The sequence below is a fragment of the Lactuca saligna genome, chromosome 3, assembly GCF_052625555.1.
Source record: "Lactuca saligna cultivar CGN05327 chromosome 3, ASM5262555v1, whole genome shotgun sequence".
NCBI classification, from domain to species: Eukaryota; Viridiplantae; Streptophyta; class Magnoliopsida; order Asterales; family Asteraceae; genus Lactuca; species Lactuca saligna.
In genome coordinates, this window is record NC_136419.1 from 190,586,225 (window position 1) to 190,658,313 (window position 72,089).

A 72,089-nucleotide genomic window follows, 5' to 3' on the forward strand; every position below is an offset into this window, starting at 1 on the left:
CATTTCAAACAACAATCCGGACTAGTCTGTGATATTGGACTTATTCACCCAAGTTTGAGGTCATTAAAAATCATGATAAAAATTATGAGTAAACTAGACACATTTTGTGAAATCTCAGAATTTACGGATCTAGTTTTCGACTTCATATGATTTTTCTATGATTTTTCCAAAACAAGGCTGAATGGCTAACGTTAGCCAACAGCATGTAAATATCATCATACTTTGTATTATGTTGAGCAAAGTGTATAGTCCTAAGTTCTAATTATTTAATGTGTTTCCTTGTTAGTTTGTCATCGTAAAATGAAACTAAGTCATTCATAATAAATATTAATCATTCATTTTTAGAACACGTATATTAAACTATAAAAGTATAGTTTAATAAATTCATAACACTAATACATTTCCATAAAAGAGTTCATACATATTACACACATTTTAGATAAACTATAATAGGTATAGTTTATGATACATCACTCAACACACTCATACAAAAAGGGTACATCCATACAGAAAAGATTTATATTCACACACATTTTACGTAAACTTGTTAACCTATATTGTGAGACTCTCTCTCTCTCTCTCTCTCTCTCTCTTTCTCTCTCTCCCCGTACGTCCGACTGCGGGATATAATTCATGGTAGTTATAATCAGAATCTGCTTGAGGGAGAACGTGATACTTGTATATAGATCTATATTGGGTTTGACACCCCACACCTTGCTGCTAGCTACAGTGGGACCTGCAGGTCTACGGGTGACAAATGTCATTTCAATTTTCGCGACGCCTGAGAACGTCGTGGCAGGTTCACATAGTCATAGTATGATTATAGCGACTCACATAGGGTTATAACAATCCAATAGTTTACGCGATTTTATTTTTAAAACCTAAATGAGTTTTATGTCGATTTAAAATCACTTTTTATCTCTATGAGTACAGATATTACTGTACACTTTTGGTTTTGGTAGTTACGACTACACATCATTTGAAACCACATTTATACTTTTAAGTATGGTCAATACTTGTTATTATTCGGTCCTCTAATTTAGGACTACATATATATTTATATATAAAGTATTAACAAACATGAGAACATACAGAAATTTCATTTAATTCAAACACGTCCATGTCCATTTAAGTACATAACATTTTCTATTAATAAGAAAGGTTACTTATACATTTTGGTCTTCAGTCATAAGACTACATTACACAAATTTTAAAGAAAATATCGGATTTTCTGGATACATATTCTAACGCTTTTACAAGGAAAACGATTTACTTTTCTAACGAAATCTCTTGTGAACTCACCAACCTTTGTGTTGACACTTTTCAAAACTACTTGTATTCTCAGGAATTCAGTGAAAACAGGAAATCAACAACGTTTTGAGGATGGGACGATAAATCGTCAAACAGTTCATTTTGTATCATAATGTAATTGATGTGAATCATGTAAACATGTGCTTTGATGTAACGTTTTCAATTATATTTGTGTTGGTTGTATTTACTTTGAGCACTATTATACTCATTGTTGTGATACTCTACATGAAGTCCTCCACCCGGACGTTTCCGCCATCCTTGGTTTGGGGGTATGACAATGAATCCTTCCGGTTGACTTACATAGACCTCCTCTTCAAGATCACCATTAAGGAAAGCCGACTTGACATCTAAATGGTGGACAACCCACCCATGTTGAGTTGCTAAGGCAAGAAAGAGGCTTATCGTGTCAAGGCGTGCTACGGGTGCAAAAACTTCATCAAAATCAATTCCTTGCTTTTGTACGTAACCTTTTGCGACAAGTCGAGCTTTGTGTTTTAGCACATTTCCAAGATTGTCTTTTTTCACTTTAAAGACCCACTTTAATCCTATCACTTTCTGACCCGGTGGCAAGTCGGTGAGTTGCCACGTCTTGTTTTTAACGATCGCATCCAACTCTGTTTGCATGGCCTCCCGCCATGGTTTATAGGTAACCGCCTGTTCAAAATTCAAGGGTTGATCCGCTGCAATCATTAACAATTCTCCGGGTTCTAGGATCACATTTTCGGAATCATTATAGATATCGGCAAGCGAACAGAGTCCTTTTGGCCCAACCCAGTATAGAGGGCTATCCGTGTCGGTCAAAGTTGGAGATATCGGGGTTGTAGTAGGAGACGGCGAAATGCGAAATATCATCGGTATGACAGATATTGAACTTGGTCCGGTTTAAGGGGGAGAATGTGATATAAACCTGACCACACACAAAGTCAGAAACATCTTCCTTGTTTCATGGTAGGCATGACTTTAGTTTTTCCTATGTTTGAAAATAAGCCATACATTTGGTAAAATAATAAATTTGGTTGCAGCTATCCATGACTTTTACCAAGTAGTTAGGATTTTTAAGCTTATATAAGAAGCCGAATCGTAAGCTTGAAGGATAGAATATATCCCATATTGTAATTTGTCTTTCAAATATTTTATCAACAATAGCCTTTTGGCAACATCTCCATGCACATCCAATTTATTTAGATAACATCTGAAACCCATATTTGTATACAAAACTTTAGCTTTCTTGCATACAAATTATCGAGTTGGACGGTGACGAAGTCAACCCGATGAATCTGGACATCTGAAGTTGATCTGGAAAATCTGGACAACCCCCATGTCGAACCTGTCCAGCCCGTAAAAGCCCCAAGTTCTCCTACTACATCCCTGATATCTCCAACTTTGACTGACACAGATAGCCCTCCAAACAGGGTTGGCTGAAAAGGACTCCGTTTGCTTGTCGATATCTATAATGATTCCGAAAATGTGATCCTAGAACCCGGAGAATTGTTAATGATTGCAGCGGATCAACCCTTGAATTTTGAAGAGGCGGTTACCTATAAACCATGGCGGGAGGCCATGCAAACAGATTTGGATGCGATCATTAAAAACAAGACGTGGCAACTCACCGACTTGCCACCGGGTCAGAAAGTGATAGGATTAAAGTGGGTCTTTAAAGTGAAAAAAGACAAGTCGAAAAACTGATTGGTTTGGGAAAGCGATTCGACTTTGTTTTGCAAGAACACACCCTTCACATACTTGATTCGGATGTTCAATCCTTGGAACTCCAGTTGCCATATTCTTTTCAGACAACTTCTTCAACGCGGGAAAGTTAACATGACCGAGTCTAGAATGTCATATCCAAGCCGGCTCATCCTTCGTGGCTAAATGACATGTTGGTCTACCGGTTTTCAAAGGAGTTTTGTATAACCGGTTTGCGGATCTTTGAACTTTTAAAAGTAGAATCTTATTTCTATCGTATACCGTCAAATCCGACCCGTCCATAATGACTCGACTTCCTTCTTCCGTCATTTGACCAAGACTAATAATTTTACTTTTTAGACTTGGGATGTAGTATACATCATTTAAAAGCCGTTGGTCTCTATTTTTGCAATCGAATAGAATCGAGCCTTTTCCGAAAATAGCAACAATAGAACCATTGCCAAATCTCACGTGACCCATCACATTTCCATCTAACTCATGAAACTTTGAGCGGTCTCCCGTCATATGGTTGCTAGCACCGTTGTCGAGATACCACACCTCGGATTCCACTCGTCTCTCCCCCGAGGCAAGAAGATTGACACAAATCTTCTCGTTTAGCGACACCTTTCCGGGTACATATTCTTGTGAGATTGCCATCATCAAGATGGGTTGGTCTTCATTGGCTTGTGTGAGGTTCGCCTCCTCACCTTGGTTCTTTTCAGGGTACTCTGATGCATAATGACCAAACGTTTCACATCGAAAGCATTTTACTTTGCTTTTATCTTTTTTATAGTCATTTTGGTTTGCATTGCATCCACGGCCACCTCCTCGGCCACACCCTCGTCCTCGGCCTCGGCCACCATGACCACCTCTCTCCTTTGAGGTGTTTGATGAGCTCCCCTCGTCGGTGTTCTTGGATCGTTCTGCACACTCGTCATGAGTAAGCAACAAGGAAGGTCCGTCTCCTTGTTCACCATAACCCCGAAGCCTCTCTTCATGGGTTTTTAAACGACCCACAACCTCTTCCACAGTCATGTTTTTTAAGTCACCAAGTTGTTCGATAATTGTTACGATTTGCATAAATCGTAATGGGACGACTCGAAGGAACTTCTTCACCACCGTAATCTCCTCTATTTTTTCGCTAAGAGATCGAATACCGATTACAATGGTATTCAACCTTATGAAAAATCAAAAAATCATCCACCGATTCACCGTCTTTCATTCGGATAACCTCGAAATTGCTTCTCAAGGTTTGAATTTTAGCCTCCTTTACTCGATCGGCGCCCATGTGCATCATCTTCAGCGTCTCCCATGCTTCTTTAGCCGTGTCCTTCTCAGCTAACATAAGTAGCACATCCTCCGGAATCGCTTGATAGATAGCCGTAAGAGCCATTCGATCTTTTCGTTCATCCACGTCGTCTTTTTGAATTGCATCCCACACTCCTTGTGCTTGCAGATTCACACGCATCTTTATAGCCCACACCGAGTAATTTAGCTTTGTAAGCATCGAATATTGTAACATAACACTGCTGTTCTTCTCGGTTTTTTGAACACCTTCACCTTCGAGAGTTGTCATTCTTGGCATATATTTTGGCATACACTAACCTCGCTCTGATATCACTTTTTGGAATTTATAAAATAATTTGTATGCAAGAAAGCTAAAGTTTTTTGAACAAATACGGGTTTAAGATGTTATCTAAATAAATTGGACGTGCATGGAGATGTTGCCAAAAGGCTATTGTTGATAAAATATTTGAAAGACAAATTACAATATGGGATATATTCTATCCTTCAAGCCTAGGATTCGGCTTCTTATATAAGCTTAAAAATCCTAACTACTTGGTAAAAGTCATGGATAGCTGCAACCAAATTTATTATTCTACCAAATGTATGACTTATTTTCAAACATAGGAAAAACTAAAGTCACGCCTACCATGAAACAAGGAAGATGTTTCTGAGTTTGTGTGTGGTCAGGTTTATATCACATTTGGTCACTAAGTTTTTTTTTTCGTCCACATTTACCCCCTTCAACTTGTTAAACTGTTCGCATTCAATCCTTATGACCGGTTACTCCAAGTTAGCCGGAAAAAATGACTTAATAGGGTAATATATTTTTCATTTTGTACACATTTAGTCCTTAATATTTTTGTACACATTTAGTCCTTAATATATTTTTTTTCAAAATAAGTCAGTTTCTTTTTGTACTCATTCAATACATATGAATGATTTTTTTATGTTTTTCTCACGACATCTTACGTGTGATAATAATAAATGAAGTGTGTAGGACTATTAATGTTTATGTGTAACGTCTCATTTTCACAACCAAAAATTTTTATTTTTAATTAAGGCAAAAGTCCCTAGATATAAATCCATTATTAAAAAAACATTTATTCCAAAATATATTTATTGAAACTCAGAGTAAATAAGAAATGCGGAATGTTCAATACTGTTGATGAGTGTGTACAGTCATGCCTTCGCCTTTCCACGATCAACGATAGAACCTGAAAACATAAACAACTAGATAAGTGATACGAACCCATCCCATATTAGGCCCATATCATGCCATAAGTCCAAGTGTAGAACTCACTCCCAAAAGCCAACTTGTAGGAAGAAGGGACACCTAGACTTATAAGCCACCAATTTATAGTACTTTCAGTCGATGTGGGATCATAACAATGCACACAGTTTAGTGAGTTTCCCCCAAAATACTCAATACAACAAACGTATTATCATGCATAACGAGCCCACACTCATCAGATTGGAATACCTTGATCAAATTAGTTATCAGACTGGAATGCCAACATGCAACATGTCCAGTCAGTCATCAGAATGGAATACCTAGGGTTTGTCGGCATGTCGCCTTAACCCAACCGCTCTTCTCGAGCCTTCGTGCCTATAGCTTATAGCCGGCTCGCACCAAATATCTTGGCCTACAATATATAGCAGGACCACCTCAACCTATCCCACCACCATATGACTATCCCACGTAAGATGTCGTGAGAAAACCCTAAAAAAATCATCCATAAGTATTGAATGAGTACAAAAACAAGAATGACTTATTTTGCAACAAAAAAAAAATTAAGGACTAAATGTGTACAAAGTGATAAATATATTACCTATTAAGTCATTTTTACTGGCTAACCTGGAGTAGCCGGTCAAAAGGACTAAATATGTACAGTTTAACAAGTTGAAGGGGTAAATGTGAACGAAAAAAAAGTCAATGACTAAATATGTACAAGTCAAAAAAATACATCACTCTTTTAAGTCATTATCCCTAAACCTAATGTATAACTCTATCCCTTCTGTCACACCCCCAAACTAGGATGGTTGAAACGTCCTCGGGGTGGGTGACTTTCATGTTTTTATCATAGCAATTGAATATAAATATTAAAGCAAACACAACCATCATAATTATAATTGACAAAGTTACATCGTTTGTAAGCATTACATGTTTCAAAAATCAATTACACTATAATGATAAAAAGATTGTGTGACGCCATAACATCTCATCCTCAAAAGCTGGTGGTTACTTGTTTTACTGATTCCCTGATAATACAAGTTGTTTTGAAAAAGTGTCAACAATTAAGTTGGTAAGCTCATAAGAGTTTGTATGAATAATTGTAAGCCTTTTCGTATAAATTAATCATGTTTGTTTCCATAAAATCTGATATTTTCCATAAAATGACTTGTAGTCTTAAATGTTCCAAGACCGAAATGTACCAGTGATTTCCACACACATAAAATAGTAACATCTAGTTTTATTAGTATATAAAACCGTTTGAAGAAATGTGTTTTATTCGTATATAAATGTATCATCATTTCCCCATTTAGTTTCATAACCATGCCAAAGATGTATTGCCTACCGTGACGTTCTTCAGGTGTCGAAGTGTTTATGACATTTAGCATCCATAACCTGCCAATCTAACTGTAGCTAATAGTTAGGGTGTGGGATCATCAGTCCTGTATAAATCTATACACAAGTATCATGCTTTGTTACAAGAGATTCCAGTTATGAAACATGACTTTCGTGTATACCTCAGTTAGGTACGATCAAGACAATGTCTCACAAATTTATTCAATGAGAGTACGTGCTTTTGTAATAAAAACGTTTGTATATGTAATTATCCCCATTTTCTAGGATAATTAAGGAATGACGTAAAACAATTATATATGAACTTTATATAATTACACCCTTTGCTCAACGGGTTACAAAGGTGATAAAGTTTTGTAAACTATACTTTATATAGTTTATTGTAGTAAGAAATTTGTCCCCAAAATATATATATATATATATATATATATATATATATATATATATATGTTTTTATATATTTTTCTAAAAATAATATGGGGTGTTTCAAACTCGTTTTTCATAATGTTACGTTTTTATCAAAACTTTGCGTGTAAGAGTATAATAGTTTGGTAGTAAAGTCGTTTCACGTATTTATCACCTTTCGTAAAAATAGTAAGTAAACGTATTTAAATGTTTGCGTTTTAACGTAAATTTTCTTGTGTGTTACTTGCATTCCCCCCTAAACATAGAAGAAGTCGTGAAAAATATAGGGGTATGAACTCACCTTATTTGTGTTTGCTGCTAGATAATGAGGTGAAAATGATGATCTTCGAGTTAGATTATCTTACGGCGAATCCTCTAAGTTTTAAACACATACTAATTTGTGTAAAACATGAAAGTGTTTTAAACACTAGATTAAACATAAGGAATACTTACCTAGATTCCTAAGAATAAGTTGAAGTAATCTTTCCTTGAAATGTTTGAAGATGTCTATGGGAAGTATATGGATGTAAGACTTTGATTCTTTGAGAGAAATATGGTAAAAATGTTTACTATGAATTAGGTTTGAAGCCTCTTTAAACGTGACTATATAGGTGAAATAAGAGCTAAGGTGAAGTGACATGTGCATTGGGTGGTGTAATTATCTCATTGGGAAAACAATTATGTCAATCAAGTGGCACGAATTGACCACCTTTTTGGTGATTTCGGCCAACCAAGTGTGATTTCAGTCAAGGCATGACCGAAATCACCTTGTACCCCACTCACAATGTTGATTTCGATATTGGTATCACCCAAGAAAGGGTGATTTCGGTCCTAGTGGTCCCATAATATGTGTTTTCGGTCTTGATGTTATTTCTTGAAGGGTGATTTCAGTCCAATGAAGATTTGGTTATGAGATTTCGGTCCTATAAAACCGAAAATCCTTAGTTTTAGATTCCTAAAACCAAAATCCCTTAAGTAATATATATTTTCATGCTTATAGGTTTATCTATTTCACTTGTATTGACTTTCAAAGGTTTATTACCACATGGTTTTCAAAGTGTATTTATTTACTTAAACAGTTGATGCCCTTTTGGCTATAATGATTTATTTTAACATGGTTAGAATGTGAATTCACTTGTACACGGTTAAAATTTAGACCTTGCTTGTTCTAAAAATTTTCCAGTTGTCACATCATCCCCCGGTTAGAGGGAATTTCATCCCAAAATTAGTTCTAGAGTGTGTATTCATGAACTAGGGGAAAATTGTGGGTACTTTTGTTTCATTTGGTCTTCTCGTTCCTAGAGGTATTCAGGCCTTCGCTTGGCATTTATACGGCTCTGTTTCATTCTCTTGATCTCTCTATCCATGATTTCCAGAGGTTCTTCTACGAAGTGTAGACTCTCGTTTACCTCGATTTCATCGAGTGGGATTACAAGATTTTCGTCGAATAGAGACTTCTTTAGGTTGGATACGTGGAAGGTGGGATGTACGTTGTTGAGTTCCTATGGTAGTCGGAGTCTATAGGTTACTGGACCGATTCTAGCAAGGATCTCGAATGGCCCGACATATCTTGGATTCATTTTCCCGTGTTTTCCAAAACGTATAATTCCTTTCTAGGGTGAGACCTTTAACAGTACACGGTTACTAACTTGGAACTCCAAGGGTTTGCGTCGCTTATATACATAGCTATTTTGTAGGTCTTGAGAAGCTTTTAGTTGTTCAGGAATTTGAATGATTTTCTACGTTTTTTCTTGTATGATCTCAGGGGCTGTGAGAGTGTTGTTAGGAATTTTCCCCCTTGCCAGTTACGTGTCACCCACTTTCGCCCATCATAGAGGTGATCTGCACTTGCGGCCATAGAGGGCTTCAAATGGCGCAACTTTAATGCTAGTATGGTAGTTGTTATTATACAAGAATTCGATGAGTGGTAAATAGGTATCCCAAGCTTTACCATAGTCTATCACATAAGCTCTCAGCATATCTTCCAATGTTTGAATAGTTCTTTCACTTTTCCCGTTGGTTTGTGGGTGGTAGGCTATACTCATGTCAAGCCTGGTTCCCAAGGATTTTTGTCGTGACTACTAGAATCGTGAGATAAATCTACTATCCCTGTCATAGATGATGGATGTTGGTAGACCATGTAATCATACGATCTCTTTAATGCAAGTTGTGGTTAGCTTCTCCATATTGTCGGTCTCTTTTATTGGCAGGAAGTATGTGGATTTGGTTAACCTGTCAACGATCACCCAAATGGTGTCGAGTCCACCTGTTTTCTTGAGTAACTTAGTTATGAAGTATAGGGTTATCCGCTCCCATTTCCACTCGGGTATCTCTGGTTGTTGTAGTAAACCCGAAGGCTTTTGGTATTCTACCATGACCTTAGCGTAAGGTAGACACTTGTGACATTTTCAGGTTTCAAGGCTTCCAGTTGGGCCTCTTTGATCTGTGTGGATAGGTGTGAATGGATAGTTATGATCAATGATTTTACTCATTGGACCGAGTATTCTTTTCAGCTCAGGGCATTTTCTACTACATTGGCCTTGCCTGCATGATAGTGAATCTCGCATTCATAATCATTTAGTGGCTCTACCAATCGTTGTTGCCTCATGTTGAGTTCCTTTTGGTTGAGAATCTGCTGGCGAATCTTATGGTCTATGAAGATGGTGCACTTCATACCATAAAGGTAGTGCCTCCAGATCTTCAGAGAAAATACTACTACTCCTAGTTCGAGGTTGTGTGTAGTGTAGTTGATCTCGTGATTATTAAGTTGTCTCTAAGCATAGGAAATGACATTTCCTCGTTGCATAAGAACACAGCATGGCCCTTGCTTGGATGCATCATAGTAACTAAAAAATACTCCATCCCTTTTGGGAGAGACAAGATTGGGGAGCTGCATAGGGCTTGCTTTAGTGTGTGGAAGGTAGCCTCTTTTTTATCTTCCTAGTTGAAGCTCACTCCTTTTTTAGTAAAGGTGGTGATTGGCTTAGTGATATTGGAGAAGTTCTGTATGAATCTTTTGTAATAGCCAGCACGGCCTAAGAACTGGTGGATCTCTGTTTTTGTTGTTGGTGCTTTCCAGTTCTCGATTGCCTTGATTTTGGAAGGGTCCACATGTATTCCCTCTTTGCTGACCACATGACCCAAGAAGTCCACCTCTCGGATCCAAAATTTACATTTGGAAAACTTGTTATATAGCTTTTCCGTCCTCAATGTCTCCAGTACTTAACGTAGATGTTGATTGTGCTTTTCCTTACTTCGTGAATAGATTAATATGTCATCAATGAACACTAAGTAAGATCGGCATACGGTATTCATCAGGTCCATGAATACGACTAGTGCATTTATCAATCCGAAGGGCATCACCATGAAATCGTAATGACCGTAGCGAGTCCGAAACACCTTTTTGGGAACACCTTCCTCTTGGTCCCGCAGTTGGTGGTAACCTAACCTCATATCGATTTTTGAGAAGTAGCATTCTCCCTGAAGTTGGTCAAATAGGTCTTCGATTCGGGGTAGGGGATATTGGTTTTTGATGGTGGGTTTGTTCAGCTCACGGTAGTCAATGCACATGCGGAAAGATCCATCTTTCTTCTAAACGAATAAAATCGATGCTACCCAAGGTGAGAAGCTTGGTCGGATAAATCCTTTGTTCAACAATTCGTTTAGTTGACTGGACAGTTCCTGCATTTCGTCCAGAGCCAATCGATATGGGGACTTGGCTATGGGGGTGGCTCCAGGAGTTAAGTTGATTCTAAACTCAACTTGTTGCACAAGCGGTATTCCCGGAAGGTCTTCTGTGAATACGTCAGGAAAGTCACAGACTTTAGGAATATCATTGATATCCTTTACTTCCTTCTTTTTGCCGACAACGTGTGCTAGGAATGCGTGGTACTTCTTGCACAAGTAGGTATGAGACTTGATGCAAGAGATGATTTTGAGACTTATGCTAGGTTTGTCACCGTAGATGACGAGGGTTTCACTATTTGGTAAGTTGAGTCAGAAGTTTTTTCGTAATATAAGATATTGTCATGGTGAGGACTTAGCCAATCCATACTGATGATAACGTCGAAACCCCTTATTATATCCGGCACTAAATTGATTTGAAAGGAATGATTGTTTAGAGTTATAGTACACCATATGTATACGTCTTTCGTGCTTTCAGTTTTACCATTTTCCATTTCTACTGTGATTATTTCATTGAGTGATTTTGGCTTTTGGTTGAGTACATGTTTAAACTTGTGGCTCACAAAACTTCTCTCCTCACCGCTATCGAAAAGTATGCATGCATATGATTTATTGAGAAGGAATGTACCGGTAACCATCGTGGGGTCTTTCAGGGGTTCTTCGTGCCCTAATGCCAGAACCCTTCCTGTACCCCTAACATTCCTATTATTGGCTTTTGGGCATTCCCTCCTAAAATGCCCCGGTTCCCCGCACCCTTAGTGTAATGCCCATGTTTCTGGGCTAGGCATTAATGTCGATGTAATAGTCTAGGTTAACCTTTGTAACTCATTTTGAAATAATAAGAACGTATTGTTTGAGTATTATGTGTTTCATGCTTAATTGTGTGGATTAATTGAATTAAGAATAAAAATAAGCGTAAAAATAAAATGTTAGATAAAACTGATATCGATACATGAAGACTAGTGGTCGTGACGAGGATTCCAAATATATAAATAATGCCAAATTCCGAGTTATAACGAAGAAGTTATGACCTGTCGCAGTTTCGCAACAGAACCAGAACGACACTGCGTGACGTAAATAGTGAATTTACGTAAGAGTGATATTTAGCCTTAGTGATCTAAACGAAAGTCCTAGAGTTCATTAAACCGAGAGCGTGCATAAAAAGAACATCCAAATATGACTTCGTATAAGGAAGTTATGATTTTTCTAAGTTTCAGCTTAGCAGTATGCAGCCCGAAGTTCGGATTTGAGATCAAGTGATTTCTAGCTGAAACAATATAAACTAGAATCGAAGTTCTCATCGATAGTAGTGCAACGGTAAAAAGACAGACGAAAACGCACGTCAGATGAAGAAGTTATGAGTTTCTACCGGAGTTTTCCTATCCCGACCTAGTAAAAATAATATAATAAAAATAAATCAAAATTAGTCGACGAAGACTAAACGAGAGTTGTAAAGCATAATCTCACCTACACGTGGATATAATGAACGTCGAAAACGGAGATCGTATGCAAGAGTTCTGATTTTCTGAATTTCAAGACATGCATCCCAAAAGGGGAATGCCCCACGTTGAATTGGAGAACGCCCCACGTTCATTACTTGGCTTCGGATTGGCCACATCGATGCTGACTCAATGGGTAAGGGATAGGATCGGAACCCCGCTCCTACGTGTTCGAAGGGAACGCCCAGCACTCAGGGAACGCCCTGCGTTTGAGACCAACTCCAACCGTATAAATAGATCACAAAGCCAGCCAAATTTTGGTTGCCCAATTCCCTGATATCATCCCGAGACCCAAAACGAGTCACAAAGCCCCGAAGATCCCGAGAAATAGAGTTCCCAAGCCGAAACTTTTCCCGCGAGAAGACCAGTTTTTGTGAAGGTCTCCCGGTTTCATCGAAGAATTACTACTTGAAGAGTCGTAGTGTTGTCCGATAATTATCTTATCAAATGAGTGTGTAGTTACTTTCTTCTAACACATAAATACGAAGTATTTCCATAAAATATGTGCTATTTTTTTATATTTTATGTGTTATTTGAAATGAGTATTGGTTGAATGTCTTATACATGGTTTATGGTGTCTATATATATATATATATATATATATATATATATATATATATATATATATATATATATTTATCTACAAAGAGGTTGGGTAGAACATGGGTAGATAGTGATGTGTGATGAAATAAAAATGATGAGAGGTCTTGATGTGATTGTGATCTAGTTATCCAGCAGAATATGGATGACGACCACGGACTTTTCTAGACAGTTTAGTGGAACGCTGATAGACTCATAACTTGTAGGTGTAGTGAATTTGGGTGTTCATTTGCTTTATTCTATCCCCATCATGGTTGCATTTAGGACGTCTATTCTTGAGGAAACTCCTTTGCAGTAGTGTTCGTCCCGATGAAAATTCCTAGTCTAGGTCCCTCGTGATAGTTGTTGTTTTAGGGACGTAAAGTGAGGATAACGGGAATGGGTAAGCGGGTTACTGTAGGTTGGTGAAATTAGTTATATTTATTTATTGTGGGTTGAAAACCCTATATGCTCACTAGGCTCCCAAGCCTGACCCACTCAGTTTCTTTGTATTATAGGTAGTGGCGCGAGAGCATAAGTTGGTGAACCCGTGAAGAAATATTTGCTTATAGACCAGTAGTTGTATGTAACTATGTAAGGTCTATGTTTTATTATTTATGGTTTTGTGTCTATATCGGAACATGACATCCCGAGTTTTGATAAATAATGAAAATACATTTCTTTAAGAAATACTTTGATAAACCTTGTTTTATCATGTATTGTTTTGGGGACAAATGCCACAACCCTTTTAAATCAATGGATTTACTCTGAAATTACTTTAAAAAGCATAAATTAAACCGGTCTTTTCTGGCCGTAAATTTAGGGATGCCACAGTTGGTATCAGAGTATTAGTTTAAGCGAACTAGGAATTTGTAGGATTTCACTACAAGAAAAAGACCCTTTTACGACGCGCAAACCACGACACTCATTGATTCATGTTACGCAAAAGTGAGTGACATTAAAAAAGTGTCATCTCTTTAAAAAAATTAAGGATTTAGGTCGCGGATTATTGCGTGCCCTTAAATTAGTGTCTCATGTAAAAAAAATAAAAACACGGAGGGCACTTTATTTAAAATGTGCGTCCTCTGTGAATGTTGCTTTATGATTTTTACTCAAAACGCGCTTTTTAAAAGGGGGAAATGAAATCCTCTTAAAATTCTAAAATTTTTAAGTACCCGCTTCTAGATCTCCCTTCATTCTCTTATTCCCTTCTCTCTGCAGACCCTATTCACGATACCATCTCTGCTATACACCTCGACAACTCATATAATCGTTTCTATAATTTTTTCTTAAAAACTCGCGTTCATTTCTGAAGATCACATAATGGCGACCAACAACTAGGGCTTTTATTTCCCCCTTACATATAATCGTGATTTTCATCGAGAGCTTCAAAAACACTTCCCCCACATACGCTTTTCTTCTTCAATCTCACATCCATCTAGGGTTTTGGCATACAAGAACTCTATTCGACTCATCACACACCAGCTATTAAGGGAAGACGTCAAAGCATTCATAGGCCAGATATAAGTGCGTACAACATAATACGGGATGCTATCCCGTACTCTATTTTGGTAAACAATTGTATTCTATTTATTTTTTTCTAGTATTGAACTCTTTTGTTAATTGTTTCTATAAAGATTTGGGGTTTTTGTGTTTCCAATTTAGGGTTCTAAATCACGACTTCTGAATCGTAGTCTAGTGACTCTCGGTCGTTGCTCACTACCACTTTCATTCTCTGTTGATAATGGTTTATGTATGTTATATGATTTGCTTTAGAATTCATGTCAATCTACGTTTCATCTTGTTGTATGTCAGTTTTTCTAGAATGAATAAATGGTACTGTGATGATGCAGTTTGAAATTAATTTGGTTTCCTTTCTTGGTGAAATTTTGCCCACAATGTGTTTGTGAAAATGCCGCTTTTGAAAAGAGAAAGTATTACAGATACTATAACAATTTTGGTAGAGCTTATTTTGTGTTCTTTTGTGTGTGTGTTTGATCTTTGTCCACCATGTGGGAAATTTTGATGGTGTTTTAGTTTGATGGATCTAATTTCATGTGAGAGTACATGGTTTATATTTCTGCTTATTTTTCAGATAAGCTACCTTGTGATGTCTGCTTATATATCCTTGGCATTGGGGGACACTCCTCGCTTCACTTCATTTTATATTTCGTCCAAGGTATTATAATAATCTAGCAAAGCATTTAGTTAATAGTATTTTTAAGATAATCACCATTCAAACTTTAATCATTAAATGTCCTTATACTCCAGATGTTCCTTGGGCTTTCTGGAGTAATGGTTGTCATGCTATATGTTATCCCTTTTCTTGTTTTGGCTGTAAGTTTCATCCTTTTCATGCTATCTGTAAGTTCCATTTTTGGAAAATATAAAGAAAGAGGTAATTTTTTTTTTTTCTTATTCTCGCCTGCAATCTCATCTGGTGTTGATTTAATACTGTAATCACAACAGGTCATGAGGTTAATGAAATAGTTTGTAAATATTGTTGCACTTTCCAAATCGTTAATTTCAAGGACAAATGCCAAAAATGCCCCTGTAGACTTAATTTTCTGTAATAACTTTCTTGGGTTTCTTTTGTCTGGTCATTATATTTTTGTTATATAGCTTGAATATTACTGTAGATTTTGGCCAAAAATGCCCCTGTGGACTTAGTTTTCTATAAAAAAAACAGTCGTCGCAGTTTTATTTAGTTTTTTTTCTGGTCAGGGGAAAATGGGTTATGGGTGATAACTTTATTCGTTGAATATTCCTTTCTCTACTTCAATCCTGTGTTTGACAAAACAGTTAACAAATTCTTATTTGGTAGACACTTACAGCCTCATTTAGCTTCTCAAATATTTTGGAGGATTAGAATCCTATCTGTTGTCACCAAAAAAGAATGTAAATGATGAATCATATATATATATATATATATATATATATATATATATATATATATATATATATATATATATATATATATATATATATATATATTTCAATAAACAAATGGTAGCACTTGATAGTTGTTGCAGCAGCAACAGCCAAGCAGAGATAATATTGCTTGTAATAAGTATCCAGACCAAGTGCAGAAGGTTCTTTAGCAGCTAAACTTTTTACCAGCACAACTCCCTTCAAAAATACCAATTATAGCATATTTTAAACTATTAATGAATGAGAAACAACTAACTAATATTAACCACGAACCATAGTGACCTGCAAAGTTATGGTTTTCATTTAGAATTTTTATTTGTTGCACAAGTAAAATACCAATTATAGCATGTTTGTAACAGGTTTGTTTATATGAATCAGGTATAGTTTTCATTAAGATAAAATATCGGTTATATAAAGTTATGGTTTTCATTAAGAATTTTTATTTGTTGCACAAGTGGTCGATAAAGTTCAGTTTTGTTGCAACATTTATCCATGGTGTTAAAAATGTCCGTGAAGTCCAAGTAAAATGACTATTTTGCCCCTGTGTTTTTCTCCTTCATCCTCTAACCCTATAAATTCCTCATTCTCCATCTTAAACTCCAACCAGACCAAAACCCAAAAATTAAACTAAGATGAAGGGGATTGAGAAGATGAAGATAATGGCAAAATAGTCATTCTACTTAGACTTAACAGACGTTTTATAAATGTTTTTTTAACACCCAGCCTTGCAACAGAACCAAACTTTGATCGTTAATTTTTATTTGTTTTTCTTAAACTATAAACACAATATTTTGCTAATATTTGAAATAAATAATTTCTTTTTTCTCACAGGGCATGAGTGATCTCCTCTCTCTAATCTTATTCATCATGCAAGATGAATCAGAAGCTTTTTGGTGTTTTGTTTCTTTAATGGAAAGATTTCAACCAAATTTCAACCGTGATTAAAAATGGCATGCACTCTTAACTCTTTGCACTATCAAAGGTTCACTCTCTTTTTGAACATATTACAATGGTATTTCGTCATTTAATAAAAAAGAAAGAATAAAACTGAATTCCTTCCACTCACCCCCACGAATGGTTGAAGTCCATTAAATATGAAATTTGAATGAATTGAATTTATCCGTTTTTTCAAAATGGAATATGGAATTCCAATTCTGACGGAATCCACGACTACATTCTTAGCTGTATTATCAAACATGGAATTTCAAGAAATCTGGAAAAGTTGAATTGAGTCCAAATTGTCAACCAAACACGGCATGAAATGGAATCTCGAATTCCGATTCCACCGGAATCCAGAGGGAGTAATAAACCTTTTGAGTTTGTTCGCACTGTTCCTTGTTACAATTCTTCTCAAACTGTCGCTAATCATTCCTTTTCAAGTATATTTTTATATTTACAACATATTTTTTTCTTTCCTAAAATAAATAAAGAAATATATATATTTTGTTAAAACCCAGGGTATATTTGTAATCCTCAAACGGAATCTCTATTAGAGTTTTTAGAAGTTGGGTATCTTCTTGATAAGAGTGGGCCCACCCACAGTTAAAGCCCAGCATCGGGTTCAGGTATTGTATTTTATTTCCTATTTTCCCATATCTGTTAACTCAAACATGATTGTTATGTTATGATAGGATCATTTATATTGAATAGTAAAAGTATAGTTTGTTGGACTTTGACTTGAACTTGGTCATTTCTCACATCATAATATCCATGAGGACCAGATTTTTGGATGACGATTGCTGAAAAAGGTGATCCAACATGCTACAATATTGGCTACTTTACTCTTATTCTTAAGTTTTTTGTATTGGGTTGCCTTGACTTGAAAATTTGACTTTTCTATCTGAATAAATTTATTTCGAAAATAGACATAAAACCAAAACATAAAGTAGACAAGAGAATTTGATAAGGGTGCATTACATGAAATGGTTGTTTATATTTCGAAAGCTTTACCTGTGGGACATTTTCAAAGATTGCATTTGTGGCCACAAACAGACACATGAGTAAGGTTCTTTTAACATTTTATTTAGTATTTACATAACATAACATGAGTAAAAATGACATATGGCTTATTCTTTGATATTATCATGTTGCTGCTACACCTGTTGCATAAGGAGAAAGCTGAGAAAGACTCTGAATATCACTGCATGTATTAAAAAAAAACTTATATATTTTAATTAATTTGGAAGTTAATTTTTATGATTGATAAGGTGGGTGGTGTGATGACTTTCTATCATGTATGCCAGCTTTACCCTTTTCCTATCCTTTTACTACATTAACCTTCAATTCTTTTTCATGATTATTTATTTAGTTCAAGAATCAAATTGTTAGTTAAGAATGTTGAATTAGATTATGCTTCAGTAAATTTTAATGTCATCTTTTTAGGATCCAGCTACAAGTAGCAAAGGAGTTGGACCTTCTATGTTACAAGGGACAAGTGGCTATGGTTCAACCATGCAAGACTCACCAAAATTCACATCCGGGGACTACCCTGTAGCTACCCAAAAGTATGGCCAGAAAGGGGAAAAGATGCTAACTGATTATCCATCAGGGAGAGAGATAGACTCCCATATGTTGAAAGAGCAAGTGCATATTTTGGGAGAGATTTGCAAAACGAGTCATCTGTTTGGTTTGCTGATTCCATTGCTTTTGGTCATCAACATCAGGTTATGGGTGCATAAATTTAATCTTTTTACATCAAATCTCTCCAATCAGTTTTACTGATGTGTAACATTTATGATCATTTAGATGTAGCATCAACACTACGCCATGAACTGCTCCATGCCCAGTCATAAAGGTCTACACTCATGCTTTTCTGTTCCTCAATAAAAAACTGAAAATAGAACTACTGGTAGTTGTGATTCCTATCATAAAGGTCTATTCACATGGTTTCTTTTTTATTGTTTTATTTTTAGGTTATAGATGCTTGTGCTAAATGAAACTTGGGTCATTTTATAAATCACAGCTTTCAACCAAATTGTCACCCTGAAGCCTTTCAAAGTTCCTGCATCAGGTTATTCTTTTTAGAAAGGAAATTGTCAAATGAGAATTTAGTCATGGTTTTTTTTAATGTTGTACATGTTTTGTTTTCTATAATAAATATTATGAAATATTAGCAATGTGTTACATTTACTTACTATTGGAATAATTATTTGTATTTGACATATTAGTGAAATGAATTATCTTTGTTATTTATGGTATTTTATTTTGTATTATAAATCACAGCTTCCAACCAAATTGTCACCCTGAAGCCTTTCAAAGTTCCTGCATCAGGTTATTCTTTTTAGAAAGGAAATTATCAAATGAGATTGTCAAATGAGAATTTAGTCATGGTTTTTTTTAATGTTGTACATGTTTTGTTTTCTATAATAAATATTATGAAATATTAGCAATGTGTTACATTTACTTACTATTGGAATAATTATTTGTATTTGACATATTAGTGAAATGAATTATCTTTGTTATTTATGGTATTTTATTTTGTATTATGAGATTTTTAATGTATTATTTAATTTATAAATTAATAAATATATAAATATATTTTAAAAAAAATTAAAATTACGATACGCAAATATGTGTGTCGTCTTCATTTATGACATGGACTTTCTTGACTGGTGCTTCCTTGATACGCATTGTGTGTCATAAACACGCACGTCGTAAGGTTACGACTCACAAATGCGTGTCGTCTTCCTTTATGAGAGGGCCTTCCTTGATACGCATTGCGTGTCATAACCGCGCATCGTAAATGCACGTCGTCTCTCTTTATGACAGGGCCTTCCTTGACGCGCATTTGCGCGTCATCTGAGCATTTTACGACGCGCAATGAGCGTCGTAAAAGGCCTTTTTTCTAGTAGTGTTTCTAAACTTAAACTTAGAATGCTAAGTAAAGATCGTGAGATGAGTGTCTATTATATTTCAGACACGAGCATTAGTTTATTTTAGGAAAGTTGCCCAAAATGCTTTTGTGTGCTAAATGTTATATGTTTGCCATATATGATATTATTTTTTCAGATCTACGGTTTGTTGCCAACCGGATCTGGAGACCTTATGTGTTTAACATTCTAAGTGTATGACTACGATATTAGAACTGGCATGTAAACATTTCGGAGTGATAAGGATGATTTAATTATCTATCGTGATTGAGGATCTAAATTCACCTTATATGGTGTGTAGATCAAAAATGGTAAGAACCAGAAGTGGAGTTGAAAACGTGAACGAAAATAGGAATCAACGACCTGTGATTGAACAAGTAGCTGTTGCTGCAGCAGCACCTGAGCCAATGACAATGGTTGGTGTACAAATGATGATTCAAACAATGTTGGATCATCATATAGAAGAAACAAGACGTCTGCTTAGGCAGAATCGTGAAGAACTGTCATTTCAAGTGGAAGATCCCGAAGTGAATGGAGGGCTGTCAGAGGGAGGTAACTTTAGTAGGATCATTGGCCAAGACAACTCACCGATAGTTAGACAAAATAACCATGATGGAGGGAATGATGAACTTGGATGCAAGTACAAATACTTTTTGACTTGCAAACCATGGACCTTCACTAAGAAGGAGCATCCGATTGGAGTCATGGATTGGATCTCAAAAATGGAGCTAGCCTTCATGACGTGTGGCTGCAGAGGCAAATTGCAAACCACTTTTGAAGTACATCAGTTCAGCGGTGGAGCTGTTCGTTAGTGGAACACTCTGTGGAAGATCCTAAGCACTAATGAGCCACTGTAATTGACATGGGCAGATTTCTTGGTGCAGTTCAAGCGCAAGTTCTGCTCGGCCCAAAATCTACTGGAGTTGGAGAACAAGTTTCTGACGTTGACAAAAGGCAGCATGTCAGTTGACGATTACACTAACGCCTTCACCAACAAAATGCAGCTCGCTTTTCGCATTGTTCCAGACGAGTTGACGAAATTTTATCGATATGGAAAGGGACTCCCATGGGAGTATGCGGTGCCAGTACGTCACTCACATACTCTGGAGGTAGCTATTTGGGCTGCCAAGTCTGTTGAGGATGTGATCAAGGGAAGAACCGCCAGTAAAGTTGAAGTTGGTGAAAAGAGAAAGTTTGAAGGAACTTCAGGTTCCAGCAAGAAATGAAGATTTTGAAGTCTGATTCGAAAATGTTTGGAGGAGGAAAAGGGGGCGAATCCAAATGGTGTGAAAATGCAAGAAAAAGCATTATGGGAAATGTAGTGAGGAAGTGACTTGCTACAAGTGTGGAAAGACGGGGCATTACGCCAACAAGTGTCTGTCCAACAAGAGAGTGTGTTTTGGATGTAGCGAAGACGGTCAAATTTTGAAAGACTGTCCGAAGAAGAAGGAGGCAACTAGACCCAATATTCCCCAAAAGCCGAAAGCAATATCCTTCCAGATGACACTAGAAGCTACTAAAGAAGAAGCTGATGTCACTTCAGGTACTTTTCTCGTAAACGAATTGCATGCCTAAATATTATTTGATTCAAGAGCCAACAACTCCTTTATTTCGCATGAATTTGGTAGAAAACTAGCTTTGTCTATCGATAGACTAGATAATGCTTTATTAGTCGAGGTTGCTAGTGGCAAGTTTATACATGTTAGCCATCTTATGAAAAACATCCTCATTGATTTGAATGGGAATAAGTTCTATGAGGAGTTATTACTTATTGAGCTGAATGGTTTCGACATCGTGCTGGGAATGGATTGGCTTAACGCTAATGACGTCGATATATTATTCAAGAAGAATATAGTAAAAGTAAACCCACTAGGGAAGGAGTCATTTATGGTGAATGGGGACAAACGCAGAGTAAATTATGGAATCATTTCGCTAATGAAAGCCAGAAAGTGTTTGGCCAAAGGATGTACATCATATTTGGCATTTGTGATAGATGCAAAGAAGGAGAAAAAGGAGGTGCAGAGTATTCCAGTGGTGTGTGATTATCCGGAAGTATTTCCCGAAGATCTTCCTGGTTTATCTTCGGATAGAAAAGTGGAGTTAAGAATAGACTTATTACCAGGAAGCACGTCGATAGCAAACGCACCTTACAGACTAGCACCACCGGAGATGAAGGAGATGATGATACAACTTCAGGAGTTGTTGGACAATGGTTTCATTAGACCTATTTCATCACCCTGGGGAGCTCCAGTGTTATTTGTGAAAAATAAAGATGGAAGTATGAAAAGGTGCATCAATTACAGAGAGCTGAACAAGGCAACAATAAAGAATAGATATACGTTGCCGAGGATTGACGACCTGTTCGATCAACTACAAGGTTCAAGTTATTTTTCAAAAATTGACCTAAGTTCAGGATATTATCAGCTGAAGGTGAGAGAGCAGGATATCTAGAAGACTGCATTCAGAACACGATGTAGACACTACGAGTTTTTGGTTATGTCATTTGGACTAACCAAAGCTCCGGCAGCATTCATGGATTTAACTAATAGAGTTTGTAAACCGTTCCTTGATAAATTTGTGACAGTGCTCTTAGATAACATTCTAATTTACTTGAAAAACCAAGAGGAGCATGGCAGACACTTGCGAGAAGTGTTAGAAGTCTTGAAGAGGGAGAAGCTATATGCAAAGTTCTCCAAATGTGATTTTTCTATTAAAGAAGTCCAATTCTTAGGTCACGTGGTTAACCAAGAAAGGATAATGGTTGATCCAACAAAGATTGAAGTTGTGATGAAGTAGGAATAACCGAAAAGTCCCACGGAGATCCGAAGCTTACTGGGATTAGCCAGATATTACCAAAGGATTATCCAAGGCTTTTCTTCGATCGCTACTCCACTAACAGCTTTGACCCACAAAGGAGCAACTTTTGCTTGGAGTGATAAGAACAAAGAATCATTCATGTTACTAACGAAGAAGCTATTTGAAGCACCGATTCTTTCTCTACCCGATAGAGTTGAAGACTTCGCTGTCTATGGCGATGCGTTTGGGGTTGGTTTGGGTTGTGTTTTGACCCAAAGAGAAAAGGTGATATCATATGTGTCTCGACAATTGAAGGAGCATGAAAAGAATTACCCCACTCATGATTTGGAGTTGGCAACGGTAGTTTTTGCTCTGAATATATGGAGGCATTACCTTTATGGCACGAAGTGCAAACTTTTCACTGGTCATAAGAGTCTCTAATATATATGTAGTCAAAAAGAATTGAATATGAGGTAGTGATGCTGGCTAGAACTACTTAAGGACTACGACTATGAGATACTTTACCATCCCGATAAAGCAAATGTTGTCGCTAATGCTCTCTGTCGGAAAGTCAATCTTGAAAGAAAAAGGCCAAGAGTGTTGAGAATAGAAGTTGTCTCAATAATTATGGAGAGTATAAAGAAAGCTCAAGAGGAAGCTTCTGAAAAGAATGACCGAAAGGAGAAACGTTTGGGCAAAACGTTAGTGTTTGGTACAAACGGTCATGGACTGAAGGTATTCCAAGATCGTATTTGGTTACCTAAGTTAGGAGGAATAAGAGATCTTCTGATGGAAGAAGCCCACAAAACCTTGTACACAATTCATCCTGGCAGCACTAAAATGTATAGGGACCTAAAACCCAATTACTAGTGGCCGACGAAGAAGCTTGATATTGCAAGGTACATGGCGGAGTGTGTGACATGTGCTAGGTTTAAGGCACAACATCAGAAACCATATGGTAGTTTAGATTCTTTACATGTACTTATGGGTAAATGGGAAAATATTGCTATTGATTTTGTCACTAAACTGCCCAGAACAAAGAACGGTCACGACATGATTTGGGTGGTTGTTGATCGCTTCACTAAGAGTGCACATTTCATAGCAACCAATGAGAAGTGGTCTATGGATAAGCTTGCAAATTCTTACGTGAAGGAAATTGTGAGGCTTCAAGGTGTTCCATTAACGATTGTATCGAATCGTGATAGTCGTTTCACCTTGCGATTTTGGAGAAGTCTACAAGAGGAATTGGGTACCAAGTTGTATTTGAGTACAACTTACCATCCACAGACCGATGGTCAGAGCGTACGAACGATAGAAACACTTGAAGATATACTGAGAGCATATACCCTGGAATTCCAAGGCAACTGAGATGAACATTTTCCTTTGGTAGAATTTTCCTACAATAATACTTTCCACTCGAGCATAAAGATGGCACCTTATCAAGCTATGTACGGACAAAAATTTCGTATGTCGTCTTGTTGGCTTGAGGCTACAAAAAAGCAGTTTATGGGACCGGAGATAGTCCATCAAACTGCTGAAAAGTTGAAAATATTTAGGGAGAGAATGTTAGCAGCTCAGGATCGTCAGAAGAGCTATGTTGAAAAGAAAAGAAGACTGATGAATTTTGAAGTTGGAGATTCGGTTTTGCTTAAAGTCTCAGCGTGGAAGGGAGTTATAAGATTTGGTAAAAGGGGAAAGTTAAGTCCAAGGTTTGTTGGACCGTTTAAAATTATTTAGAGGATTGGGAACCAATCTTACAAGCTCGAATTACCCGAAGAACTGAATGGTATTCATAACACTTTTCATGTGTGTTACTTGAGGAAATTCACAGGAGAAGTTCCCAACATGATTCCACTTTTGGAATTAAGACTTAATGAGAACAAGAGGTTAATTGAAGAACCAGAGGAAATCGTTAACCGAAAGACTAAGAAATGGAGACGCAAGATGGTCAAGTTATCGCTTGTCATTGGAAACATACGAATGGACCAAATATCACCTAGGAGACAGAGAGTGACATGATGAATCGCTATCCGCATTTGTTTGTTGATGTGTGATTCCGGGGATGGAATCATCCTAAGGTGGAGAGAATTGTAACGTCCGTGTTTCTGGGCTAGGCATTAATGTCGACGAATAGTCTAGGTTAACCTTTGTAACGCATTTCGAAATAATAAGAATGTATTATTCGAGTATTATGTGTTTCACACATAATTGTGTGGCTTAATTGAATTAAGAATAAAAATAAGTGTAAAAATAAAATGTTAGATAAAACTTATATCGATACATGAAGACATATTGGTCATGATGAGGATTCTGAATATTTAAAGAATGTTGAAATCCAAGATATAGCGAAGAAGTTATGATCTGTCGAAGTTTCGCGACAGAACCGGTACGACACTACACGACGTAAACAGTGAATTTATGTTACAACGATATTTAGCATTTGTGATCTAAACAAAACTCATAGAGTTCGTTAAACCGAGAGCGTGCATAAAAAGAACGTCCAAATCTGACTTTGTATGAGGAAGTTATGATTTTTCTAAGTTTCAGTTTCGCAGTATGCAGCCCGAAGTTCGGATTTGAGATCGAGTGATTTCTTGCCGAAACAATCTAAACGAGAATCGAAGATCTCGTCGATAGTAGTGTAACAGTAAAAAGATAGAGGAAAACGGACGTCAGATGATGAAGTTATGAATTTCTATTGAAGTTTTCCTGTCCCAACCTACTAAAGATAATATAATAAAAATAAATTCAAAATTAGCCGACTGAGTCTAAACGAGAGTTGTAGAGCATAATCTCACCAACGCGTGAATATAAAGAACGTCGAAGTCGGAGATCGTATGCGAAAGTTATGATTTTCTAAAGTTCGAGGCACGCATCTCAAAGGGGGAACGCCCCACGTTCAATAAGGGAACGCCCCGCATTCATTACTTGCCTCCGGATTGGCCACGTCGATGCTGACTCAACGAGTAAGGGATAGGATCGGAACCCTAGTCCTACGCGCCGCGTTCGAAGGGAACGCCATGCGTTCGAGACCAACTCCAACCATATAAATACATCACAATGCCCGCCGAATTTGGTTGCTCAATTTCTTCTCTCTCACCCATATTGCCTCGTTTTATGTGCAAGTTATACCCCCGATGCCCCGGTATAATCCCGAGACTCGAAGCGAGTCCCAAAGCCCCGAAGATCCCGAGAAACAGAGTTCCCGAGCCGAAACTCTGCCCGCGAGAAGCCCAGTTTTTGTGAAGGTCTCCCGGTTTCATTGAGGAATTACTACTTGAAGAGTCGTACTGTTGTCCGATAAAGTGAGTGTGTAGTTACTTTCTTCTAACACATAAATACGAAGTATTTCCATAAAATATGTACTATGTGTTTATATGTTATGTGTTATTGGAAATGAGTATTGGTTGAATGTTTTATACATGTTTTATGTTGTATATATATATTTATATTTTGATCTACAAATATGTTGGGTAGAACATGAGTAGATAGTGATGTGTGATGAAATAAAAATGATGATAGGCCTCAATGTAATTGTGATCTAGTTGTCCAGCAGAATATGGATGACGACCACAGACTTTTCTAGACAGTTCAGTGGAACGCCGACAGGCTCATAACCTATAGGTATAGTGAACTTGGGTGTTCATTTGTTGTATTCTATCCCCTTCATGGTTCCATTTAGGACATCTATTATTGAGGAAACTCCTTTGCAGTAGTGTTCGTCCTGATGAAAATTCCTAGACTAGGTCCCTCGTGATAGTTGTTGTTTTAGGGACGTAAAGTGAGGATAACGGGAATGGGTAATCGGTTTATTGTTGGTTGGTGAAATTAATTATAATTATTTATTGTGGGTTGAAAATCCTATATGCTCACCAGGCTCCCAAGCCTGACCCACTCAGTTTCTTTGTATTATATGTACTGGCGCGAGAGCATAAGTTGGTGAACCCGTGAAGATATTTTTGCTTATAAACCAGTAGTTGTATGTAACTGTGTAAGTTCTATGTTTTATTATTTATGGTTTTGTGTCTGTATCGGAACATGACATCCCGAGTTTCGATAAATAATGAAAATAAATTTCTTTAAGAAATGCTTTGATAAACCTTTTTTTATCATGTATTGTTTTGGGGATAAATGCCGCAACTCTTTTAAATCAATGGATTTACTTTGAAATTATTTTAAAAAGCATAAATTAAACCGGTCTTTTCTGGCCGTGAATTTGGGGATGTCACAGTTGGTATCAGAGTATTAGTTTAAGCGAACTAGGAATTTGTAGGATTTCTAAACTTAAACTTAGAATGCTAAGTAAAGATAATGAGATGAGTGTCTGTTATATTTCAGACACGAGCATTAGTTTATTTTAGGAAAGTTGCCTAAAATGCTTTTATGTGCTAAATGTTATATGTTTGCCATATATGATATTATTTTTTCAGATCTACAGTTTGTTGCCAACAGGATCTGGACACCTTATGTGTTTAAGATTCTAAGTTTATGACTACGATATTAGAACTGGCATGTAAACATTTCGGATTAATAAGGATGATTTAATTATCTATCGTGATTGAGGATCTAAATTTACCTTATTTGGTATGTAGATCAAATATGGTAAGAACCATAAGTGGAGTTGGAAACGTGAACGAAAACAGGAATCAACCACCTGTGATTGGACAAGTAGTTGTTGCTGCAGCAGCACCTGAGCCAATGACAATGGTTGGTGTACAAATAATGATTCAAACAATGTTGGATCGTCAGATGGAAGAAACGAGATGTCTACTTAGGCAGAATCTTGAAGAACTATCAATTCAAGTGGAAGATCCCGAAGTGAATGGAGGGCAGTCAGAAGGAGGTAACTTCAATGGGATCATTGGCCAAGACAACCCACCGATAGTTAGACAAAATAACCACGATGGAGGGAATGATGGACTTGGATTCAAGTACAAATACTTTTTGACTTGCAAACCATGGACCTTCACTAAGAAGGAGCATCCGATTGGAGTCATGGATTGGATCTCAGAAATAGAGCTAGCCTTCATGAAGTGTGGCTATAGAGGCAAATTGCAGACCACTTTCGCAGTACGTCAGTTCAGGGGTGGAGTTGTTCGTTAGTGGAACACTCTGGGGAAGACCCTAAGCCCTAATGAGCCACTGCAATTGACATGGGCATTGTTCTCGGTGCTATTCAAGTGCAAGTTCTGCTCGGCCCAAAATCCACTGTGATTGACATGGGTAGAGTTCTTTGTGGTCGGGACGGTCTGTGGGGTTGTTTCCTTATAGAGAAACGAACAGTGTGTCCTTTCATGTTGTAATTTGTGCAATGCATTTCCCGACAAGATCCAACATGGTGGATGTTTCACTTGTTGCATTTGGTTAGGGTTCCAGCATATTGTTTTGTTGCTGTTAGGGCGGTCCGGACAGTGACGGTGTGGGCTGCCACTATTTGTTGTCTCTTGGTGGGTTCTTGTGTTGATTTTCCTTTTCCCTTGTTCATGGGTCTTGTTTTGTTGTCACGCTCTTTTTCTTTTTGGGGAATGGCCATCATAAAGCCTTAGCAGACTCCATGATCCACAAGCGTTCGTGCCACGCGTTTGGCACTATAAAAAGTGGAGGGGTTTGAAGCTACCAAGTTTCCTTTAATCTTGGGGGATAGTCCCCAGATGTAACACTCCACCTTTTTGCTTTCCAGGGTGACCATCCTAGGACAATGCCCCACCAAATCACTAAACCTGGTGGTATAAATTGTTATATCGGAACCCTCCATTGGGAGGTTCCAAAGTTTTGGCCACGGGGAGTGTTAGCGATTTGACCTGGCCGTTCCACTAGGAGAGGGCCCCATCGGTTAACATGCAGGCCACAAATTTGACCTTTTAAGTAGGCCTACAATACATCAATGTAAAGGAAAATTTTGACAGCATATCGACTACTTGAATAGTGTAATCACTTATTCGTATGGTCGAACCTACATACAGGAAAGAGTAGCATTGACATTTACTCAAAAATACCTAATCTATAACAAAACATGAGTAGTATAAGAACTACTCGTGGTGCATGGTATCATGTAAGCTCTAGAATGAACTCATAAAGGTCTGCATCTCCTTCACTCGGGGCTCAGCCTTAGTAGCTTGCCTTTCCATTATGGCCTGATTTTCCCACAGTTCTCTCATCTCAGCTTGAGTTACAGTAACTTCCTTCTGAAGGGCCTCAGTGAAATCCCATACTTGATCATGATCTTCATCCAGACGGTGAATATGAACTGAAGTAACTTCAGTGGTAGCACCAACCTCCATCATCTGGTTGGCGGATGCCCTTGCTTGTTCATCATGGCGGGCGATGTGATGAACCATGATATGGAGAGCCCTGTCTGCTGAACCCCCTCCATCGAGGTTGTAGAAACCTCGTTCCATACCATTGGGTGGGCGATGGTGCTGATCTTGGCTCCATATTTTCAAATCGACTGCCCATCGGGGTGTTGGGCCCTATAAGTTTCGTCTGGGGTTTTGGACGACGTGAGGTGGATTGTAAACTTTGGGTTTTGAGTCGGTGTCTTTCTCGACTTCTTCTTCATCCTCTTCTTCCTCTGAGCTCTTTCTCAGGATCTACCTTGCGATCTGCTTCAATCCATCCACCATTTCCCTAGTTGGGGAAATAAGGATCTCCGGTTACATGAAATCCTACCATAGAGTCTATGCGAGAATAGGGGTAAGAGGTATGATAAGAATCTAAGGGTGTGGTTTTATAGTATCATAAAATACTCCTATAGTATTTTAAATTTGTATGTTAAAGGTTCTTTGTATGGTTTGTTGGGAAGTTTTAGACTCGTTATTCACTACGACCATTCCTCAACATACGTTAGTCACATACCAGATAAACATAGTTGATCAAGCTATATATATCCTTGATATGATTACATACCCCGAGGCCTACTTGTAGTGTTCAACTTATCTTAATACTTTTTGTTTTGTTATTGTTATAACACTGAACTAGTAAGTATGATTGTACTTATACTTTTATGACAATGAACTAGTAAGTATGATTGTACTTATATGGTTTGATATACGTAGTTCACTATAAACAATGCTCTGATACCAATCTGTCAAACCCCCAAACCAGGATGGCGGAAACGTCTGGGGGTGGGTGACTTTCATGTATTGTATCATAACAATTGAATATAAATGATTAAAGCAAACACAACTATCATAATTATAATTGACAAACTTACATCGTTTGTAAGCGTTACATGTTTCTAAAATCAATTACATTATAATAATAAAAGGATTGTGTGATGCCATAACGTCCCATCCTAAAAAGCTGGTGGTTACCTGTTTTACTAGATCCCTGAGAATAAAAGTTGTTTTGAAAAAGTTCGAATAATTAAGTTGGTGAGTTCGTAAGAGTTTGTATAAATAATTGTAATCATTTCCTTATAAAGTAATCGTGTTTCTTTCTAGGAAATCTAATGTTTTCCATAAAATGATTTGTAAGCCGTTTGCTCGTAAGTAATAGTATTTGTTCTAGAAAATCCAATATTTTGCATAAAATGAGTTGTAGTCTTAAGTGTTCCAAGACCGAAATATACGAGTGCTTTCCACACACTTAAAATAGTAATATGTAGTTTTATTTATATATACAACCATTTGAAGAAATGTGTTTTCGTGTGAAGTAATAAATGCATCGTCGTTTCCACATGTGATTTTTCATAACCATGCTACAAATGAATTACCAGTCGCGACATTCTTCAGGCGTCGAAGTGTTTATGACATTTGTCACCCATAACCTGTCGGTGTAACTGTAGCTAACAATTAGGTTCTGGGATCATTAGTTCCGTATAGGTCTATACACAAGTATCACGCTTTCTTACGGGAGATTCCGGTTATGAAACAAGACTTTCGTGTATACCTCAATTAGGTACGATGAAGACAAGGTCTCACAAATTTATTCAATGAGAGTACGTGTTTTTGTAATGAAAACGTTTGTATATGTAATTACCCCCATTTTCCAGGATAATTAAGGAATGGCTTAAAACAATTATATATGTACTTTATATAATTACTCCCTTTGCCTAACGGGTTATGAATGTGATAAAGTTTCGTAAACAATACTTTATATAGTTTATTGTAGTAAGAAATTTGTACCCAAAAAATATATATTTTTCTAAAAATAATACTGGGTGTTTCGAACTCGTTTTTCATATCTTTATGTTTTTATCAAAACTTTGCATGTAAGAGTATACTAGTTTGGTAGTAAAGTCGTTTAACGTATTTATCACCTTTCGTAAAAATAGTAAGTAAATGTATTTAAATGTTTGCGTTTTAACATAAATTTTCTTGTGTGTTACTTTTATTCCCCCTTAAAACATAGAAAATGTCTTGAAAAATTTAGGGGTATGAACTCACCTTATGTGTGTTTACGGCTAGATAATGAGGTGAAAACGATGATCTTCGAGTTGGATTACGTGATGGTTCGAATCCTTTGAGTTTTAAACACATAGTAATGTGTGTAAACTAATTGAAATAACATGAAATTGTTTTAAACACTAGATTAAACATAAGGAATACTTACCTAGATTCCTAAGAATAAGTTGAAGTAATCTTCCCTTGAAATGTTTGAATATGTCTATGGGAAGTGTATGGATATAAGGGTTTGATTATTTGAGAGAAATGTGGTAAAAATGTTTACTATGAATGAGGTTTGAAGTCCATTTAAGTGTGATAATTTAGGGGAAATAAGAGGTAAGGTGAAGTGACATGTGCATTGGGTGGTGTAATTATCTCATTGGGAAAACAATTCTGCCAATCAAGTGGCACCAACTGACCACCTTGTTGGTGATTTTGGCCAACCAAATGTAATTTCGGTCAAGGCATGATCGAAATTACCTTGTACCCCACTCACAATATTGATGTCGGTTTTGGTATCACCCAAGAAAGGGTGATTTCCGTCCTAGTGGTCCCATAATATGTGTTTTCGGTCTTGATGTATTTCTTGAAGGGTGATTTCGGTCCAATGAAGATTTGGTTATGAGATTTCGGTCCTATAAAATTGAAAACCCTTAGTTTTAGATTCCTAATACCAAAATCCCTTAAGTAATATATATTTTCATGCTTTTAGATTTATCTATTTGACTTGTATTGACTTTTAAAGGTTTATTACCACATGGTTTTCAAAGTGTATTTATTTACTTAAACAGTTGATGCCCTTTTGGCTATAATGATTTATTGTAACAAGGTTACGATGTGAATTCACTTGTACATGGTTAAAATTTAGACCTTGCTTGTTCTAAAAATTTTCCAGTTGTCACAACTCCCCAAGCTTGAATATAAGCATCGTCCCCAATGCTTAGAGAGGGCGGAACAACCTATTGAGGTTGAGGGGGAGGATAGTATTCGGGTTGGGAATGGGTCCAAAACAGTCACAACTTCACACCAACTGTCTTTTAAGCAAAATATGAATGATTAAAGATATGGAAATAATTTACTAAATCGTTCTTGGAGCCTAGCAATTATGTTGAGAATCTTCTCTTCATCTTCCCCAAGTTATTTGTGAAATATTTTTGGAACCGGAGATTCATTTTCTAGGCATGACAAAACAAGTTTAAAACCATTTAGAACATTAAAATTTTGAAATTTACCAAAGATTAAAAAGTACTAAATGAAAGGACAAAAATACCCCCAGGTTGCCTCCCGGTTAGCCACCCTTATTTTATGTCTTTGGCTCGACTTGACCCCTAAATATGCATCAATCTAAGTATGTGAGGCTCTCCAACTTAGTAAAATTTTTGCCACCTCCTTTAATGGAACTCTTATCTTGTACTTGACTTTCTTTTTTCATGGGAACCATGTTGGACTTAGACCCTTAACGACTACAATCATCTAGCTGACCCCTTTTTTGTACTTTTCCAGTAAGGTGGTCAAATCTTCCTTCTTTGACAATGTGGTCGATTTTATGATCGGTTGGTGGTGTCTTCCTTCTTGGGGTATATATCCTTTGAAGGGTCCAACAAATTTATCATTTTCGGCTCTTGTGGTTGGTTTACAGGTGAAAGGAGTTTCTCATTGGTAGTGGGTGGCTTAACCTTTTTTTTGTCAATCTCCAACACCTCCTCTACAAATTCCATGTCAGTATTCTTAATTTCTACTTCTCCCTTGACAACCTTATCCACTTTTACTTCTGCTTCCTCTTCCATGTCTTTTAATTGTAGTCTTGGGCCATCAAAGTTTTCTTCATCTTTCAAGGTGATAGCAGAAATGGTATGCCTTGGGTCCACTTCAACCTGCAATGGTAGTTTGCCTTAAGTTTCCAATATACTCACAAATTGAGTAAGTTGGGCAATGTGTTGCTCTAAGCTTTTGAGGCTAGCTTTGGTTGTTTCCTAAAAGATTTGGGTAGTAGTGGAAATGCTTTTCACAATTTCTTCCAAGGACATGCTTAACATTTCAATTTGTTGAGGAGGTGGAGGATATGGTTTTTGAAACTGTGGAGTTGGTTGGTATTGGTCATATCCCCAAGCTTGGTATTGGATATTTCCTTAAACTTTGATTTTGTCCCACCATTGATCCTGTTGAGGTTGTGTAACACTCCAAATTTTCAAACAATTTTTTTTCAATTTTAAAAACCACATAAAACACAATCTCACATTTCTCAAAACCCAAATGTATAAATTGTTCAAAACACAGGACAACAAAATGTTTGATAATATCCCAGAATCCTCTAAACATAATCTCAAGTTGGTGTGTATAATCAAGTTGGCGCCTTCCCACGATCCTGAGAGGTACCTAAAACACATTTCCAACAACACTATAAGCACAAAGCTTAGTGAGTTCCCCAAAATATCACACACAAATAATTATCCTCTCATTGCTATATCTCGATAAAGACCCTCCGGTCATGTATCTCAGTGAAGACCCTTCGGTCTCACAGCTCGGGTCGGACACTCCAGTTCGATATCTCAGTGAAGTCCCTCCAGTCTCACAGCACCCTCCAGTCTGGTATCTCAGTGAAGACCCTCTGGTCTCACATCTCCGGTTTGGACACTCCAATCCTAACTCAATAAGGCATATAAATAACATAAAACATAAATCAAAAAGGAAAAATGCATGATATAACATAACTCAGTATAGGTACATATGAACATCTGGTCAATAATGCAAATAAGACCCTACGGTCACATATTTTTACCACTCAAGTAAGTATAGTGAAAAGACTCACCTAGTACGTAAGCAAGTAGGTCTCGTACTCAACGATCGGTCTAGACTCCGCCTACATATCATAATCATCTTTAAGTAACACTTTATAACAAAAACTCTAAAGATGTTAAGCTAGCCCCTTTTCTAACTCTCAAAAAGGTTGAAAGACCATTTTACCCCTCCATAGTCTCCAAAATCCATATGTAACATCTCGACTCCCAGGTATAAAAATTTAAAGCTTATAGTCATGTTCCTAGACCTACTCGGCAAGTTGGATTCCCAAACTCATCGTGTAGAAATGATTCAGACTGCATGAATTTAAGGGGTTTACTCGACGATTTGGAGGACCCCCAACTCGACGAGTAGGAGCTAGAAAATGAAACCCTAATTCCTAGGGTTTTACACCCTATTTAAAGGGTTATTAGCCTCCCTTTGCCTCTCTTACCGTCCCTCTTGAGATCATAAAATCCAAGATCGAGTCCTAAACCCCATTTTGTGTCTGTTGAGAGCTTGAAAGGTGTTATTTGTTGATTTTAGAAGGGGAATTTGAATAGTGAGGAGCTTGGATCGAAAAGAAGGACGTAGATTTGTCATCTACTTCATTTTGGAAACCAATATGAGGTAAAAAGCTAGCACCTTGAACCTTTCATGCTTAGATCTTCTCTTATGTACATCTATGGTCATTTTTGGAGTTTAATGGAGCCACTCTCGGGTTTAAGCTTATCACAAGGACATAGTCTTAGATCTGGACTCCTCTAGGCCCCAAATTCATAAAGATATCAACTGTATCTTGTATTGGCCTCCCACCATGCCCTTAAACTCATCCTAGACTTGGTTTTTGGTGTCTTAAGCCGTTAAGACCTTGCATGCACGTAAAATTTGCAACTTTACATGGAAACCATGCCTTAGTAAGCTAGATCTATAATCTGCAGCTTTGGGGTAGCTTGAAAACGTCTGAATGAGAAAGGACTGAAGGGACTCGATGAGTTGCATGGTCAAATCGACGAGTTATATGAAGATTAGTTGTTGTTAATTTCTACATGGACTCAACGAGTCAGTGAGATGACACGACGAGTTAGTTAGGGTTTTCCCGACAGTTGAAGACCGCATGGACTCGATGAGTTGTCTAGAAACTCAGCGAGTCAACTAGGGTTTTTCATGGGTTCTCGAGTTATGGAATGACTCGATGAGTCCGTGAGCTGTACTCGACGAGTTGGGTCAACATGGACTATTAACCTTGACCATTGACTTTGACTTTGACCAAGGGTTGACCAGCTTGACTTTTGGGGTATTTTAGTAATTTGGGAATTTACGGAAGTGGATTGTTGGTGGATATAGATGATTGAGTTTGGAGCTGCATTTGGGAAGTTTGACATTTATCATCCTGAGCTACTTGTAAGGTGAGTTGTCATCACTATACTGACACGGTCGAAGGCATCAATGCCAGCCCTTTTCGGATTTGTATCCGGGTTTATTGCATGATTTCTTATTGATGTGCATCCTAGTAGTTAGGATGGTGATTTGCTTAGTGACCGGTTAGGTCGATATCTTGGTTATAGGATGTTGCTATGATTAGTGATTTGTTAGATCGGTTGACTGTTATATATGCTAGCAGATGATATTTATGTGCATATGATTGTTTGATTTAGGGGTTGAGTTGATGAGGATCTACTTTGTGCTGAAGGCCAACATACCCAGGGTGGACCAGATAGACTGCAGGCCCGGCAGAGTATGTTAGTTAGGTCAAAGGCCTGGAGAACGGTCCATACATGTTGAAGGCCCAGGAGGGCGGTCCAGACATACTGAAGGTTCTGAAAGTGGGCCAGATAGAGTGTAGGCCCAGTGCGGGCGATCCAGTCATGCTATAGACTCTATATGCATGTTGTTTGTTTATATGATATGATTATGATTGTATGGTCTTGGTATTTTCGGGGAACTCACTAAGCTTCGGGCTTACACTTGTTGATTTTGTTTTAGGTACTTCTGATGATCGCGGGAAGGCGAAGGCGTGATTGTGAACGTCCTTATGTTTTTATGATTTCATTGCGAGGATACTCTGACATGAAAACATTTTCAAAACAAATTTGTAATAATTATTGGTGTTTGAATGTTTTAAAAAGTTTTAAATTGGCTTGAATTTTATGGATGTTACACCATAACTTGACCAACCCCTAAAAGTCAACGGAAGTCAACACTCGAATCAACAGTCCCTGTTGACCCGAATCAACGAGTGCATTTATGTGACTCGTTGAGTTCCTTCATTTATCTTAAATATCAGGAAAATCCAAGTCTACTCGCCGAGTTGTCTCACCAACTCGCCGAGTTTGTAATGCGTCCAAACTATCAGGGAAAACCCTAACAACCTCGGCGAGTTGGCTCACCAGCTCGTCGAGTACTTGCAGTCCATTCTCTCATTCAGGCATTTTAAAGCAGAACTAAGACCCCATACTCTAGATCTAGCCTTCAAAGTCTGAAACACCACGTAAAGGTACGAGCTTTACGTCTATGCATAGCATCTAGGGATAAGGTTGCAAACCCAAATCTCAATAAAGGGTTTAATGCATGAAAGTTGGATAATAGCTTGATAAAGCTTGAATCTTTTGGCCTAAGGGACCTCATACTATCTAGATCTGAAGTCTCATCTTCAAGGTATGCTCAAACAACTAAAGGACTCAAAGAGAAGATGGAAATAGCCATAAAATCCCTAGTGAAGTGATCTAACAAACAAATGGTCAAGGTGATATCTTTTTACCTCCAAATGGCAGCTAACACTGAAGGAATATTGGATCCAAGGGCTCCTTCTCGTTCCAAGCCTTTTTCTCCTCAAACTCCTTCCAAGAATGCACTAGAACATATAATCTTAGCCTCTCTCTCTCTCTCTCTCTCTCTCTCAGATGGTAATAACTCGATTAGGGTTTCTCTCAGTGTATGAAGGTGATGAGGGAGGTGGGATGAAGGACTTAAGGTCCTTTAATTAGGGTGAAAACCTTACATAATTAGGGTTTTCACACTCATCTCCTAGACGTCGAGTCGGGTCCCCCTAACTCGTCGAGTAGACTCTAAAAATCACGCAACCATTTCAATCTCTTACTCGGCGAATTAGAGCCTCCAACTTGTCGAGATTCCCTGACAAAATGAATATTATTTAATTAAATAATTATACCTGGGATTCAGGATGTTACAATTCTCCCCCACTAGAATCAAATTTTGCCCTCGAAGTCATCCTCCAGAAAAAACTTTGTGTACTACTCACGCATCTCAGAATCCGGCTCCCAAGTCCACTTAGATTCCTTCCAATGTTGTCACTGAACCTGAACCAATGGCACCTATTTATTTCTCAAGACCTTTACCTTCTTATCCAAAATTCCCACCATCTTCTTAATGTAGTTCAGGCGATCATCAACCTGAATGTCCTCTAAAGGGACCACTGTCGTATCGCCGGCTACACACTTCCTCATCTGGGACACATGAAAGGTGTTATGAATCTGACTAAACTATGTAGGCAGCTCTAATTGATAAGCTACCTTACCCATTCTAGCGATCACTCTGAAAGGACCGATGTATCTATGGCCCAGCTTGCTCCGCTTCCTGAATCGGATCACCCATTTCCATGGGGATACCTCCACGAGGACTAAATCTCCGACCTGGAACTCTAGCTCTGAACGTCTCTAGTCTGCGTAACTCTTCTAACGACTCTGGGCCATTAGTAACCTCTGTTTGACCTGCTAGATCAGCCATATCGTCTTGAGCACTATCTCAGTGCTCCCTATCACTCTCTGACCTACATCTCCCCCAACAGAAGGGAGTTTGTCACCTCCTCCCATATAAAGGCTCAAAGGGAGGCATACCAATACTTGAGTGATGGTTGTTTTTGTATGAAAACTCAGCCAAGGGAAAGTAGGTATCCCAACTTCCACCAAAGTCCATAACACATGCGCGTGGCATGTCCTCGAGCGTCTTAATCGTCCTCTCACTCTACCCGTCTGTTTGTTGGTGGTATACGGTGCTGAAATGCAGCTGGGTACCCAACTCCTCATGAAATATCTTCCAGAACCTGGAAGTAAAACACACATCCCGATCTAACATTATCAATGTTGGCTCCCCATGTCGTGCCATCACCTCTTGAACGTAGATCGCAGCCAATTTATCCGCAAAAGAGCTCTCACTTATAGCCAGGAAATGAACACTCTTCGTTAACCGATCTACAATCACCCATATAGGATTAACACCTCACGAACTCCTTCGTGGCTTGGTGATAAACTCCATGGAGATCCATTTCCACTTCTACAGGGGAATCTCCAATGGTTGTAACTAGCAATGGGGACATTGGTGCTCTGCCTTGACTTAAAGACATGTTAAGCGTCTCTTGACTTCCCGTGCCATATCTCTCTTCATACAGGGCCACCAATAATCCCTGTTTAAGTCCAAATATATCTTGGTTGCCCCAGTATGGATCGAGAATCTCGACCTATGGGCCTCCTCCATCAAAATAGGCGAGCTCCACCCATATATGGCACCCATATCCGCCCATGGAAGGTCATAAGCCCGACTATCAGTCTTAAACTCAGAAATTTGCCTGATCACCCACTCTCTCTTATTGTTTTCTAGTCTCATAGACACCACCTGGGCCTATCGGATGGTATCTTATACTAGATTCATCTCTGTCATCCTCATGCACACGTCTCAGATCAGATCGCTCGCTGCTCTATGACTCAGGGCATCGGCTACCACTTCAGCCTTGCCAGCGTGATACAAAATTTCATAGTCATAGTCTTTTACTACATCCAACCACCTCCTTTGTCTTATATTCAAGTTGGGCTGATCGATAAGGTACTTCAGGATCTTATGGTTCGTGTATATGGTACATCGGACACCATAAAGATAGTGGCGCCAAATCTTGAGGGCGGATACCACTACCCGCGGCTCCAAGTCATGGGTGGGATACCTCATCTCGTAAGAGTTCAGATGCCTTGATGCATATGCTATTACGTAGCCTCTCTACATCAACATGGCACCCATTCCTGATATGGATGCATCACAATAGACTACAAAGTCCTCTACTCCCTCCAGAAGAGCTAATACTGGAACTTCACACAATCTCTACTCAAGAGTCTTGAATGAAGCCTGTTGCTCGGCCCCCAAACAAAAGTAACACCCTTCGTGGTCAATCTAGTGAGAGGAAGAACAATATTGTATAAATCTCTGATAAACATCTGGTAGTAGCCTGCCAGACCCAGAAAACTCTGGATCTCGGATGGGGATCTCGGTACCTCCCATCGCATAACTACCTCAATCTTGTCCGGGTCAACCAAAACTTTTGATTAACGTGGTGTCCCAAAAATTGGACCTATCCTAACCAGAAACCATACTTGGAGAATTTGGCATAAAGCCTCTCCATCCTCAATACCCCAAGAATCTCTTGCAGGTGCTCCTCATGTTGTTCTCTAGACCTTAAGTACACCAAAATGTCATTAATGAACACGATCACCGACCTATCCAACATGGGCCTACACACCCAGTTCATGAGGTCCATGAACGTTATCGGTGCATTGGTAAAAACAAGGTCTACAACTTCATTTAGACCCCATCGGCTAATTCTCGACCGATCTTAAATTTAACCGTACGAGGAGTTTATACTGTTAAATGACCGCGAAGAATTCGTAACTCCTTCATACAGACTTCGTTTTCGTCTATATTTTTACCGTTGAGTTCCTATTAATGAGATGTTCAACTCTCATTTAGGTCGCATAAGCCAAAAACCGCTCGAACTAAAATTCGAGTTTCGGGTCGTGCACTGCTAAGCCGAATCTTAGAAAAATCATAACTTCCTCATACGAAGTCAAATTTGGGCATTCCTTTTTTTTTTGTATATTCTAGGTTTAACATATACTAAAACTTTTGATTAGATCACTAAGGCTAAAAGTCGCTCCATCATAAATTCACTATTTACGCTTCTCGGTGTCGTGTCGGTTTTGTCGTGAAACTTCAATGGGTCATAACTTCTTCGTTATAACTCGGATTTCGACGCTCTTTATATGTACGGAACCCTTGATACATATTCTACAACTTGGTTAAGATTATTTATTCTAACTAATATTTTGTAAAAAAAATCGTTTTCAAACCCTATTATCTCTAAGTTGACTAGCCCAGATCTACGAGCATTACAACAAGTATATAAGGACCCCTAGTTCTAGGGAAATTGTTACACTTGATCCTAAGGAACCCTAGAGCCGATTTTTCCTCTCATCCTTTTCTTCTACATCATCCTCTTGCTTTTGGTGTTTGTAAGCCATTAGAGGAGTGACATTTGTGACTCTAAGCTCCAAGGAAAGAAGATTCTAGCCATTGTTGAAGAGGTAATCATGTAGATCTGTTCTTATATGTTAATTTCAAAATTCATATGCTAGATTAGGGTTCTTGAGTCTTGGATGAATTGCATGTAAAATAGAGAAACCTAGATCCAAGTATTAGGGTTTGTATGAGCACATAGGATGTTCTTTTGTATAAAACCCATCACATAGAACTTCAAATGTCACACTAAAACCTTCAAATTTTTTGTTGAATGAAAAATGATGCGACCAAGAATCTTGCACATGACATTAAATCGAATGAAACAAAAACATTGCAAGGCTGGACGCACAAAATTCTAAAACCGATTCCTTGCTTGGTTCCTGCCCAAGCTAGACTACAACTAGAAATCCTTACACCCCACTGACAATTCCCTACCCCACCTATATTCGACTTGATCATGGTTCCTTATCTATTCATTGACATCTCAAAAGAAGTCACTAGCTACAACTAGCTCCTAGACCAACCAGTTTCTTTTGAGAGACAATCCATGAACCTCCTGACCCATACATTCGATCGCCACCTACTATATTCCCATGCCTTAACAAAATCCTAAATCGAGATTCCACATACTCGCACCCTAAATCCCTATGATTCATCCTTCCAATACCACAAACTCGAATAGATCAATGGTCCTCCAAACAGAATACCTTGTTCTCATCCCCTTAGGGTACGAACTACCACCCACTGGTGTTGAAACCAACCCATAAGTCAACCGGTTTAACCAGGCAAAACCATCACTGGCCCTAGAAGAATAACACACGCAAGATGATCTTCCAGATAAGGATCAAAAAAATCCCAAGAGAATCCTAAATTTCAATTGAAGGCCTCTGAAATTTCCCAATTATGACCACTTAACATTAAGGATTTCATGTATCCGCATCAGAATACTAACTTACGATAACATCCACTCCTTGCTACCACTCCTTCCCTAGCAACGATAGTGATTGAACCTAAAGGTTCTCTCATGGGAAACTGTCGGTCCTACCTGAACGAATGTTATCATGCCCGAACTCCGAGCTCGCTGATAAACTATACGTGATATTTGACCATAGATCTTCCAATCATACCCCTGAAAAGGATCCACCTAGGAACCAAAACAACCCATTGAATCACTGAATCCTGACCAACAAGATACGACCCACCGATGACTCTTGACATGTGAAATGACATATGAAGATTCACAATTCATAAATAAGGCAAAACGAAGAACTAACCTGAAGCTACTAGTTACCAATACGCAACAAGATACCAAGACAAATACAACACCGATTAAGAACAATTTCACCAAAATATCAATACAACATTGGGGATCGAGTTACATACCAGAGATTTCTTGCGGCTCGACCTTGACCTCATGAGGAACGATGAGCCTTGGGACCTGAGCTCCTTCCACCTCGAAAGCAGGACAACTGGTCCTGAAATGACCTGGTTGGTGATAGAGAAAGCATATCTGATCTTTCTTACAATACCATTGCACATGCCCTCTTTCCCCACACTTAAAACACCTAAACTTATGACAAGCAAACCCGTGAGTTCTCCCACACTTTCCATATACCTCATGATTCTCCTGACTTCTAGCACCTAGGTCAGTAACATTAGTGTCCTCATCCTCTACTGATAGAGACCTCCTGTTCTTTCCTAGTTGTTTCCCCTCAACTAGATATCCCCCAGCAGTCATCTCACTAGCAACACCTCTCACAGTCTGCAAGGCTGCAGCTTGCATCTCGAGCATGTTAATTACCTTTCCAGTGATCTGATTTATGACAACGAATAATTCTTCTTGCAAAATCTGAATTTTTTTTACTGAAATTAGCTCCCACGTCTACTCGACGGACCACACCGGCCTATCCTGGCCACTAGCTCTTGATCCTGGTCCCAATCCCACCTTCAATCACCTCGTCATTGTCGTACTAAACATAAACTAGGGAGATATTAGAGGAAATTCATATCAGACCAGGGGATCCAACTCCTAACACAAACCTATGGTATGTGACTTCCTTGCTACGCGTACAGGACTTGTGCTTTCAGTAGTACGGGCCCATACTACCTTTCATACCTACCCGTATTTGTCTTAGAGGATCATCAAAACAACCCCACCAATGCCCACATACTAGCATAATTATACACTTTATCCACACTTCATAGAGGAAGAAAAACATAAAATAATTGGCCAGTTGACCCCACATAACTCATCCTACCACCAACTATCACACGAGCCTCCATTGGTTCTAGATAAGTATCATATGAACACTATCACATACTACATAACTTAAACAATCTTAGGCTAAAGGACTCAATCCTACAATGGTTTGAGTCAGATAAGAGCTGCACAGCAGGACTAAATCGCCCACCCTAAGACCATTTACCCCATGTAGTATGTAACATAGCGCATTCACTTAATAGTTAGTTCACACACGAAAGAGTCATACAATAATGAGTAGTGTACTCTACAAAAGATAAGACATCAAATATTAGGCCATTCTATCATAAGATTCTTGAGCATCCCTATCCTATCACTAGCATGTTGTTCTAATCGTAACATAACATAATACCAAATAATTGTGTGGTAATTTAGGGTCTACTTACTGGTTTTGGCTGATCATACACATCGCATCCTCCTTGATCATTTTGAAAACCATTTGAAAATTGTTTGAAAAATATTTTTCCTTATTTTTGAGACTAGATTCACACGAGTGTTCCTCCAATTCACTCAAACCAAGGTTCTGATACCAACTTGTAACATCCCAAAATTTTCAACAAATTTTAACTTTTCAAAACAACCCATTCACTAAAGTGGTATTTACAAAAACCATTGTTTCTAGAACATTATTTAAAATCAGAGGTTAGCTAAACATGTAACATCCATGATTCCAAGGTATTACTAATTTATTTAATCTTACATTTATTTGTTTCGGGCCATGGAGTTCTTTAGGCTTAGAGGTTGGGCCTCTTCGTGTTTGGGCTAGCTGAAGCCATACAATGGGCATAATCCTATCATACGTGGGGCGTAGTTGGATCAAGGAAAGTATGGAGCCATGCACATACACTCAATACACAAAGTGGTACGAACAACGTACATGTGCTGACTCAAAACCCTAGTTTTTAGGGTTCAAGCCATACAAATATGTTATTATGTTCCATGTCCCAGCCTCCTTAGCTCAGAAACCCTAAAATCTAACCGTTATCATCATTGTGTGTTCTTGACCTTGTGGAGATCATTTATGGTAACTTGAAGCCTTGGAAAGAAGAAGAGGAAGTTGGTGAAGAAGAATTAGTGAAGCTTGATCTTGAAGATCGGAATCATCATCATCATGTAGCACTCATATGAGGTATAAAGTTTAGAACATGCCTTATGAATTCTTAGATCTCTTGTGTTTAAGTTTTTGGACCTTTTTGGTCCCATAAATGAAGCTTTATTAATCTAGCTCGTTTCTTAAGCTTAGATTTGCCACTCTTGGTGTTATTTGAGTCCTTAAGTCATAAAGTTTTCATCTTGGTGGTCTTGAAGCATCCATGCATGAGTACTGGTCATTTTTATGGAAGTAGATTGTCATATTCTGAATTTGGGTTCATTTGGGGGCATGCAAGCCACCAAGTGGTCGACTTTATGGGTTAAGATCCTTCATTGGACTCAAATCTATGGTTGGAGCCTTAGTTCTTAAGGGTTTAAGTGCTTTTTGGGATTTTGGCTTAATAGGAGAGTACATTGGGTGTAGAAGCTCGTACGCGCATCGTACAAGCCATGCAACTTGTACGTTTAACGTATAGATAAGTACGCCCCACGTACTTACTGATTTTGGCTTTGGGTTCTTTGGGCCTCGGTTTGGGTCACGTCCATGTATTAGTGACTTGGTCCATGGTGGACCATCTGGAACTCGACTAATAGGCTAGAGAAACATTATTGGGTCTTGGGCTAAGGCCAATCCGAAAGGATTGGGCCTAATTGGAAATTGGGCCATATTTTGGGCTTCATGAGATTGTTTATCATTTGGGCCATGGGTTGTGATTTAAGGACCAAGTTATGTTAGGGATAAAATAGTCTTTTACCCCAAGTAGAGGTTTTTGGTTAATAGTTTTTGTTTGGATTGTTATCTCAAGAGCTATAGGACCAGCAGTTAGGGATCAATCGTTTCGATTAACTTTTCGAGGTGAGTTTTCTCACCGGGTTTAGCAGGTCTAAGGCATAAGGCCTACCCTTATTGATAATGTTAATATACTTGTTTTTTGTGTGATACTTGTATGTGCATGTATATGTATGTTTATTGGGCAGGGCTGTATTCCGAGTGTGGGCATGGCCCATATCTCTTTGGACGGGGCCTGTATTGCGAGTGTGGGTGGGGCCCGTATCTCTATGGGTGGGGACCATTATGTGTTACGATGGTATGTGGTATCTTGAGGAACTCACTAAGCTTTGTGCTTATGGTTTTTAGTTTGTGTTTCGAGTACTTCCAGTTCCAAGGGGAAGAGCTCGGGCTGACCGCATCGCACACACCACAAAGATTCTGCGTTTTACATTCATTCTGATTTAGATGCATTTGATACGTTGTTTTGATGGGTTGTATGAATGATGTTTGAAATAATATTTTTACCTATTATAAAATGAAATTTTTGGGACCATATTTTTGGATGTTTCAAAACATAACCAAATGAGGCTTTCATAATGTTTAAATAGGGTGCAAACACTAAAAATTAGGGTTTCATTAAATCTCACGTACGCTATGCGTACTCCACGTACGCCCAACATACGTGGATGGGATCCGCGATCATGAATTCAAGCTAGTACGCTTAGTGTACCACAGTGGCGAGTCTATAACATAAAACCATGTGGTTCACTATTTAAGTGAAACGTAAAAATAAATAAATTTGCGGGTTTAGGACGGGTTGTACTAGCAAAAAAATTATTATAATTGTATCTGATAAGGTCTTATATATTGACATCAATGGTGGTGGAGGTTTGGTGCCCAACGGATGACGTTGTGCAATTGATGGTATGAAACGGGAGAAGAACAACATCTTGAGAACGATTTTTTTATTGTTTTTTATTTTTTTTCCTGTATTTATTTAATTATATTTTACTTGTATTGGGCTATTTTCATTCGATTATACCTTAAATAAATTGGATGCCTAAATATTGATTTATATTTATTTTTGTTGCCAAAAAAATTAAGGTAGTTCACTCAGTTCTTAAAGTAGGTCTCAATTTATAACCATATATAATCTCTTAAAAAAAATAAAAAATAAAAAATAAAAAAATGTAGGTCAAGTGACCTACCTTTGAAATACTTAGATCGCCCTGGTACACCCGCATAATTTGATAAAAGCGAACTAGTCGTCAATCACGAGGGAACCAATCGCACCTAAAGACGATTGACAAAAAAAAATTCCAATGATCTTATACAGGCATCCAATCTCACTAGATTGATAAATCTAGCCTAGATTGGTTAGCACCTTCGAAATATCACTATGGCTATTAAATAGCTTCATTTATGTATTTTTTTTTACTAGTTCCTAGTTCGATTTCTATAATATATGTGGCTTTCGTTCTAAAATATCATCGTCTACTCTGCTTGGACTTGCTACACAGGTAAAGTGTTCAGTATTTACCCTTACATTTGTATATTCCACTTATGTACAAATAATATAACAACATGATAATTTTGCCAAATATCGCACAAAGAGAAAGAACATATATATCTTCAAGATAGATTACATGACCAGGACCATGAGACAAACATGAAAATGAGCGCTTCATCATGTAACTCTATTGTCTAAATTATCTAGATCTTGAAATGAAGAAGAGCAGAAGTGCCATCAAGTCCTTTTGCCCTGTAGTAATCTACATATTCTTTCAAAGTTGTGCCTCGATACTTGGCTGGATTATCTTCTGAAAGCAATTCCTTGATTGGTTCAAGCACCTTTAAGGTCTTAGTGGGATTTTTCGGGTAATTCATAAAGAAAGATGCCACCGATACCCTTGGACCAACCTTGTTTGCCATCACTTTATGTCGTGAACTCACAAACTTGTCATTTGTAACTAACTAAAATATTCCAACGATTATGATAAGTGGCAAATCAATTTAGAAACAAAAAAAAAAAACTAGGATATGTAAGTATTAGATAAGACGAGTATATATAATTATATGTGATTGTGATTTTGAGTATGCTATAGGTTGAAAATATATTAAAGCTTAAGATAGAGAGAAATGCATACCTGTAAAAGATCTCCAGCATTCAATACAAGAGCTCCGGGTATAGGGCGAACATCGGTCCATTGATTTTGATAAAAGATCTTAAGCCCACCAACATGATCTTGTAAAAGAATCGTGATGAAATCATTGTCAGTGTGGTCATTGGTACCTATTGTTAACTCTGGTTGTGGGCAAGGAGGATAGTAATGACCGAGAACAGCAAGCCCTTCAGCACATCCCATGTCTAAAAGGTGATTAGGGTCGAGCCCTAGAGCCTCGGATATCAACTTGAGTATACAAGATCCAAGTTTCATCACTTGCCTTGAGTATTCCAACATAATATCCCTACAAGTATATCCAAAATTAAACAAACATATCGTGTAGTTATAATATATACATTTGACTTATGTAACCATAGTTTCAATATCAGGTGACTTATAAATTTATAATCATGTCAGGCTAAAATAAAATTTTGACGAAATTAACAATGACTACATATTTTTCGTAAATATTCGATATTTGATGGTTAATATTTTAGTTGACAAATAATACACTTAAATCCCTTAGTTTTGAAAAAAAAATTAATGACAAATATAATTTACTCATAAACTATTTCTTAATTCCACCTATTTCCACAAATGTATTGTTGTTTTACGAGATTGTTTAAAAGGATAATGAAATGATTATAATTAAAACTAGTATTTATTAATGATTAAGACAAATTAACCTTTAATTTATATTTTGATCGATACATACAATATAACTTTTCACCAATTTAATAACACAAAGTCCTAAATGGGTTATGTTGTTCTAATAAAAGCTTTTTTTTTTTTGGCAGTTAACTCAATATATTATGCGTATACAGTTAAAATAGGTCACTTTCAAAGGTTAACCAAATCAATATAGATCCCACACTATTCAGCATATAGTGTAGCTAAATATAAAAGGTCTCCATCAAAAATATTATTATGGTAGCTGTGATAATGCGTTAAAAGAAAGATTGAAAAACAGTGAAGCAAACTAAGAAACCTCAAAAATCGCATCAAAAAGTGGAGATTGAGAAATGTTGAAGAAAAAAAGAAAGGAAATAGAAGTTCTCACGAAGAGAGCAGATTGTCTCGTTAAAATTTTTAATCGGAGAAAACTAACATTTTTTATCTTCGCCAAAAAATCGCAGGGTAAATGGAATCTCCAAAAACGAAATAATAACTTGTTAAATTATCAAAAAAGTATCAATATTTACGGAAAAGATACACTTTACTCTCAAAAAAAAAAATTGAACGAAAAAGTTCTGAAAACCGACAAAATTTACACTTTGATCATTTTTGACAAGTTGAAACTGATACCAAATTCATTTGGGATTATTTTATAAACTAACCCACAATATTAAGATTTTTCTATAAACAAAAAATATAATGACTAATATTTGGATTTACAGAAAAGTCTCAAGATTTTGAGCTAGTTTACGAAATAGTCTCAAATTTATTTGGTACCGATTTCAACCGATCAAAATGGGTTAAACTGTAAATTTTTACTGATTTTCAGGACTTTTCCATTAAAAAAAAATACTGATACTAAAATGTAACTTTTTCGAAAATATTGGTGATTGAAATTTTAATAATTACTTTAACAATATTATTATCACTTAATTTTGAATAACAAAGAAAAATATCAAAAACTGTCATAAAAGTGAAAAGTGAAACCTGCAAGGAGATGGCAACTCTTCTGGTTGAGGAGGATCAGGAAACATGGTGCACAAGAAAGAGTCTCGCCAGTTAGTCACCGGAGCAGAATACAAGTCAAAATTGCTGTTGTAAACCACCCTTCTCCTCCCACTTTGATCCCTGGTGTACCACTTCTTCTTCACTTCATTATCTTGCTCATGAAACCCAACCACACCTTTCGTCATCTCCTCCAACATACTAATCGGAATACCATGATTCACCATCTGAAAGAACCCCCAACTCTCCAATGCATCCTTCACTTGTTCGATCACCTCCTTTCGCCGGATCGGATCTTCATTGATTCCTTCGAGATCGATGGTCGGAAGATTAAGCTCTTGATCGGAGTTTTGGTTTTGAGGTGAAGGTAGGCGGAATATCTGAGGGACCTCTGTAACTCCGGCATCTACAAGTCCTTTCACGCCGGTTTTGGTTTCGTCGAACGCCGTGAGCTCTGCTTTCCGGTCATAGTCCCGTGTGACTGCAGAAGTGCTAACTAAGACCATCTTCTTTGTCTTGTTTGGCGGCTATTACTATGTCACTAAAGTTAGTTATAGATATGAAATATATATATTGGTTATTATATAGTCGTGATATTTAATTTCTCATGTACAATATTCGTGGATAAGGATCCAAAGGTCAGTTTTTTTAATGCGGTGGAGATCATGCATCAGAAACATTATTAGTTGTTTGGTGTCGAATTTTAATCATCTACTCATCTAGTTTTTTTTTTTTTTTTTTTTTTTGTTTTTTCTAATTGTAGAATTATTCATCAAACCTGCTATTTGATTAATATTTAATGGTCTAAACGGGATAAACTAACAGATGCACATGCTTACAGAAAAAAAAATACAAATGTTATGTATTTTTTTATCAGATTGGTTCTTTGTTTATTTTATCTTAATGATTTCTTTGTATAACAATTTTAATATTTTAAAAATACTTAGATAATAATACGTACATAACTAACTAGTGGTGGGTGGTTGGTCGGTTTGAAATATTTTTGATCCAAATCGAAACCAAACCAAATTGAATTCAGTTTGTTCTAGACCAAACCGAGTTTCGGTTCGGTTTGGTTTAGTTTAGAAATCGAGGAAACCAAATAACCAAATATTTTCTTTAAAAAAAGTTCAATTTTCAAACATAAAATGATAAAGCTCCAAAGATAAAGATATGACGATTCATACAAAAAGTGATAAAATGATAGTGAAAACCCTTAAATTGCTAAAAAGGCTTTTATATATATATATATATATATATATATATATATATATATATATATATATATATATATATAAAATATAAAATATATCTTTTAATTAATTATATAATGCAATTTGGTTTTTTGATGTCGATGCGGTTAGGTTTAATCTTCATAAGACCAAAAGTCAAACAAAACCCAAAATCAAAATTTGGTTTGGTCGAAGATCAAACCAAAAACTGAATTTGAATACGGTTTGGTTCAAAATCAATATCGGTTCAATTTGATCGTCGAGTTTTGGCAGCAAAGGAAGAACGCGACTTGATTGCATTGCATCTAGATACTTCCAAACATTTTGATTTTACTATCATTATGACTTTAAATTTTATTATGGTTTGTTGTAACTAAACAAGTGGTTATTTGGTTATTTGTTTATATTGATAATGAAATTAGGATGTTACTTTTAAATTAAAATTGAAAATTTTAGTTTGCAATTTGTACGTTACAAGCTCAAAATAATTGCAATTTTATCCATAAATTTATGTAAAAATTTATTATTTCATAGTTGATGTTAATAACATAATCATTTGCAACAATATATTTACATTTGCAACAATATATTTATTAATCTGCGTAACGCATGGTACATTCGTCTAATTTGATTATACTTTAGAATTTCATTTGAGTATTGGTATTGACGAGGTATTTCACCAATTAGGGATATGGTAAGAAATGACAAGGTTTAGGCGTGAGATGGTGGAGTATTTTCGATTGTGGGTAGGGTTAGTCTTGTGGCCAGAGTTATTGACCGAAGACCGTGAATTGTTATGTTAGTCGGAGATTGTGTTTTTTTCTTTTGTTGCATTGTACCACTAAACTTTTTCACTCTTATACTTTCTATCCCTTATTTCAAAAGTTTATGATCTTCAAAATTTAGACATAATATTTTACAAATTTAGTGTCTTAATTCTCAATAGTTAAAGGAATAGTAAAGTTCCTTTGTTTTAGATACTTATCACTAAACTTTTTGATTCTTACACTTTTGTTATTAGAGTAAATTACTGAAATCGTCCCTGTGGTTTGGTTAAAATTGCACGCTTGCTCCCTAACTTTTTTTTTGCACTCGGATCGTCCCTGTGGTTTGATTTTGTTTCGTTTTTCGTCCCTGTGGTTTGATTTTGTTGCATTTTTTGTCCCTTACATACATAAAGTTAGGGACCAAACATGAAACTTTTACCAAACCATAGGGACGAAAAACGCAACAAAATCAAACCACAGGGACGATCCAAGTGCAAAAAAAAAGTTAGGAACCAAACATGCAATTTTAACCAAACCACAGGGATGATTTCAATAATTTACTCTTGTTATCATTACAAAATTTAACTACAATATTTTTCACAGTTTGACAAGTTTAATCCCTATTGCATTCTATTGTAAAAAAACGGACTCGGGGCAAAGCCCCAGTTTTTTTTACAAGTTTCTACAATTTCATATAACCAAAAGAATGATTTCACTAATTTATACATAATAAAAAAAATTAACTGAAAAAGAAACTATCACAGGTAAAATAGTTTTTTACACATGATGCGTAACAAAAACATGTCATAAAACTGTCCTAATTTTTTTTTAAAAAAAAAGTAGGGACAATTTATACACATTACCTCAAAGCATAGGGACCATTTGGGTAATTTACCCAAAAGTAAAACATATTTATTCAGATCATTTTTCATATCAAAACGATGAGTCTAATAATGAATTAAAGTAGGTATATACAAATTCGTGATATAATTTAGAGCTTCAAATGAAGCAAACGAGGAACACCATCAAGGCCTTTCGAGAAGGAATATTGAATATAGTCTTGAACGGTGGTTTCTCTATACCTCGGTGGGTTGTCATCGGAAATCAGCTCCTTGATCGGACCATACACCTTCGTCGCTAACGAGGAGCTGAAGAAACACGCCACCGACACCCTCGGCCCTTTCTCATTTGCCACCACTCTATGCTCCACACTCCTCAATTTGTCATTCGATATCATCTGAAAAAGAAAAAAAAAATGATTCCAATTTTGATTTTTGAGTAATCAAAATCAAAAACTAAACTTGCCTGTAATAGATCTCCAATGTTGATCACAAGCGCACCAGGGATTGGAGGAACATCAATCCACTGATTTTGATGGAGAATTTGGAGTCCTCCGATTTCATCTTGTAGAAGAACAGTTAGGAATCCACTGTCTGTGTGTTTGGTTGTACCCATGGTTAGTTCTGGTTGTGGACAAGCAGGATAACAATGACCAAGGAATGAAAGCCCTTTGTCACAATCCAAATCTGTTAGATGATTTGCCTTCAGCCCTAAAGCCTCTGAGATCAATCGGAATAGTAAGCTTCCTAGTTTCAGCACTTGATTAGAGTACTCGATTTGTATGTCCCTGCAAACCTCCGGCAATTCCTCAGGCGGCGGAGGCGACGGAGCCATAGATGTAAAGAAGGTGTCTCTCCAGCTCGCGGCGGCGGAACTATACAGATCAAAATTGCTATTATACACTACTGTTCTCGTACGATCTCTTGTGTAAAACCGTTTCTTCACCTCCACATCTTGTTCGTGAAATCTACGAACTCCTTGAAGCATCTCGTCCATAACACTCACAGGGATCCCGTGATTCACTACTTGAAAAAATCCTAGATTCTCCGAGGCGACACGGATATTCTCCACCGTTGATGCTTTATCGGTTGAATTAAGGTCTACGATTGGAATCTCGAGAGTTGTGGAGGTTTTGGGGGAGGTTTCCGGTGGGTGGATGAAGATGCGAGGTATTTGGCGGATTCCGGTGTCGACGAGGCCTTTGACTCCGGATTTTGTTTCATCGAAAGCTTTGAGTTCTGCTGATCGATTGTAGGATGAGATGAGTGAAGGTGGGGTTTCAGTTGCAGTGATGGAAGTCATTTTTTTGTATTGTTTGTGAAAAATGATTGTATTACTGTTCACTGAAGAATGAAGATTGAAGATAAGATATGTTTAACTTTTAAGCGAGTTTTGACGTTTTAAGCTTTCACTTTTTTTTTTTTTTAATTAATGATCATATTGATAAGTTTTATTGTTTTAATCGTATTATGAATAAAATATAATTCCAATTAGCACGTTTTTAGACCAAGCCAATGAAAAAAAACAATATAACCGGATAATTATTGAAAAAAAAATAATCAATATAAACGGATCATTATTGAAAAAAACAAAAAAATAAAATAAAATCATAACAAAATTAATCAATATAAACGGATCATTATTATTGAAAAAGCGAGGCGCCTTTTTATTCCCATATGCAATACAAATAGACGAAATACAAAACAAAAGATCACCAAAACATGAATAGACCAAGCCAATGAGGCAACAAACCAAGTAGCAGTAGAAGAGACAGAGATAGATGCATAAAATCATTTGGGATAATGATTTAGGAGGGTAATTACTCTTATCTGTGTTCACATATTGGTAACTTCTTCTTTTTTGTACATAATAAAGCAACTAATTTGTTTTAACTGTTTAAATTATACCAATATTACCGGCTAATACATATTTTAACAGGTAACTTAAAGGGAAAATGATTACGGAGGGTAACTACCTCTTATCCGTGTTCACATATTGGCAACTTCTTATTTTTTGTACATAAGAAAGAAACTAACTTGTTTTAACCAAGGTTCTAAATAACGTAAGGCGTGACTTGGTGGCAATGTCAAGCCTCAAGCTTTTCCGAGCCTTGGCGAGTCACGACGTTTGTAAGGCGTGACTTAAGGCGGCAAATTTCTATATAATTAATATTTTTATATGTATTTTCAACTATTATTCATTTTTATACACATATATGAGTTAAGGTGGCGTCATGGCGGAGCCCTGACGAGCTTTTTAGAACATTGGTTTTAACTGTGTAACATCCCAAAAATCATGACCAAAAATTTCGTTTTTAATTTAATACTAAAACCATAATTGTCAAACCATTAATTTAATACTCCAGCATTGGGCCTCGTCCGACACCAGGCCCCGCCTGGCATCGAGCCCCGCTCAGTATACAAATATGTCTCTCTTAGGCCCCACCTGTCTCCGAGCCCCGACCGCTAAACACATACAATCATCTAACATGCTAACACATAAAGAAGCATACTCTACTGTATCCCTGTCCTAAGAAACATACTCTGCTAATAATGAGATACAGAACTTCGTCCGTACTCAGCTAGTTCCAGTCAGTGCTTCAGCAGTGCAAGGTGAGTCTCCTCACTCTGTGAATGGGTCTAAGACCACAATCCCAGCCCATTTAGTCTATGAGTAGGAAGACTCGGGGGTTAGCCATAGGCATTGTTTGCTAGTATGTTATTCCAGACCAAGATCTGATGTCGAGCGGGTGCCTGAGGAATGTTTTCATGTTAGATTATACTTGTTGTATGTATGATACTTGTATGTGCCTGGTAAAGAGGTGAGTGTGGACGAGCTCCCGTATCTCATCACTAGTTGAGTACGAACCATGTTTTGTATCTCATTATTACCAGAGTATGTTTCTTATGACAGGGATACAGTAGAGTATGTTTTTTTATGTGTTAGCATGTTATAGGATTGTATGTGTTTAGTGGGCGGGCCCTGGAGACAGGCGGTGCCTAAAAAAGACATATCTGTATATCGAGCGGGGCTCGATACCAGACGGGGCCTGATGTCGGGCGGGACCCGATGCCGGAGTATTAAATTAATGGTTTGACAATTATGGTTTTAGTATTAAATTAAAAAAAGAAATTTTTTGGTCATGATTTTTGGAATGTTACACAGTTAAAACAAGTTAGTTGCTTTCTTATGTACAAAAAATAAGAAGTTGCCAATATGTGAACACGGATAAGAGATAGTTACCGTCCTAAGTCATTTTCCCTTTGAGTTATCGGTTAAAACAGATATTAGCTGGTAATATTGGTGTAATTTAAACAGTTAAAACAAGTTAGTTGCTTTATAATGTACAAAAAAGATGTTGCTAATATGTGAACACGGATAAGAGGTAGTTACCCTCTTAAGTCATTTTCCCAAATCATTTAAGGCGGCACCAAGAATAGTAGTAGATTTTAATATGCAATTATAAATTAATTTAATTATAAGTTCGGCTAGCCCACTTGTTAGTCTAATTAGAAGTTTCTAACCAAAAGTTTTTGGATTCAATCCTAAACACATACTAACATAGCCGTTCAAAAAAAATTATAAATAAATTGAGTAAGATAGAAAAATTAAATAATTTCATACCATTTTTTATCCTATTGGTGATCCTTGATAGTTATGATAGAGTTCATACACTAAAGGTAAAGATTATCATCATTATAATATGGGATAATGATTTGAAATGGTAACGAATTTTGAGTTTTATTATATTTAGTTATTGAATTTTTTTTCGTATTTAATTTACATCTGAATTATTTGAATTTGTTCATATTTTACCCTTATAACCGGTTGTAACTAAATTTAACCATATCGTTGTCATAAAACCAAGTAATTAAATTTTATCAATACATCGTAATAATCAGAGTGAATCATACAATGTGGAATCGAGTGGTGTGTGCTCTACAATCATCTCGAGAAAACAGAACTACCTGAAACATAAACTGAAAACCGTAAGAACAAAGTTTAGTGAGATCCCCAAAAATACCACATATCATACATATATTTGCCACGGGTTACCCCTATGGTCTTTCCCCTGAAATGCCATGGGCTTCCCCCATGGTCTAACATTCAAGTATCATTGGCTACCCCTATGGTATTTCCTTAAAATGCTATCGGCTGCCCCATGGTCTGACATCCAAGTGTTATGGGTTACCCCCATGGTATTTCATACAAATGTCACAGGCTACCCCTGGTGTCTTCCAAGAAAGTATCACAAAGACAACTAGCATTCCACATAACAAGTAATGGAATGACATTGGTACAGTCAACCCATAGATATAGTGAGAAAACTCACCTCAATCTGCTGATAAACAATTGAAAGAATCTCTAACCGTTGGTCCGGAAAATCCACGCGTTATCAATATCAAATAACATCCAATTAATATTTGAATTCCGACCCATAACTGAGAGTCTAAGCTACATAGCCCAAAACCCAGGGTTAACGACCATTCTACCCCTTAACTCGCTTGGCCTAAAGTCAAGGCCCAACTCAGCTACTTCGAAGGCCCAAATCCTAAATGATGCTCTAAAGCCCAATATGGACCAATCCTCCAAATTGGACCCCGAAAACCCATTATGGGCCTAAATCCAAAGGAGCCCAAAAGATACAAATCAAAATCCCAACATCGAAGTCTAATGGCCCTACAAGGCCCAACTAAGAAAACCTAACAATGACCCAAACCTCAAAAAGCCCAAAACGACACACTGGGGAGTACGCCCAACGTACCCGAATGGTACGCCCTGCATACTCGCCAATGAAGCATATTGTACAAGTCCATTATGCACAAGCTCAACATTATGTTGAGCGTACTCTTAAGTACACCTCGCGTACTTCTTAAACCACCTTTTCACTCCAATAAGTCCTTAATCAGTTAAGACAAAGTGTCAAACTCTCAGATCAATTTCCTTAAGACTATTTATCATGTAAAGTTGGCAACTTTACATGCTCGCATGGTAAAAGGGGACTCAAAAGCTCAATAAGGACTTAACAAAGGTCTTAATGCTTGAATGGACCAAAATACACCATAAAGCTTGCATTTTTATGAACCTCGGGACTGAATGGAGCTAAGATCTAGCACTCATTGCTTCTGGAGTTGATCAAAAACCCATCTATAACACAAAGACTCCAAAATACATAAAATACTCCATGAATTAGATCTAGCATATAAGATCATCAAGGCAAAAACTTTATACCCCTTAAATGTAGACCAAGATGCAACAACCCTGGATCCAAAAGCTTTAAACACTCCCATACTTCTCCAAGAAGTTCCTTCTGATGGGTTTTGTACAAACAATCATATGTGTGCATGCAACCCTAGATTTGGATCTATGTTGTCTCTATTAGATACACAAATTTATGAACACAAGAAGAACCCTAGCATGCATGTATATATTTCGAAATTTATATATAAGAGTATATCACATACCTCTTGTTGTTATATTGCAATATCAACACTAATCTTCAATCTCTTAGTCTTGAAAGCAAGTAGCACAATTGTAGTACCTCTAATGGCTCACAAACACCACAAGCAATTGGAGAGGCAAGAGAGAGAGAGAGAGAGAGAGAGAGAGAGAGAGGAGAGAGGATGAAATCGGCTTTAGGGACCCTAGGGAGCAAGTGGTCGATTTCCTTAGCCTTAGGGGTCTTTATATCGGGTATAGATTAGGGTTTCAGTCATTATCCTTATCTAGTTGCTTGCCCACCAAGTAACCATAAGATAAGCATTGAAAGCCTTATCCTTGGACAATTTCAAGGATCCTTATCCCTTGAATTCGTCCAACCTATCTCTAGGGTAACCATTACCCTACTTTGCAACTATCATATAATTACAATTCAGCCCCTGTAGTTTAATTAATTACATTTGATCACAAAATTAACTCTTAATTAATTATTGACCAATATTAATTAAACAAATATGAACAACTCGCCGAGTTCATCTTCATCCGATGAACAAGTTATACTGTGACTCGCCGAGTTGTATGAACAACTCACCGAGTCTGATCTTGATCTAAGGAGATTGCCTTGAACTCGCCGAGTCGGGGCATCGACTCGCCGAGTTCCACTATGGGTGAGTTTTAGCTTCCAACTCACCGAGTCCCTCCTGGACTCACCACGCGACTCAACATAACCAAATGGGGACAGACCCTGAGACTCACGACTGGACTCGCCGAGTCAGATGAGCGACTCGTCGAGTCCGCTCCATGCAAGAGCTAAAAATGCGATTTTGCTCAAATCCAATCCATGTCATTCGTAGATCTGGGCTCCTAGAGCATGAATAACACGTATAGTTTCCAACTTTACGTGTAAATATCCATGTATGGGATTTTTAGGGTTCAAAATGCACCAAAAGAGTAGATCTAAGGTTTATATGCAATATGGGCTCATAAAGGTAGTGGATCTGAGCTCCTGGAGCTCAACTATGCTTGGATCTAGAGACCAATCAACTTATTTCGAATTATTATGCACATACAAGCTTGGAAATGAGCCATGAATGTCTTAAATGAAGCCTTAAGCATAGAAACAGGGGGAAAATGGGATATACCTCAAAGCAACTGCTGAGAGAACACAATGGTGCTTGGATGGCTTCCCTTCTTCTGGACCTACTTCCCTTTTTCTTCAAAACCTTCAAGAACACACAACAATTGCTTCAACTCTTCAAAGAACAAGCTTAAACGAGGGTTGGGAGCTCTAGGGGTGAATAGGGGTTGGCCTAGAGCGGAAAGGGGATTAAATAGGGTGCAAACCCCAGAAACTTAGGGTTTCATCCAATAGCGATGACTCGCCGAGTCCAGGATATGGACTCGCCGAGTCACCAACTTAAACGCATCCCGGGGTCCCGTCCCTACTCGGCGAGTCGGACCTATGACTCGCCGAGTCCAAGGCTTAAAAAGGAAAATACTCAATTAAGATTTACATACCAAGAACCAGGTGCTACAAATCTCCCCCACTTATTTTAGACTTCGTCCTCGAAGTCTGCTGCTCAATCCTGGAATAGCTCGGGGTAATGCTCCATCATCTCATCCACCGGCTCCCAAGTCCACTCCGAACCCTTGCGGTGCTGCCATTGCACCTTCACTAACTCCACCCTTTTGTTTTTCAAATCCTTCAACTTCCTGTCGAGGATTGCAACTGGGCGCTCAATGTAATTCAGGCTGTCGTCAACCTGAATATCCTCCAATGACACTACTGTTGAATCATCCACTAAGCACTTCCGCAGCTAAGAGACATGGAAAGTGTTGTGGATCTGGTTGAACTCGTCCGACAGATCTAACCTATACGCCACCTTGCCCACCCGAGCCACAACCCTGAACGGTCCGATAAATCTCGGGCCCAATTTTCCCCGCTTCCTGAATCGAATGACGCCTTTCCAAGGTGACACCTTCAGGAGAACCATATCCCCGACTTGGAACTCCAAGTCGGATCGATGCTTGTTGGCGTATCTTTTCTGCCAACTCTGAGCAGTCTGAAGCCTGCTCCGAACCTACTGGATCCTCTCGATCATCTCGAGCACCACCTCGGTGCTCCCCATGACCCTCTGGCCAACTTCACCCTAGCATATCGGGGTTCTGCACCTTCGCCCGTACAACATCTCGAATGGGGGATGGTGAATACTCGCGTGGTAGCTTTTGTTGTATGAGAACTCAGCCAAGGGAAGATAGGTATCCCAGCTACCACCAAAATCTAACACACATGCCCGTAACATATCCTCCAAAGTCTTGATGGTTCGCTCGCTCTGACCATCCGTCTGCGGGTGAAAGGTGGTGCTAAAATGCAAATGAGTGTGCAACTCGTCATGAAACTTCTTTCAAAATCTAGAAGTGAATCGCACATCCCGGTCTGATATCACTGACACCGGCACCCTGTGCCGCACTACTATCTCCCTGATGTAGATATTGGCCAACTTCTCGGCCGAGATGCTGTCCTGGATCAGAATAAAATGGGCGCTCTTAGTCAATCGATCCACGATGACCCAAATAGAATCTACTCCGTGCGTAGTCCTGGGAAGCTTTGTGATAAAATCCATCGTGATATCTTCCTATTTCCACAATGGGATGTCCAACGGCTGCATCTTCCCATGCGGTCTATGATGTTCAGCCTTGACCTTCCTGCAGGTCAAGCACCGCTCGACGTACCATGCCACATCCCATTTCATGCAGGGCCACCAATAATCTAGACGAAGATTCCTATACATCTTCATCGCCCCAGGATGAATAGAGAATCGGGACTTATGTTCCTCCTCCATCAAGATATGACGCACGCCTCCGTGATACGGCACCCACACCCTGTGGTGTAGTGTCAATAGTCCTCGACAATCATAATCGAAGGAGGAAACCTAACCGACCACACGTTCGCTCTTCCGATGTTCCTCCTTGATAGCCTCCTGTTGAGCCTCCCGAATCTGCTCCAACCGGGGAGTCACCACAGTCATCCTCATGCAGATATCCCTGATCGGCGCCGCCTTGCGGCTAAGCACATCGGCCACCACATTGGCCTTTCCCGGGTGGTAAAGGATCTCACAATCATAATCCTTCATCACGTCCAACCATCGATGCTGCCTCATGTTCAGATTGGGCTGATCCATGAGGTACCTCAAACTCTTGTGGTCCATGTAAATGGTACACCGAACCCCGCAGAGGTAATGCCGCCAAATCTTGAGGCCGAAAACCACCGCCCCCAACTCCAAATCATGCGTCAGGTAGTTCGCCTCGTGAGGCTTAAGCTGCCTCAAAGCGTAGGCAATGACATGCCCTCTCTGCATCAGTACCGCGCCCAACCCTGAAATAGACGCGTCACAATAAACCACAAAATCCTCTACGCCCTCTGGCAGGGCTAAGATCGGCGCCTCGCACAATCTCTGTCTCAATGTCTCAAATGCTGCTTGCTGCTCGGGTCCCCACCGAAAGACCACGACTTTCTTCGCCAACTGTGTCAGGGGTACAACTATCTTGGAGAAATCCTGAATGAACCTCCGATAATAGCCTGCCAATCCTAGGATACTCCGAATCTCAGATGGAGACTTCGGAACCTCCCATCTCATCACGGCCTCGACCTTGGCCGGATCGACCAGAATCCCGTTTTGGTTGACAAGGTGTCTGAGAAATTGCACCTCGCGCAACCAAAACTCACACTTGGAGAACTTGGCATGCAAGCTCTCCCTCCTCAGGGTCTCCAAAACCTCTCTCAGATGCTCCTCATGCTCCTCCTGCGTCTTGGAATAAACCAAGATGTCATCGATAAAGACTATCACAGACCAATCCAACATTGGTATGCATATGCGGTTCATGAGGTCCATGAACGCGACAGGAGCATTGGTGAGCCCAAACGGCATTACCACGAACTCATAGTGGCCATAGCGTGTCCGAAATGTGGTCTTCTGCGTATCCTCTTCCCTGACCCTCATCTGATGATAACCCGAACACAAATCAATCTTGGAGAACCAAGATGCTCCCTGGAGCTGATCAAAGATATCATCAATCCTCGGGAGTGGGTAACGGTTCTTCACCGTTAACTTATTCAAATCCCAATAATCTATACACATTCGGTGCGACCCATCCTTCTTCTTGACAAACAGAATCGGGGCTCCCTAGGGTGAACTGATCGGTCTAATGAATCCCTTGTCTAGCAGCTCCTGCAGCTGCGTAGACAACTCCTGCATCTCGGGAGGAGCCAGCCGATATGGCACCTTGGCTATCGGTGCCGCACCAGGAACGAGGTCAATCCTGAACTCCACCTGTCGCTCCGGAGGTATCCCAGGAAGCTCCTCTGGGAAAACATCTGCGAAATCTCGCACCACTGGAACCTCGCTCACGGTCGCATTACCTGCCTCCCGGGTATCCATCACGTACGCGACATATCCTTTGCATCCCTGCTGAAGGTAACGTCTAGCCCTCGCTGCTGAACATACAGCGGGTCCGCGCTGTGGCCTCTCGTCGTGGATCACTAACTCTCCCCCACCTGGGGTCCTGACTCGCACTAGTTGCTGCACGCAATCTATCACCACTCCATTAGGGCTCAACCAGTCCATGCCTATAATCACCTTGTTCCCACGCAACGGAATGGGAACCAAAATCCACCAGGTAGCGCTCCTCGAACAAATGCAACACGCAGTCCTGAAATACCATCGATGCTCGCACCAATCGATCATCAGCAATCTCTACTTCCAAAGGGCAATCCAGCATGCGCGAAGAATCGGGAAACTTCTTGCTAAGCGCAAGGGACACAAACGATCGGGATGCACCCGAGTCGAACAACACCTGAACTGGGATATCGTTCACATGGAACGATCCTAACACATATACGTATACCGGGAACATATCAATATCATAACATCATAAAAATAAAATAGAGGGAAAGAATCATACCCGTCACCACATCGGGTGCGGCGCGTGCCTCCTCGGTAGTCAGCTGAAATGCTCGGCTCCTCACCATCGGAGCCTCCGCCTTGCCCTGCCGGCCATCCGTGATCCGCAGGGTTGCTGGAGCTGGCGCCTTCACCGGTGCTGAAACTGCCAACTGGGGGCAATTGGCCTTCTTGTGGCCCCTCTGGTTGCAGTGGAATCACAGCAACTCCGATGTCTGAATAACTGCTGCCGGAGTAGTGCAATCCCTGCTAAAGTGCCCAGACTTGCCGCACTTGTAGCAGCCCGATGATCCCTGCTAAAGTGCCCAAACTTGCTAAAGTGCCCAGACTTGCCGCACTTGCCACACTTGTAGCAGTCCTGACTGGCCTTTCGGCCTCCCGTCTGATCCCTTGGGCTTCTTCCCCGAAGCCCCTCCTGTCTGACCCTCCTCTGACTTCCATTTCCAGATATGCTCCAAATCTATCTCCCTCTCCCTCGCCCTGGCAATCATGGAGTCCAGGGTGGGGCAAGCTGAAAAACTGATGTGCTCCCGGATATCAGCCCGTAGCATGTCATGGTAGCGGGTCCTCCTCATATCCTCATCTCCTGTGTACTGGGGCACCAGCAATGCCCTCTCCCGGAACTTGGTGGTGATCTCCGCCACAGTCTCTGTCGTCTGCCTCATATCCAAAAACTCCCTGGGCAGCTATTGAAGCTCGACAGCCGGCACAAACTCTGCCCTGAACCTGGTCACAAAGTCTGACCAGGTCATAGCCTCAATAACTGAGGCTCCCAAAGAATCACCCACTGACTCCCACCAATCTCGAGCTCGGTCTCGTAAACACCCTGCTGCATACCTCCCCTTCGACCCCTCAGGGCAGAAGCTAGTCAACTGCGCAGACTCGATGGCTGCAATCCACCGCCTGACAACAATGGGGTCCTTCACCCCGTGGAAATCCGGCGCACGCTGCCCCTGAAGTCCTTAAAGGACAGCGTGCAAGATCCCGATTGGCTAGATGCCATGTCGCTCCTGAATGCCTTGAGGCGATCCTCCATCATCTCGATGATCCCTTCCTTGATCGACCCGAAGATAATGGGGGTCGACTCAAGGATACTTCTGGTGATCTCTGACGCGATGAACTCGCGTAGCCTCTCATCTACTAGCTCGGAAACTGATCCCGAACCCGATCCCTCTCCTGAACTGTCAACTGCTGGTCTCAGGCGTAGTACCACCATTCTGAAATACAAAGAAATAACAACTGTTAGCGATACTGATACCCCTGGAGGGATCCCACCCATTACTAGTTCCCTAGTCTTATCTTAGCCTTCCTCGGTTCGGGTACGGATCCTCTGCTTTCAGTAGTACGGGCCCATACTACCTTCCACATCTATCCGTACCTTCCCCAAAGACCGCCTCGACTCGACCAGGTCCCTTCCCCTACTGCTGATCACTGCTACTCATTATCCTAGGCTTACCCTAGGAAACCTCTAACTCCACCCATCCCAGCCCTCAGCTGCTGAAGGCCTCTTGGTGATGCCAATTAACTATTACCTGAATACAATCACATGCGTTGAGGCTCGGATAATCCTTCGAGTAGGGGACTCATCTCTACAACGATTACGACTCAAACAAGAGCTACACAATAGAGTCAAATCCAACACTCTGAGATTATTCAACCCTGATCACATGTGACTTAAACGTATTCACCTAACAGTTAACTCCCATCACTTCAAGGCCCATATAGCACAAAGCAGGCAACATTTGGACTTAAGAAAACGACCTTAAGCAACTCTATCCTCGAAGAGGGAACTGAACTAGCATACAATGCTAAAATCATACTATCAGGAATAACCTAAACAGGCTATCCTACTGCTGTCTACTCAGATCTAGCATGCAACTCTTTCATATACAGAAGCACATAAAGCAGGCACATAAGGCATCACTCCTAGATCCATAGTCCTATTCTAGCATGTTGTTCTACGGTACTGATAAACATAAATAAGTTGTATGGGTACATTGGGGAATACTTACTTGAGCTTGGCCGGTTGCGTACAGCACACACATTATTCTTTCTTAAAACCCTTTTTGAAAACATTTTCTCTTTCCAAAATCTTTTAATCCATCGATTTGAGTTCGAGCACCCCTGAAGGTGTGTCCGAATCCCTCAAACCAGGGCTCTGATACCAACTTGTAACGACCTAATTTTCACATCCAAAAATTTCATTTTTAAAAACATTACTTTTCGAAAATGTTAAAAGATAAAACATTGTTTGACCAAACTGTTGGGTTTTGAGCATTCTAACACTTCCTAAGTGTACATGCAACCCTAATAAACCTTGGATCTATTTTTTTCTAAGATACATGCAAATAATTAATTTTCCAAGGTTTATATCCTAGCTAGCATGGCATGGGGAAGATGAATCAAATAAAGCTAGAAGAAATACTTACCTTGAAGTTGTAGTTGATTGCTTGGAGTTTTTCAGCCTAGCACCAATAGTGTGGATGCCTCAAGTGGAAATCACAAATCACCACAAACTTGGAACTTTGAGAGAATAGTCACTACTATCTTGAAATTTGCCCTCACCTCAACAAGTGTTAACTAGTCACATTTCAAGAACCAAAGCCTCCTTTATATTGTGTGGAGGATTAGGGTTACATCCTTAAAACCCATGTCTCTTCATTTCCATGAGATCCATGGGTTAAAGCTCCATGGAGTATCCATGGACTTTTCCATGCAAGCCTAGCCCATTCCAAATAAGCTTTAGCCCACACTATATAAATATAGAAGCCCATATTTAATTAGTAATATCTTTGATCTCTAAATTAATCCTAGATTAATTATAGATCACTACTAATTAAATAATATGATCTTATATTAATATATTAGAACTTATAATATATTAATAAATCATAACTTGTACTATTCTCAAATATTATCCATAAATTGTTCGAGTGAAGTGCAACCCAAATGGACCATGCCGGGTCGGGTCAAGTACATACCAAATATAGTTATGAACTTAGACACTATATCCAACAGTCTCCCACTTGGATAAGTCTAATAAATATAGTTGCAAGTATGACTTCAGGAACCGATCAACAATCGTAGCTCTTTAAACTCTGTTGAACTAGAATGCGCCATTTAAGATAAGTGATCATATAATCCTCTGTTCTAGATATCAGCCGGACAAATACATGGAACATGGTCTTGCTTATTGTCCAACATTTGTTTTCCGATTTCCGATTTGTTTGACATAGAACTTAACTGAACACATCAGTTTAGTTCTGACCGGGCCCGGTACATAGGTCAAAACAAAATCATCGAGGGGCCCAGATATCAGCTTCTAATCCAAGAAGGAACAGATAAACTTCGACTCATATGTTTGTTCTACCACTCATTGAATTACACACAAAAGCACGTTTTATAATATCGAGTTACCAATGCGTTTTCGTACAATCAATTCATAACCAACTTGTAAGTAACAAATCATATCTCTAGGTTTGAAGACTTATATGATATTACCGTCTCACGATCACTCGAGATAGAATTCCATGAAGTGATTCCAGTGAGCGTGGGTTGAGTCCAATGCTCAGAACTTATGAGCACTCATGATTGTTGTAGCCATGTCCAACACCTTAGACCTCTACAACCAATCATGACAGTCTTGATTCATACCTACTTCCAACATATGACCGACTGTGGAGGTTTGAATAATATGATATGCCAAACATAATTATTCTGGAAGTCAAAACATGCAAAAAGAAATAAAGTAAACGATCGAAAAGAGATAGAAACACTTTACTCATAAATAAAACACCTTTTATTCATCATCAAATGTCAATTACACTTTACAAATTTCATAATTTATCTAACTACTAAAACTTATATTATCCTTCAGCCCTATGCTCCGAGCATGCTGGAGATGCTTAACCCTAGTCAGTCCCTTTGTGAGGGGATCTGCTGGGTTCTCATCCGATGATACCCTCTTCGTCACGAGGATTCCTTCTTCTATTCGATGTCTGATGAAGTGATATATTCTGTCAATGTGTCTGGATCTCCCATGATCTCTTGGTTCCTTGGCTAAGGCAACCGCACTATTGCTGTCACAGAAAATCTCCATCGGCTCTTTTATAGCTGGTACAACTCCAAGGTCTCCGATGAAGTTCTTTAGCCATATAGCCTCCTTTGCTGCCTCACTTGCTGCTATATACTCTGATTCACAAGTGGAATCAGCCACTGTCTCCTGCTTGGAACTCTTCCAAGTGATTGCTCCTCCATTTAAGGTAAAGACCCAGCCCGACTGAGAGCGGAAATTATCCCTATCAGTCTGGAAGCTAGCATCACTATACCCTACAACTCTCAAGTCATCACTCCCACCGAAGGTAAGGACCCAGTCCTTAGTCCTTCGCAGGTACTTGAGGATATTCTTTACCGCAGTTTAGTGTTCCTTGCCAGGGTTCCCCTGATACCTGCTAACCATGCTCAAAGAAAAGCCTACATCAGGTCGAGTACACGTCATAGCATACATGATTGATCCTACAGCTGAAGCATAAGGTAGTCGACTCATTTCTGCTATCTCAACTTCAGTACTAGGGCTTTGTGTCTTACTCAATCTGGCATTACTCTGAATGGGTAACTCACCTTTCTTGGAGTTATGCATGTTGAATCTTTTCAACACTTTGTCCACATAGGTGCTTTGACTAAGTCCAATTAGTCTTTTACTCTGGTCTCTCAAGATCCTTATCCCTAGAATATAGGCAGCTTCTCCTAGGTCCTTCATAAAGAAACACTTCCCAAGCTAGGACTTAACTTCCTGCAAAGTTGGGATGTCATTTCCTATGAGTAGTATGTCATCCACATACAATACCAAGAAGCTGACTATACTCCCACTAGCCTTGACATAAACACAAGATTCATCTTCACTCCTAGAAAAGCCAAATTCCCTGACCTTTTCATCAAAGCAAAGATTCCATCTACGAGGTGATTGCTTCAATCCATAAATGGATTTCTCAAGCTTACACACTCTATTAGGGTACTCGTTGCTGACAAAACCCTCTGGCTAACTCATGTGAACATCTTCAGCCAACTTTCCATTAAGGAAAGCGGTTTTGACATCCATTTGCCATATTTCATAGTCATGAAATGCAGCTGTGGCTAACAGAACCCGAATAGACTTAATCTTGGCTACTGGAGAAAAGGTCTCATCATAGTCCACTCCAGGAATTAGAGAGAAGCCCTTTGCAACCAGTCTAGCCTTATAAGTGTGTACTTTACCATCCATGTTGGTCTTCTTCTTGAAGATCCATTTGCACCCTACAGTCTTACGACTGGGTACATTTTCAACCAAATTCCAAACTTGATTGTCATACATGGATTGTATCTCGCTATCCATAGCCTCTTTCCATTTAGCAGCCTCAAGGCCTGCCATGGCTTCCGTGTAGCTGTTAGGTTCATCCAGACCTACTAGTGTCTCATCACTAATAAGTGTCTCACCTTCCGCAGTAATATGAAAACCATAGTAGTGCTCAGGTGCATTCCTAACTCTCGTGGAACGTCTCAGAGGTACAAAATTGTCAATTGGCTCAACAGGAGTTACCTCCTCAAGTTGAGGGCTAGGGTTTGAAGTTCCTTCACCACTTGACTCTTGAAGTTCTTCAAGGTCAATTTGCCTCCCACTGTCTCCTTGGCTTATAAATTCTCTCTCACGAAAGACTCATCTTCTTGCTACAAAGACCACATTATCACTAGGTCTGTAAAAGAGGTAACCAAAGGATCTTTGTGGGTAGCCGATGAAAATACACCTCTCGCTTCGGGGTTCTAGCTTATCATGAGACTCGCGCCTCACAAAAGCTTCGCAACCCCAGATCTTGATGTGGTATAGTTTGGGTACTTTACCAGTCCACATCTCGTGAGGAGTTTTGGAAAGTTTCTTTGTAGGGACTAGATTAAGGATATGGGCGGCAGTCTCTAAGGCATACCCCCAAAATGAGATTGGTAGCGAAGCTCAACTCATCATGGAACGAACCATATCCAACAAGGTTCGATTACGCCTCTCAGCTACACCATTACTGTGCTGTCCTGGGTGGTGTCAATTGTGAGACTATCCCACATTCCCTTAGATAGTCAAGGAACTTTGAACTAAGATACTCACCACCACGATCGGATCGAAGCATCTTAATGTTCCTGCCCAATTGATTCTCGACTTCCTGTTTAAATTCCTTAAACCTTTCGAAAGTCTCTGACTTATGCTTGATTAAGTAGACATATCCATATCTACTGTAATCATCGGTAAAAGTCAAATAATAATGATTAGCATCCCTTATGGCATGTTTGAATGGTCCACACACATCCATGTGTACAAGGTCCAACAAACCTTCACCCCTCTCACACGAGCCTGTGAAGGGTGACTTTGTCATTTTTCCAAGTAAGCATGATTCGCAACTATCATCTGACTTTAGGTCAAATGACTCCAAGACTCCATCCTTTTGGAGTTGTCCTATGCGCTTCTTGCTTATGTGTCCAAGTCGACAATGCCATAACGATGCTTTATCCAAGTTATTATTATTAATAGAATCAATACACATCACATTATTTCCTAAGTTATCAACCACAGATGCTGTTTCATACACGCCATCACAAGGTAATGCTTTAAAATAAAGAACATTATTAAAGAAAGCATCAATAGAACCAACTTCATTATTAAATGAAAAGGTAAAACCTTGTTTATACAATGCATGAAAGGAAATAATATTTCTTGCCATTTCTAGCGAATAACAACATTTATTCAAATCTAAACTAAACCCACTACTTAGCGACAAAGTATAAACTCCAATCTTGGTGACAGGTGTAACTTTCCTATTCCCCATGATTAAGTTTATTCTTCCTTGCTCCACATTCTCACTTCTTCTTAGTCCCTGCAAGTCACAACAAATATGAATACCACAACCGGTATCAAGGACCCAAGATTTAGAATGGGGTGTGTTATTAGAAATGATAGTGTAAATACCTGCATGGTTGGGTTTAACTTTCCCATCCTTTACATCTTGCTGGTACTTTGGACAGTTCCGCTTCCAATGTGCCTTTTCATGGCAATAGAAGCATTCAGCCTCTTTTGGGTCAGAAGAAGGAGTGATGAAACCTTTCTTGGATCCACTTGAAGAAGAGCCATCAAGGGTCCTAACCTTGGTACCCTTCGAAGAACTCTTTCTCTTCTTCCCTCGTCCTTTCCTGATTGCCAAGACAGGGGCGGAGTTTGTAGAAGTAGGAGTAGTAACAACCGCCTTACCCTTAAGACCACTTTCCGCGGTCTTTAAGAGTCCTTGAAGTTTGCTGAGTGTGATCTCTTCCTTGTTCATGTGGTATGTCATGCAGAATTGATCATAACATGAAGGTAAGGAGTGCAAAATGATATCTATTGAAAGCTCCTCAGGGAAATTCACATTTAGCTTCAGCAAACGGTCCACAAATCTTTGCATTTTCTGTATGTGGCCCGTGATGGGTTCACCATCCTTCATGCGAGTTGTTATCATGGAGGAGATGATTTCATACCTCTCTTGACGAGCACTTTGATGGTATCTTTCCATCAAGGCTTGGTGCATTTCATAGGGGTAGAAATCTTCATAGGATTTTTTGAGATCCGCGGTCATAGTGGCCATCATAATGCATGCCACTTTGGTGGCATCCCTTTCATGTGCCCTAAACTCAGCGATCTCTTGAGGAGTAGCAACTGTCTCATCAATCTCCTTAAGCTCCTTATCGAGGACATATTCCTTGTCCTCATAGCGAGTAATCATTCTGATGTTTCTGATCCATTCATTAAAGTTGGATCCATCAAAAGTGACTTTCCCACATAAGTTCATAAGAGTAAAGGAGCCATTGGGATTAGAGCCAGAAGCAGTAGTGTTTGCAGACATCTGAAAATGAAGAAAGAAGGTTTTAGTTTAGATATAGAGATAGTCCTTAATAAAAAACCCAAATGTAGTATTAAGGCTAGGATCCAATCACAATATATTATAACTTAGAAGAGGTATGCCGTAATCCAAGCTATAACATATTCGAAAGGTAGGTGAATGACGATTCACCAATTCCCACCACGAAAACCGGAATATTTAAATATTAGGTTTTTGACTGGTTCTTAGAAATTCCTAGATTCTTTGAGATTCAATGAACTTTTCAAAGGCATGTTTCAATCTCGAGTGTGTGATGGGTTTTAGCCATAAGAACTTTCCTATGTGCGCATGCAAAACCCTAATGCTTGGATCTAGGCTTTCTAATTAAACATGCTTTGAATCCAAGACTTCTAATGGCTAATTAGGTTAAATAACAACATTGAAATAGATCTAGAATCATGCCTTTGAATTCCTTGTTGATCTTGTTGTCTTGGAGCTTCTAGAGTCACAAATGTCACTCCTCTAATGGCTTACAAACACCAATAGCAAGAAGGATGATTTAGGAGAGAGGAGAGGGATTCGACCAGAGTATCTCTACTTTAGATGGTGTGTAGAATTCCCTCACCCCTAGGGTCTATTTATACTTGTAGACTCCTTAAGGATTACAGCTTTAACCCTAATTGGATAACTTAGACTTTAAGTTGATCCATATCCTTTCCTTGATAACCCTATGGAAGATTTTGGCTTATCCAAGCCCTAGAAATCCTCCAACCTATCTTGAATAAGGATTTATAGTCTAAAGTGTAACTATCAAACAATTGATAGTTTATACGCTCTTATTTAATTAATCTCTTTAAGTCACCAAATTAATTCCAATTAATCTATGACTTATATTAATCAAATAACCAAATATTATTCCTTATAATATTTACTCTCTCTTAAAAAATCATCCATCAAGTTGCCCTGGTGAAGGCAACCCAAAAGGACCATGCACAACCGGATCAAATACTTGCCTAATATAGTTGCAGCCTTAGACACTATTCCAACAGTCTCCCACTTGGATAAGTCTAGTAACTATACAAGTACAATTCAGTTTGCAATCGTAGCTCTAAAAGACACTATCAAACTTTGATCTAATCAATCTTGTCCTTTAGATAAGGGATCGTACAGTCCTCTGTTAGATATCATGCTGACAATCCTATGGAATGGTTAGTCTAGCTTTTGATTTCTCGATCTGCAATTTATTCGACATAGAACTTAATCAAACACATCAATTCAGTTCTGACCGGGCCTGACACATAAGTCAAATCAAATCATCGAGTGGCCAAGATATCTCTTCTACCCTCTTAGGATAAAATTTACAGATAAACTTCGACTTATATGCATTTACTTATTCATTAACCAACTATACACAACAATGCGTTTTATAACACCAAGTTACTGATGCGTTTTCGCATTATCAATGTACAATCAATTAACAAATAATAAACCATATATCTAGGTTTTAAGACTATATGATATTATCTTCTTGCGATCACCTTTTATATCGTATTCCATAAGGTGATTCCAGCAAGCGCGGGTTTGTTCCAATGCTCAAAACCAGTTCATAAGCACTCATGAACGTTGCAGCAACCCTTGCTATGTCTAACACCATTTAGACAATCTACACACCAATTCATGACAATCTTCATTCATATCTACTTCCAACATACGAACGATTGTGGACAATTTGAATAATTCGATTATTCCTAATAAATTCAATTATTCTGGAAGTCAAAACATGCAAAGTGAAACAATAGTTAAACAATTAACATATGACAGTAACTTTACTTATAAATAAAACTCCTTTATTTAATCATCAAATGTTAATTACATTTATCTATTATACGTTTCTAAATACTATCTAATCTATACTAATATCATCCTTCAGCCCAATACTCTTAGCATGCTGCAAGTGCTTAACCCTACTCAGTCCCTTCGTAAGCGGATCTGCTGGGTTATCTTCTGATGATATCCTCTTAACTATGAGTTGTCCTTCTTCTACACGATGTCTAATGAAGTGATATTTTCTGTCGATATGTCAAGATCTACCATGATCCCTCGGTTCCTTGGTCAAGGCAACCGCACCTTCGTTATCACAGAAAATCTCCATGGGCTCCTTTATGGCAGGCACAACTCCAAGATCACCAATGAAGTTCTTTAGCCATATCGCCTCCTTCGACGCTTCGCTCGCTGCGATGTACTCTGATTCGCACGTTGAATCAGCTACAGTTTCTTGCTTGGAACTCTTCCAAGTTACTGCTCCTCCGTTTAGGGTAAAGACCCAGCCCGACTGCGAACGGTAGTTGTCTCTATCGGTCTGAAAACTAGCATCACTATACCCTCGCACCTTCAAGTCATCACTCCCTCCAAGGACTAAGAACCATTCTTTCGTCCTCCGAAGGTACTTAAGGATGTTCTTCACCGAAATCCAATGTGCTTTGCCAGGGTTCCCTTGATATCTGCTAACCATGCTCAAAGCGAAGGCTACATCAGGGCGAGTACAAGTCATAGCGTACATGATTGAGCCAACTGCGGAAGCATATGGTATTCGGCTCATTTCTGCTATTTCAACTTCAGTACTCGGACTTTGAGTCTTACTCAACTTGGCATTTCCTTGTATCGGAAGTTCTCCCTTCTTTGAGTTTTCCATACTAAAACGTTTTAATACCTTCTCTAAGTAAGTATTCTGACTAAGTCCAATTAGTCTCTTACTTCTTTCTCTTACTATCCTTATTCCCAAAATGTAAGAAGCCTCTCTGAGGTCCTTCATAGCGAAACACTTCCCGAGCCAGGACTTGACTTCCTGCAGAGTCGGGACATCGTTTCCTATGAGTAATATGTCATCGACATATAGAACAAGGAAGCTTAGTATACTCCC

At 38.7% G+C, this 72,089-nt stretch overlaps 2 protein-coding genes and 2 long non-coding RNA genes across 4 annotated transcripts; 2 read left to right on the top strand and 2 right to left on the bottom strand.

Annotated features, from left to right (window-relative positions):
• The first annotated feature begins 14,895 nt into the window (after window positions 1-14,895).
• Window positions 14,896-15,405, top strand: LOC145034089 (uncharacterized). The gene is made up of 3 exons (XR_013677879.1): window positions 14,896-14,992; window positions 15,128-15,211; window positions 15,304-15,405. It is a non-coding gene; the product is annotated as an uncharacterized LOC145034089 (long non-coding RNA).
• A 2,933-nt stretch (window positions 15,406-18,338) lies between these two features.
• LOC145034090 (uncharacterized) lies at window positions 18,339-18,952 on the top strand. Its single transcript, XR_013677880.1, has 3 exons — window positions 18,339-18,626; window positions 18,709-18,757; window positions 18,876-18,952. It is a non-coding gene; the product is annotated as an uncharacterized LOC145034090 (long non-coding RNA).
• A 26,868-nt stretch (window positions 18,953-45,820) lies between these two features.
• LOC145037661 (1-aminocyclopropane-1-carboxylate oxidase homolog 1-like) lies at window positions 45,821-48,626 on the bottom strand. Its single transcript, XM_078986357.1, has 3 exons — window positions 48,045-48,626; window positions 46,365-46,686; window positions 45,821-46,191 (listed from the first exon to the last, which is right to left on the bottom strand). Exons 1-3 carry the CDS (start codon window positions 48,566-48,568, stop codon window positions 45,931-45,933), a joined length of 1,107 nt encoding a protein of 368 aa, XP_078842483.1. The 5' UTR covers window positions 48,569-48,626; the 3' UTR covers window positions 45,821-45,930.
• A 2,311-nt stretch (window positions 48,627-50,937) lies between these two features.
• LOC145037662 (1-aminocyclopropane-1-carboxylate oxidase homolog 1-like) lies at window positions 50,938-52,282 on the bottom strand. Its single transcript, XM_078986358.1, has 2 exons — window positions 51,367-52,282; window positions 50,938-51,298 (listed from the first exon to the last, which is right to left on the bottom strand). Exons 1-2 carry the CDS (start codon window positions 52,201-52,203, stop codon window positions 51,053-51,055), a joined length of 1,083 nt encoding a protein of 360 aa, XP_078842484.1. The 5' UTR covers window positions 52,204-52,282; the 3' UTR covers window positions 50,938-51,052.
• Between the last annotated feature and the right edge of the window lie 19,807 nt (window positions 52,283-72,089).

What these genes read in the sequence shown, in the direction of transcription:
- LOC145037662 (XM_078986358.1), bottom strand. Translation starts at nt 52,203, where the DNA reads ATGACTTCCATCACTGCAACTGAAACCCCACCTTCACTCATCTCATCC. An exon ending in ACATTGGAGATCTATTACAG is followed by an intron (nt 51,299 to 51,366) that starts GCAAGTTTAGTT and finishes TTTCTTTTTCAG; the next exon opens with ATGATATCGAATGACAAATT.
- LOC145037661 (XM_078986357.1), bottom strand. Translation starts at nt 48,568, where the DNA reads ATGGTCTTAGTTAGCACTTCTGCAGTCACACGGGACTATGACCGGAAA. An exon ending in GAGTTGCCATCTCCTTGCAG is followed by an intron (nt 46,687 to 48,044) that starts GTTTCACTTTTC and finishes ATATACTTGTAG; the next exon opens with GGATATTATGTTGGAATACT. An exon ending in ATGCTGGAGATCTTTTACAG is followed by an intron (nt 46,192 to 46,364) that starts GTATGCATTTCT and finishes GGAATATTTTAG; the next exon opens with TTAGTTACAAATGACAAGTT.